This window comes from Lissotriton vulgaris, chromosome 10, assembly GCF_964263255.1.
Source record: "Lissotriton vulgaris chromosome 10, aLisVul1.2, whole genome shotgun sequence".
NCBI lineage: Eukaryota > Metazoa > Chordata > Amphibia > Caudata > Salamandridae > Lissotriton > Lissotriton vulgaris.
In genome coordinates, this window is record NC_141698.1 from 687,097,125 (window position 1) to 687,169,213 (window position 72,089).

The 72,089-nt window shown below is 45.7% G+C and overlaps 1 protein-coding gene across 1 annotated transcript; it reads left to right on the top strand.

Annotated features, from left to right (window-relative positions):
* Positions 1 to 24,346: 24,346 nt before the first annotated feature.
* Positions 24,347 to 24,825, top strand: LOC147688677 (cytochrome c oxidase subunit 6B1-like). The gene has a single exon (XM_086939961.1). It carries the CDS (start codon positions 24,392 to 24,394, stop codon positions 24,650 to 24,652), a length of 261 nt encoding a protein of 86 aa, XP_086796087.1. The 5' UTR covers positions 24,347 to 24,391; the 3' UTR covers positions 24,653 to 24,825.
* The last annotated feature ends 47,264 nt before the right edge of the window (positions 24,826 to 72,089 follow it).

The following is a 72,089-nucleotide window of genomic DNA, read 5'->3' on the forward strand; positions in this document are numbered from 1 at the left end:
ACCCTCACAACGGCCTAAGGAGCATCTGGCTCTACTCCATGTTCAGCTGAGGGCGTGACTGAAACAAGAATATTATGAAGGGGTGGACAAGGTGGGCTCGCTCCTGGCCCATTGGCTCTGCACCAGAATCACCCATGCCCACATCTCCAAGGTCAAGAACGAAGAAGGCACTTGCCCACCTCCGAAAACGACAAACGATGGGCATTCCACTCATTCTACTCTACCGTATATAGCAAGTGCGATACATCCCAGGGAGAAGCTGGCCACTTCCTCATCTCCTGCTCATGGGAGCCATTTGACCCTACCCACGCACCCAAAGCTTGGATACCCCGATCACTATGGCAGAAGTAGACCGGGCATTGAAGGACCTAATAGTGGGGACATCCCCGGGCCCAGATGGGCTTACAGTCTCCTTCTACCACATGTTCCTACCTCAAATACAGGACCACCTCCTCAATCTTTTTAACTCTTTCTCTGACGGCACTAGCCTTAAACCCATAATGACCTAGGCCGATATAGCTCTTATACTGAAGCCAGGGAAGAATCCCTTGCTCTGCACGTCTTACTGCCCCATCTCCCTCCTAAACACAGATACCAAGATCTACACCAAGATCTTAGCAAACCGACTGGAGCCAAAGCTACCCGGACTGATAGACACAGACCAGGTCAGGCTTATACACCTGCACCAGGAGTTGGATACCATCCGTCAAAAAGCACACTTGGTAGAGAAAGTCCAGCGGCAGGACATCATGGAGTGTCTACTCTCTCTAGATGCTGAGAAAGCTTTCGATAGAGTGGATTGGGCTTTCCTCCGAGCAGTCTTTCAAAAGATCTGGCTAGGCCCAATCATGGTCTCCCGGATAATGGCACACTACATTGTCCCCACTGCTCAGATCTGGGTTAATGGGCTTCTCTCTCCCCCGTACACATTTGTAGAGGTACCCGGCAAGGCTGCCCACTTCCCCTCTTCTCTTCGCCCTAGGGGTAGAGCCCTTGACGATAGCTATTCACAAGTCACCCACTATCAAATATATCCCTCTTGGCAGTGCCGAAGATATGGTTGTGCTATATGCAGATGACCTTCTACTTACTCTGACCACCCCTAGGGAATCTCTAACTGTACTAGTCTCGCTTCACCACACCTAAAAACAGACATTAGACTTCAAGATTAACATGGCTAAATCACAGGTGCTGAACCTATCACTCACCACAGGAAGTCCTTGAATTGCAAACACACACCCCGTTCCAATGGACGACCCACTCGATCCGGTACCTAGGCCTAAATGTGCCCTCTAAACTGGCCTCATGATCCCAAGCCAATTGGCTGGAGTACCAGCGCTCTGTCCTGGAAGTCCTGAGGTGCTGGAGATCGCTCCCATGTCGTGGCTTGGTTGTCTCAAAGCAGTATAGATGTCAATACTGCCGAAACTCCTGTACCTATTTCAAACTCTTCCCTTGCCTGTTCCCCAAACCGTCATTATAAGCATCCAGAGAGAGGTCAACTTCATGCTGCCTATTGATCGGGTGGACCTGCCTGCACTAACCTATTAATTTATTATTGGGCGTCACACCTTCACTATATCTTGGAGTGGGTGGTCTGCGAAAAGCATTGGTTTCATATGGATGGCGCGTTGGCATGCAGACCTTTCTGGGACTTGGCCGGGCTACCGAAGCAGTCACGACCATGCAGCGCCTACATAGCCACCTCCACAATAAGAGTTCTAGATATTTGGGACAAAATTGCGGTCCCTAAAGGCTTCACTTCCTTCCCCTCATCCAACACCCCACTGGCCTGAAACCCTAACTTCCCTCTGGCCTTACAACCCCACTCCTTCATAGTCTCGGAAGAGGAAGAGTGCCACAAGATCTGGGACATCTTCGAGGGGGAAACCTTCAAGACCTTCGAACAATGCAAAAAAAGACGTCCACCTCTCTGACACGACAAGACTGCAATATTACCAGCTACGACATTGGCTACTCACACCTGCTAACATACAAGGGTCAACGTGTCCACTCACTTCTTTCGAGACACTTGTGCGTTCTTTCGATGGCATGCGGGGACTGATCTCATGCACATGCCAAGTTCTACAACACCCCACTCCCACGCACTCCTACCAAATGCAATGTCACGCAGACTCCTCAGGTACTATTTCCACTGAAAAATGGGAGCAACTATGGCGTGAGATTCCTAGGACCTAAAGAAGAAGCATCTCTCAGCATGAAACTGTCTATAAAGTAATGACCTGATGGTACTATACACCAGTACAACTACAGAAAATGGTCCCCACCTCCTCACCCTTGCGCTGGCGCTGTAATTCCGCAACGGGCATCTTCATCCATATCTGGTGGGCTTGCCCACTTCTAATTCTCTTTTAAAAGGAGGTCCTGAGCCACATCAAAGACACTGTGGAGTTTTGCATACCAAACACGCCTCTGGTAGTCCTACTGGGTATCCAACCACAACAACTCAAAGCTATGACGCACCCCGACTAGCACCTAATCTTGGATATGCTGGGGCAGCCAAACAAACCCTTGCCCTTCATTGGAAAAATGCCTACACCCTACCCATCCCGCTGTGGTTTACTCGCCTCTGGCACACTTTGGCAATGGGATCTCCCTTCAGCTTTTTTTGGTTTAAATCATTTTTATTACATTTTCCAGCAAATACATGACAATTCGTCATATGTCATTTGCATAGACCACCCTTCTTCTCTGCCTGGCTCTCCCCCTTTCCCCTTTGAGGGCGGACCCAGTGTTGATTTAAGATGAGGTGTCCATGAGAGTGGGTATGGGCCCAGTGCCGTCTGTCAATGCCGTCGACAACCCCAACAATCAACTTTCCCTCCCACCCAACCACCCCCATCCCCCCTGCCTCCCGTATCCCTCCCCCGGTGTGGCCATAATACATCTACAGAGCGTTGTGTGGTGTGCACACATTGTGGGTTTTAGTTCGAGGCTTCCGTGGTCTGCTTGAATTTGTCTGCCAAGCTGAGCACTTTGAGATATTTTGGGCCTGTGAGCTCATTAAATTCTTCGGACAATAGGGAGACCATGGGTTGCCACATATCCAGGAAAGTGTCCCCAGTTTGTGTAAGGGAGGCTTGTATCTGCTCCATGCCCATTGTGTACCACAGCCTTTAGAGCCAACCCGTGTGTGTGGGTGTTCGTTTGGTGCCCCATAGAGATAAAATATGATGTGTCGCTGCCCCCATTGCCAACCCCATCAATTTCCTTCTGAGTGACTTGAGTGGGAATGTGATTTTGTTGGGTAGGCCCAGTAGCGCATAGGCCGAGAATCGGGGAACCTATGTGTCAAAGTGTTTGTCTATGTCATTAAGCACCTGTTCCCAGTATCCCTTTACGTCTGCACACTCCCATAGTATGTGGGTCAGCGTCCCTATCTGTCCGCACCCTCTCCAACATGTCTGGTAGCGGCGTGGGTTACTTTGGTAGTCGTGCTGGTGTTAGGTGCCAATAGTATGCTATCTTCACTGCTGATTCTTTGCTAGCTATATTCCGAGCGGTGTGGTGGGCTCTGTAGTATATGTCTTGCCACTCTTTATCTGTAAAGGAGCAACCCAGTTCACATTCCCAACGCTTCTAGCCCGCAGAGTGAGTGGTGGGTGGGGCGAGCTCAGCAATTTGTACAGGTCTGTGACCACTTGTCTATATGTCCGTTTCGTGTGAAGCCACTTTTCATAGGCTGTGAGGTGTCTGCTCACATGTGGCAGCACCTCTCTTGTGGTAATCCAATGCCTAAGCTGTAAATATTGGAAGCGTTGGATCTGGGGTAGTGCATGGAAGTCTTGCAAGGTGTGTATTTGCATAAAACCTTCTAGGTCAAAGAGATGGCCTGCCGACCTGCACTCCGATGACTTCCATTGTGTAAACGACCTAGGGACCGTTCCTGGCTCAAAGGCCGGGTTGTCAAACAGGGGTGTCAGCGGCGATGGGAAGGTGGTGAGGCCTTTTTTAATTGCTACCTTGTCCAACACTTGCATTACCGTTCGCGTGATGGGCGATTTCTTGAGGTATCAGGGTTTGTCAGTTCGTTTCATGAAGGGGTCCTTCCATAAGGACATTTGGGCCATTGCTCGGTCCTGGAACAACCAGCTATTTTCTGATTCGGGTCGGTTCCATTCCAGAAGGTATCAGAGTTGCGATGCTTGGAAGTATCGAAGTAAGTCAGGAACCCCTAGGCCGCCCTCCGAAGTGGCCCGCATGGTCAGGTCTCTGCGAAGTCGCTGTCGTTTGCCTGCCCAGACGAATTGTCGTATATTGTCCTGTAGTTTTTTGATCAGTCCTATCGGTGGTGTCACCGGTATGGTCTGAAACAAGTACAGGACCTTGAGCAGTAGTGACATTTCGATCGCTGCCATGCGCCCCAACCAGGAGAGTGGTTGCTGACGCCACCGTGTCAGATCCCCCTGCAATTCAGTAAGCAGTGTCGTATAGTTCTGTTCGAACGTTTGTGCCGTGTTGGGTGTCAGTGATATGCCCAGGTATGGCAATGACATACTAGATGAAAGGCCCCGTAGCTCCGAGGGCTGCGCATCACTGTGCGGGCATTGCGTCCCAATGGTAAAATTACTGATTTCTCGACGTTCATCTTAAACCCTGACACTTTTCCAAACGCTTCAATTTCTGCCAGGAATGCCGGTACCGACCTTGTGGGGTCGTCTAACGAGGCGAGGATGTCATCTGCGTATAGACTGATGGTCTGCGGTTCCCGGCCGAATATGATTCCGACTATTGCTGGGTTGTCCCTGACCTTTTGTGCGAATGGCTCTCTGTATAGAGCGAACAACAGGGATGAGAGTGGGCACCCCTGCCTGGTGCCTCTTTAGATGTCAAAAGGCTGGGAGCACACCCTGTTAAGACGGATCACCGCCTGACGAGCCACGTAACAACTGGCGACCCACGTGCGGAAGCGTTCCCCTATCCCGAACCGTGTCAGTGCTTTATCCAGATATTTCCAATCTACCCTGTCGAACGCTTTTTCAGCGTCGACTGATAGGAGGGCAGCGTCAGAGTCGTTGAAGTGGGCCTTGTCGATGACGTGGAGCAGGCGTTTGGTGTTGTCTGCACATTGCCTGTTCGGGATAAATCCTGCTTGGTCTGGCTCGATAACTCCTGGTAGACAGGGACCCAGTCTCGCCGCTAGTATGCCTGTGAACAGTTTGAGGTCCAGGTTGAGTAACGAAATAGGCCTGTACGCTGTGCACTGGGACGCGTCTTTGCCCGGCTTGGGCAGGACGGTTATGTCCGCCTCCAGCATATCTTGTGGGATAGAGCCCTGGCCTTGGAAGGAGTTGTATATTCTGGCCAATAATGACGCTAGTAGGGGGCAAATGGCTTTATAAAAGCCCGCCGAGAAACCGTCGGGTCCCAGAGCTTTGAGCGGTTTAAGGCGCGCTATCGCTGTGACTACTTCTTCTGTTCTAATTGTTGGCCTCGCTGAGAGTCGTAATCGCCACCTCCTCAAGATATGCCTCAACTGCCCCTTGATCGGGTGCGGGTTTTTCCACGTATAGTGAGGCATAAAATGCCCGGAATGCTTCCCCGATCTGTTCATCCTCCTGGTACGTTTGTCCCTCTTGGTTTTGAATGGAGGTGATTTTGGAGCGTAGGACCTTGGCCTTGAGTCGACTTGCTAGCAACCGACCCGTCCTGTCTCCACCTACATAGTTAGTGTGGCGTAAGCGGAATGCTGCATATTCCGCCCTATCCAAGTCAAGGCTCGTGATATGGGTCCTGGCAGCTTTAAGCTTACGCCAAACTCTGGGGGCCCCAGTTCTGCTATGTGTCCGTTCTAGTTCAAGCACCTGATCAGAAAGCAAATGTCGCTTTTCTCTACGTTCCCGGGCTTCTGCGGCAGCTATGGCAATTAAGTCTCCTCGCACCACCACTTTCAGCGCCCCCCACACCGCTGTCAGTGGGACATCATTGGTATCATTTGTGTTTAGGTATTCTGTGATACGGTTGTGGAGCTGTTTTGTGACCCCTTTGCGCTGTAGGAGGGTTTCTTTGAGGCGCCATCTACCTTTCTGCGTCTTGATTCGTGGGACCTGTACCTGTATTTTGAGGGCATCGTGATCGGAGAGTGCTGCCGGGCTAACCTCGGTGTCTGTGACTAAAGGGCCCAGTTCCGTGCTCCCAAAGAAGTGATCTATTCGAGCATATGTGCGGTGTACGTGTGAATAAAATGTGTACCCCGGGGTGCTAGGGTGGTTCCCTCTCCACAGATCTAGAAACCCTCTGCTCACCAGCCACTGACCCCTGTGAACCCAAACCGTTGGCCTGACCTGTCCCTGTCTGGATCCCTCACCAGGTTAGTGTCACCACCCACCCGTATGGATTTCGAGTTGAATGCCAAGATGTCTGCTAACACTCCTTTAAGAAAAGGTTCTTGTTTGGAGTTTGGGGCACAAAGTGAGCCTATGACCATCTTCAACCCACCTATCTGGATGCTGTATGCTAGGAATCTTCCCTTGATTTCTGCAAACTTGTCCACTATCTGTCCTTTGAAGTGCAGTGCTACCAGAAGGGCGACCCCTGCCTTTTTCCCTGGAGTAGAAGAATAGTACTGGAGCGGGAAGGCCCTTGAGCTCATTCAGTGCCAGTCTTTGGGGAGGAAGTGTGTTTCTTGTAGTAGGCAAGCCTCTGCCTCAGAGTTCTCTAGGTAGGACAGAACAGCCCTGTGTTTGATGGGGTTGTTATGCCCCTTTACATTTAAGGTGAGGACCCGTAACGTTGATTTCACCATATGGGGGGAACGTGAAGGCCGCGCTGTTTTAAAGGCCTCTGAGCTCCAGTGACACTTGTATCTGGTTTGAGATGCACCATACCGGGGATCCCCCCTTCCCCAAAACTGTCCCCCCTGGCCCCCCTCCCCCTCAACCCCCTCCCGAACTCTCATCAACAACAACCCCCCCCAGAGCAACTCCCAACATTGGTAGATAACCATTGTCCCAGTCCTGCTGGTCCTGCGCAGGACTATGGTAGTGTTACTTGGTGAGGCGAGTTCCAGTGGCGGCCTCCATGGCCCCCCTCCCGCCCCCAGACCTATACTGTGATCATGCTGATATGTCCCTCCTTTATCAATTGCTTATTCCGAGGACGACGTTTCTCTGGCAACTTCCCTTATAGCAGTGGCTCTCTCCTGTGATATGACATGAGCCTCCGGTTTCGAGTGTGTCTCGGGGGAGCGTCTGCGGCCAACTGTTTGCCAGCCCCCCCAGGACGGGCCCGTGGCAATTTCGATGGAGGCGACTCCTCTGGCGGGGCTATCTCCAGCAGCGCGCAAGTGTCCTGCAGCGATCTCAGTTGTTGAAGGGTCCCGTTCCATTTGAAGATCAAGCGAAAAGGGTGGCCCCAGGAGTATGGGATCTCCTTCGTGCGTAGGAAGTCAGTGGCCACTTTGAAGGTTTTTACTTTAGTAAAGTAATGTTTGATAGATCCTGGTACAGGGCTACGGGGTGGCCCCGTAAATGAAGAGGTTGTTGCCGTCGGGCGTCTCTGAGGATTTGGTCTTTGAGCGGGAAGTCAGGTAGGAAAGCCAGAATGTCTGGTGGTGGGGCCGGTGCTCGTCTCGGTAGGCCCACCCTGTGGGCCCTATCAATTCTTACTTCGAAGTCTGGGGGCTCCCCCAGGATGTCACGGAAGAGGGCCTGTAGGTAGCTTGTGATGTCCACCCCCTCCTCTTTGATAGGTACCCCCGGACCCATATGTTGTTTCGACGGGACCGCTTTTCTAAGTCCTCGGCATGTGCCTGCAGGTCCAGCTGCTGGTCTTTTAAGCAGATCACCTCCTGTTGTAGTTGTTCAATCTCGTCACTCCTGGCCTGGCCTGCTTCCTCGATCGCGACCACCCGCTCGCCCAGGCCATCCACATCCCGTCTGATTTCTCTGACTTCCCCGGCAACTTCTTGCTTCAGCGTCTGGATGTCGGCTCTGAGGGATTTGAACAGGGATTCCAGGAAGGCCCTGGTGATGGGCACTTCTTCACCTGCTGGGTCAGTTTGCGATTTCCTGCCCCTGGAGATGGTGGCCCCTTATCGGGCTTTGTCTGGCCCTTGGCGAGCATTTCGGGGAGTGTGCGGTCACCTTTCTTTCGCAGTCCCGCCATTTGTTTTTACCAACGTCCAGGGGCCACTCTGTGAGTGAGCCCTGTGGTGTCAATGTTTCACGTGTGGGTCGGTTTCACCCTGGGACCCTGCCCCGGTGTGGATGTGTTGAGTCCAATGTTAGTTCAGGCACCAGCTCCCCGCCAAGAGCCCAAACCCGTGTAGTGTGCTAGGGGGGGCCTAGCTGTCCTTCCAGGTCCCGCTATGTGTTGGGCCTTAGCGCAGTGCTTCGGTTTCCATGCTTGTGTAAGAAAACAGCAGTAGAAGCCTGCCAATTTTTTTTTCTAAATGTTGATATAAATGATGCTGTGAGCACATATGAAATTCATATTGAGTCTCCTTGTTTCTGTTTGGATAATACTGTACGGATATCCTTTTTAATTGTCCAGAAGTAATACCGGTTGGGATATTGTTTCTTATACACATCGGTTTCCATGCGGCGCCCCTGGGGGAGGTGGTTACATGCCAGGTGGGCCTTGTGGGATCTCAGTGGCCCCCTAACTCATTTTGCCCTCACTGCCCCCGCCTCTGCACCGGACTTCCTCGTTACGGCAGTTGTCTTGTATGCCTCAGTGCTATCCGGGTTTTAGAGATGCGCTTGTAGCTCCTTGGAGTGACTGTCTCGGGCGCCGGGCCCTCCCTTGTGTTCATTTGTGCTTGCTCCGCGCCGACCCTGCAAAATGGCACCTCCCGGAGTTGGAGGTCTCTGTAGGCCTTCTCCCTGCCGTGCGCTGGTGAGGAGCAGTGGGGTGAGCGCGGGGGACGCCCGCGGGAGTGGAATGTTATTGGCCGCGTGCCTGTAGGCCGAGTACCCCCGGGACTTGCTGCTCTGCCTTGTCCTTAAATGGCGCTGATCGCGGAGACCGGGCCTGCTCCCAGTTGTCCGCGTCCCCCATGGGCCGGGTGTATGGCCTCTTCCCTCGCTTCAGAGCCCCCCGCGCTCCTCACCCCCTCCTCTGTAGTTGCGCTCTGGGCCGCACTCCGTGGGAGAGCCGACAGGGGAGAGCCGTTTCCTGTCTCGTCCTTCTCAACCCCGGGCTTGAGTATTCCCTGTGCCGTCTCGGGGCATGGGGTTGGTGGTCTGCATTGGGCTGCACCTCAGGGCCCTTCTTTTCTGCTCACGTGGGTACCGGAGTCTCTCACGTCCTGGGCTCTGCTCCATGCCTCGTCAGTCCCGGCCTGACTCAGATCAGTGTTGAGCGCCTCCGGTGCCAGTAGCGCGGTCTGGAGCTAGGGGCCGCCAAGCCTTGCAATGGCGCCCTTTCACCTCGGTCAGGGATTGCCACGATCACCCCGTTACCGCTGTCCTCCCAGTCGTGATAGTGACCCCGGGGGGGGCGACACTGCTGCTATAATCGGCCTTAGGCTACGGCGGGACGGGGAGCTCACGGAGCTTGCGATCGTCTACGCCTCCATCTTGGCCACGCCCCCCTTCAGCTTTTTGAAGACGCACTGCTACTGCACGGAACTAAACTCCCACAGTGAAGCAGCCTACCCTACAACAGGCTAGTGACCCCCTATCCACACTCCTTCCTCCTTTCACTACTGCCTCAATCCCTAGACCTGTCTTCGTACCCCCCATAATATATGACCAGGCCTCAAGTTACAACTCCCCTGGCCACCCCTTCCCATTCCTCCTCTCATTTTTCTCGTTGTCTAGTTTTGTTATAACAAAGTCTTTTCCTGTCTATACACCGCAGCCCCCATTAATTCAGGCTGCGCAAACCCACTGCATGTTTTGCACTTAGAATTATAACTATATTTTTCTCTAAATACTTAATAAAACAGACTTTCAACAAAAAAAATCTCGACAGAATGAAGGGTGGTTTCTGTATGTCAATATATTCCCAAATTATTGGTTTAGAAGTAAACTACTAGTGATAAGGATTGGAATCGATCATTTCAAATTAATGACAAGGTAAAATTGGAAATGATCCAACCAGGAGAAAACTGTACATATGATCTGAACACTAAATTCGATATTTTGCAAATGTCTGGGATTGTCTAAATGTTTTACCTCAGCTGAGACTGATTTTATGCCCAATATTTTTAAAATATGGAACTTGAAGTCATGCGCAAGCTGTAGAACTTTTAATTGATATGTGGTTTCTGGATGTAGCATGTGCCATTGGGAGATTTATGATTGCATTAAAAAAAATACATTTTGGTGTAAAATAAGAGTGGTGTAGAGAACTGTGATTTATATAACAAGGATAGGTATTCATACTTGTGAGCACACTTTTAATATGATTGGATTTTAAAAGGGTTTTATTTGATTAAATTTAATAATGGCAAGTTATGTCTGTTAAAATGAGAATGTATTTGTATATTCTGATTATGGTTGTAAATTGGTGTGTTGTTTAAAGATCTATGGTCTACATAAACATACATGTGCTTCAAGCCAAAAAGGAAACAGCACAACCCTACACTCTCAAGGCACCTCTTGCCTACTCTCCCAAAATCAAAACTGGTATAAGAGCTATTGAGTCACACGGTGGGCAACACCATTACGCCTGCTGTTCCCAAAGGGCAATCCAAATGATCAATATAGACTTCTACCCACTGTGGGTTGCACCACCTAATACAATTATCCAAAAAACAGTAAATACATGAATCCAATAGTTGACAGTGTTCAAAATTATTTATTCTTCTTTGTTTAGTTTGCAACGAAACACCGGATAGCCAACGTGTTTCGTTCTTGTAAAAAGAACCTGATCAGGGCTGTTAAAACATTAAAAAAACATATATAATAAAATATTTAAAATACATTGACATACAATAATACATAACATTTCATACATCAAGACAGGAGACATTCTAAAATGTCTTACAAAATTTCATATTCTTCTTTACATGAGCCTAATTTTGCGCATATGTAATCAATCAAGCACCTGGTCTTCTAACCTTTCATTTTAATGGTATTGACATCGTTTTTTGTTTCCATCGACAATAATAATTTAGATCTAAGCTTGATAAGCTAATCAAGATACATTCAACATACATATTTCAAAGCAAGTCCCATTTATATTAATCCTAAACCTCAGATATATTATACGTATTTACAACATCTCATCATACAACCTTGCGAAACTTGTTCTAATGTTGCTGCATGTGATACATTAGCAAGATTTTTATGGATAGAAAAACCACAGGCATATATATGCAAAATATTACATCATGCAACCTTGCTACACGAGTTTCACGGGAGGTCCGGGAGCAGCCACATAGGACGATCGAGGAAGACTTTCCTGAGGCAGGCTGACAACAGGAATTTTCCCTCCTCTCCCCCCATGGGGCAAGTAATTGTTGCATTTAGTTAGGCATTTAGGGCTTAACATTTGACAGCAGTTTTGAAGTGGAGAGAGGCACAGGCCACACACGCACAGTGGTATCTTCTTGCCACCAGTTGGTAAGAACGGAACCCCCTTCTCTATACTTAGGTCCTGATGAATGCCCTAGATCCACTTGGGCCAACACGGCAGAAACATGTTGACCGCTTACACGACGGCTAGGGGACAATAAATTCCCCACACACTGTCCACTGATTTTAATATCATATAGTTATTAGGTACATTAAAATTATTTAAAATAACTATAATGGTTTTTATCTTCACTCACATCCTCACGGGCCCCTACTTAGTTTAGAAGTGCATCCCTGTTGTCAGGTGTATGCCCGCCCTCTATCAAACCAAGGTTTGATGAAGCATGACACTAGGTGGTGTGTGAGACCAGTCCGACACATTTTGTGAGATGCCCTTTCTCACAACGCAGTTGTAACCTCAATAGGGTCACTGCACTAAGAGCAGCTCTTTTGTGGTAAACAGTTAGTATTGGAGGCTGCTAGCTCCTAGAACCCCGCGCCTCTTGTTCCTCTCCACACATCGTGGCGTTTGTCTGTGATTACAATGTATTATTGTACGTCAATGTATTTTAAATATTGTATTATATATGTTTTTTTTAAATGTTTTCACAGCCCTGATGAATGAAACGCCTTGGCTGTCTGGTGTTTTGTTACAAACTAAAGAAAGAAGAATAAAGAATTTTGAACACTGTCAACTATTGGATGGACATTTATAAATTTACAGTTTTTTGGATACTTGTATTAGGTGGTACAACCCATAGTGGGTAGAAGTCTATATTGATCATTTGGGTCACCCATTGGGACGGTGGGGGTAGTGATGTTGCACACCGTGTGAGTCAATAGTTCGTATGCCAGTTTTGATTTTGGGAGGGAAGGCAAGAGGTACCTTGAGACAGGTGCCTCACACACACCTTGTTGTGAGTGTAGGGATGTGCTGTTTCCTTTTTGGCTTGAAGTTTATTTAACAATGTATTGCACTCTCACTCTCGTTATAATTGTGTTATAAGAAAGAACCATGGCTAAATTTAAAGACAGGAGAGAAGAATTTGCATCAACTTTATTCTCAATGCAAAAAGTAGTAGGCAACAAAATGGATGAGACTGGTATGGTGGGAGGTCTTAAAGCTCAATTCCAAAAACTAGAACGACTCAAGAAGCAGAAGCTCGCAAGGTGGTGGGATGGCATCACCTTGCAGCAGTACCTAGACAATAATAGGGTTCCTCAGGGATTGAGAATTTTGATTTTCCCAACATTTAAGGATCTGGACAAACATTTATTGAAGGAATGGGAGGAAAATCTATCCCACTCCTCAATAACTATGATGAAAATACTTATTGTAAATGCCGAAAAGAAAGTAGCCTCATAGCTTGAGGAAATAGACAAGCTAGAGAAAGAGGTAGAGGCAAGTCCACTCACTGAAGTAGTAAAAAAGAACTACCTAATGCTAGAAATAGTGATGGAAGAATATCAAATATATCAGAGGGATAAAAAGGCTAGGAAAATACAGAGGGACAAGACAGATTATCGTGCGGGAAGAATATATACGTTTGCGAAAAGATTTGACAATACCAAACCTCTAGAAACAGCTAAAAGAAATAGGGATGATATGTCAGGTTGTAGATCTGTTAGTGGTAGCTCCTGTACCTCCGCATACAGTTTGTAAATGTAAATGTAAATGTGCTGGACTTGTAAAGCGCACAGCTGCCCGTAAGCGTCCCGGCGCTTGCTTAGGGAACCCGTCCTGGTATTCCCCTGTGAGAAACCATGCAGGGTGTCCACAAGGTGAAAGCCAGGCATCCCGCCGCGAGGGGCCGTAGTGGAGATTAAGCAAGCTATTGCCCAGAGTCGCAGAGTGTGACCCCATGAGTTGAGTAGGCACCAGAGCGAGAATTGTCAAGTCCGTGGAATTTTGAGCCCGAGACCCGCCGAGGCGGGGAATCGAACCCTGGTCCATGGTCGATCTCAGCTTCCGGGTCTGCCGCCTCTAACCACTGAGCCACGCTTCTCCACTGTTTAAATTTTAAAATTAGAAAGTGATAATAACAGTATTGTGACACCACAAAAAGTTATTTTTCATTAGAAATGGAGAGGCTGCCCATAAACAGCAAACAACCCTAAAGAAACATCAGACAAGGTGAAGAGGCAGGAGCTGGGCCAAAAAACAAAAAAGAAGTTCCAAAATTGGCAGTGGACTTAACGGTCATCCAAGAGGAAATAAGTAATGTTATGGATATTGAGACAAATACAGTTATTTTTAACACAGTGATGCCAAATACAAGTGACTTGTCAATCATTAATCTTTCGGACCATTGTCTTACACCAGATGAAAGTACAGTTTTACAAAAGGGTCTAGGATTTTGCCCAACTCAGGCTTGTAAAATCATTGATGTTATTGTTGATTTGTACAAATTTGTACGTGTTTTGAGATAAAAAAAAATTTTCCATTGCAATCCAAACGGTATTAAGTCTAATGTTTGAGGGGTGTACCTTCTAGCTATACGGCGGGGGACGTGGGAAGTATACACTTATTCATGTCACTTAATGAAGAAAATAATATCACTTTGGAGGACTTAAACATGTTATTGGGGGTTCATCCCAAGGAGGATATAGACAGTGGACTAAGAATACGATCTAAATTTGTGCCACAGTTTTCACATCCAAAAACAGATTTATTCAAGACACATATGACAGAGGACCTTCACAAGTTAATAAACGGGAGTCCGCGTAGGGATGAGGGTCTGTACAATTTAACTAAGGAAGAACAACTAGCATTACAAACACTGTGTAACAATGATAATCTGGTAATACGAGAGGCCGATAAAGACGGTAACGTTGTGATCATGAAGAAAGAGGATTATATGGGAGAAATTGCGAGGCAACTTGCAGATCAGGCCTGTTATGTGCGAATACTGTACAATCCAATGACAGACTTAACATTTTATATTAACGCAAAATTGGGAGACTGGAAGGAAAGGGGACTGTTGACAGATGAGGAGGTCAAGTACCTGGTGGTTACTAAACCTAGCTATCCTTGTATCTATGTCCTCCTCAAAGTACATAAGGGGGGACATTTCCCCCGGGTCGACCAATAATTACAAGTATAGAGTCTCCCACAATGCGTCTGTCGGAGTACGTTGATTCATTTTTACAACCGTTAGTAAAAAAATTACCAGCCTTTATTGAGGACAGTAAGGACATCCTTCATAAGTTGGAGGATGCCATATGGACTGAAGGGTTACATCTTGTGAGGCTAGATGTAACTAGCTTATATACTTGAATCAAGAAAGATCTGGGCTTATGTGCAATTGGACATTTCTTAAAAACTAGGACAGCTGACTCGTTCGAACATAATTAGATGATTCTTGAGATGACTGAGTTAATATTATCAAAAAATGTTTCCTACATGGAAATTAGTGGCATCACCAATTGCAAGGCACTTCGATGGTAGCCAAATTCACACCATCGTATGCTGGACTGATCATGTGCTATTGGGAGAGAGAACATGCATGGGGTTGGTATGCCTCCCCCCGGGTAGAGAACATAATTTACTGGTGGAGGTATAGCGACGATATAATTGTACTGTGGAATGGAACAGTTGCCCAATTGGAGGATTACTTTGAGTTCCTCAACCACAAACCATTTAATGTGAGACTAACTACGACACATTCGACTGATCAGATTGACTTCTCAGACATAACATTCTCAGCTCAAGGAAATGGGATCCAGAGTAAACTATTTCACAAACTAACAGAGAGCAACAGTACACTACATGCTATGAGTGCGCACACTAGGGCCACTATTAACAATATTCCATATGGAAAAATGGTGAAGGTGTGCAGAAACTGACATGACCTCATTTATTGAAAATCCCCAAGTTACTAAGAATAGATTCAAGAAAAGGGGTTACAAATGGAGAGTATTGGACATTGCTGAAAAAAATATGTTAGCAAAACCTAGGGAGGCTACTCTATCAGCGGGAGGACCTGCCTGTAGTAACACGAACTCATCAGCTTCCATAAATGTTGTTACCAAATATAGCAGACATAGTCAAGGGATGTATAAAATGTTATCCAGACACTGGACATTATTCCGTGAGATACCAGGAGTTCAGGATGAGATCGCGATGAAACCTAAGATCACATACCGACGGGGTAGGACACTGAGAGAGATGCTATGCCCCAGCTTTGTAACATGATTACCTGTGCCAATACATGTTTTTTTGACATGTACTGATTGCAATGTCTGCCAATATGGAAAGAGCAAACTGAAAGATTTCAGCTATAACACACAACAAATGTATACCTTCAGACATAAAATCACATGTAAAACAACCTATGTGACTTATGTGATAGGATGTAGCTGTGATATCATATATGTAGGTAGTACTATCCAGCCTTTGAAAGATAGATCTCAAGAACATGTACGGGCTATCCAGAATCAAGATACCAGATACCCTATGACAACACACATGAATGAGCATCATGGGGGCAGGCCGGAAATATGGTTCAATGGTATTGACCATATTCCAGTGACACCTGGGGGGGGGCAGAGATTTAGCCCTCAGACGCAATTAAGATGGCTGGATGTGTTGACTACATAGTACGAGTAAGGGACAAAATAAAGATGAAGAACTGCATTATATCCTTTGAGGATTAGATGCTGTAGTCTGACAAACCAGGTTGCAATCAGTGTGTGAAATAAGAAAATAGATGCTGGGACTATGTCAACATGGTGGATAAGGGGAAAAGATCTGACTATGTTTATTAGTGGCTGACTGTGACGCAAAATAGACAAATTGGAAGTAATAGAATTATCATGTTAATTAGTAAATGAAAAAATATAATGAATAGCATGTGAGGCTACCCAATGTGGGAATCGGAGTGGAATGAAAACTGTTGACTTCAAATGATGGCACTTGGAGTTTATGGTATCCTTGCTGTTGCACCAAATTGGGGGTAATTTGGGTGTGGGACTGTAATATGAACATATTACAAAGTGCTATGTGGTCATTATGGACTTGGATAAAAATCGGTAGGGGTGGAATGTATAGGGAAAGAGTTCTATCCTGACCCATGTGGAGATATAATCAGCAGGCTTTAATACTTTGGTCATGTATTCTGTTTAAAAAAAAAAAGATGGTATTTGCAGATACTGTGAACATCGTATAATATTGAAAGGTTAGTTCTTAAGCTAGGGAATGGATCACAGCCTTATGGAATATTATTGAATAGTTTAAATAGACCCATGCGGAAACAACTCAACTGTTTGTATGGTGCAGAAGGAATATACTCAATACATGTATATATGGTGCAAGTATGAATTGAAGGTGGAGGCACTTCAAAACCGTATTTGGAATATTATATGTACGTAGCGCATTCAGTTGATTAAAATAATGAGACTTACATTTAAGCATGGATAAATGCGGTGGTAATGGTTGCACAAAAAATGGTTGATAACACTACTAGTGAAATATTTGATCATCCCTTAAGTTGAAGGTGCAGTTTACGTTTGAAGAAAAACATGTAAATTTAGAGACTTCCCCTTAAATTCGAACGACGTAGCGGAACGTTGCCCGAAGTAATCAGGTGGATAAATAGAGGAAATGGGCGTTTCCTTTGAACACCCGAGTAGAGATTTTGTTGGTCACTCGACAAACTTTGCCACTGGTGAGTAATGCTTAATGCATATGTAATTCAGGAGTGAAATGTACTTCAGGGCTTTAAATGATACGATGAAACGAGGATTGTTAGTATTGATCAGTGGCGGCTGGTGACATTTGAAAGTGGTGAGTCGTAAAGCACAATGAAGGAAAACTGAGGAAGCAGGGTGCCGTTTAAAAACTAAAGAGAACGGTAGAAGCACAACTGCAGGCAGGGCAGGAATGTCCAAATGCAATCCGCTGTGCCTGGCAGTGCACTCGGCATTCACTCCATGTGCAGCTCCTACTAAGTGTTTGTTTACCCTACTCATATTCAGAGGATTTTCTCATTTCACCCAACAGGAATTGCACAGCTCATCCGCAGATAAACTTTAATGTAAATTTCTTTGCAGAGCCTGAACACAGAGATTAAACTCAAGCCCACACTAAAACATGGACCCATGGGGATTCCCAGTGGGCTCTTTTTACTGTGATATGCACCGCGGCGCAGACCTCTGAAATGACAGGCGACGGGACATGTCCAATTCCAGAGGGCACTGCAGACAAAATAGCTTAACTCCATGTCAACGCAAGCTCCACTAGCGTCCAGAAATACGAGCAAAAGGCACCCTGCACTCCGAGAAGTAAAAAGGAATTATACAAAGAGGGTTGCATGCTATGCTGAGGGTTTTTAGGGAACAGCTCGCCTGTGCTGGAGAGCGCATGCAACGTCAGTTGGCAAAGAAGGTAACGTGCAGGACAGGCCTTGTTCCCCGCGCGATCATTACCATTATCTTTCTTCAACATGTTGATGAAGTGCTATCAGTCGCGTGCGGGACGATGGAGGGGTGTTATGTTCCTGGAGGTCCGCCCCCGGCGCCCCGAGGGCTGGACGCGTTGGTCATGTGACTCCCTATAATAAAAAGAGGTCTAGCACGTGCGCGGGCGTTCAGAGAGAGACGCACAGACCGAGCAAGCAAACTTATCCCAGTGTCCGGCTGAGTTCATTATAGGGCCACGTGTTAGGCCTAGTTAGGATTAGATGCCCCGGGAGTGTAGGTCCCAGAGTGATCTCCCTAGGGCAGTCCTGTCCCCATCTCACGACACAACAATTGGCGACGAGGGTGGTTGTCGATCCCTCGCTCAGGGTGTGTGTGTGCCCCTCCTGGGGTGAGGCGGCTGCGGGTGCTCCCAATTGCCCGCGGTGCTCGTGCCTTGCTGCCACGCACACCCCCGCACTGCTCGCCTGGAGGAACAACTTTTATCCCTGGCTCTCGGCAGGTGAGCGGCGCTGGCTTGCACCTTCCTGCTGCGTATAGGAGCTCGATTGGTCGCGCGAGGTCCTCCCTCCGCGGACCCCCCACGCCCGGTGCCGCACCGTGCTTGGCTGCACGTGCGTGAATCGCACCTCGGCACGCCTGGCGAGGCGCTCCGGTCGGCGCCCGGTCCTGCCCAGCTGCTCGAGGGGACGTGGTGCCGACTCGTCCCAGGCCTTCACCCTGCCACCCGACTCTGGAGCGCAAGGGCCATCACTTGCCCGGCCCGTGGAACTCGCCTCGCCTGAGCGCGTCTGCCGCTCTCTCCGCACTGATCGGAGTGCCCCTTCGGATCATCCCCCGGCTGCCCACGGACCTGCTCCAGAGCGTCCAAGGCGATGGCTACCATTCCGCCCATTGAACCGTTTGTGGTGGAGGGTGCGCCCTCCACTCTCGCTCCGAAGTGGAAGGAGTGGGTGGACAGGCTCCTGATATTCTTCGAGGCCACCAAGGTCCACAAGGAACAGAAGCGCGCCATGGTCCTCCATCTTGGTGGCAAGGACATCCACTCTATCGCCCGGACCCTTACGGAGGCGACTCCCAAGACCCATCACACCCTAATCAATGCACTCAACGCGCATTTGGAACCAATGGCCAACCAGGATTATGAACGACTCATCTTTCGGCAAGCACGGCAACTGCCAGATGAGTCACTGGACGCATATCACTCCAGGCTAAAGAAACTAGCACTAACATGTGGATTCCAGGACGTCACGGAAGAGATCAGGGGCCAGATCATTCAAGGATGCGCCTCTGCTAAGCTGCGCGAGAGAATACTGGAGGAGTCAGGGAAGCCTCTGCCAGATATCCTCACGCTGGGTCGCACAAAGGAGCTGTCCAAGGCCAGGGCAGCCCACATGGAAGCGGCACTACAAGCCAACATGAAAATGGAACCGGTTAACAAAATACAGGTCCGCCCACCGCCCAAATGGGCCAAACGAACAACAACCCCTCAGGGCGGAGCTTCAGCGCAGTCATGTGGCTACTGTGGTGGCCCGAAACATCCGGCGCCAGAATGTCCAGCACGGGGCAAGAGATGCTCAGGTTGCGGAAAAATGAATCACTTTGAAAAAGTGTGCAGGTCCAAGAAGTTCAGCAAACCTCGCCAGACAGTACACACGGTTGCTGAGCACGAAGGTGCTGAAGGAGAACCCAGCAACAGTGATATGGACGATGACGAGGAGGAGCGATCCGTACACAAGGTGCACATGATCGGCACCGCCACTAGACGCACCAGGACGCTGCCACAGTGCTCCATACAGGTGGCCGATCAGGACATCATGGCGACAGTCGACACGGGCGCCTCGATAAATCTCATGAGTGCATCCCTCTACAGAGACATGGCTACCCCTCCCAGCCTCCGCTCCACTCCGATCACCGTTTTTGCCTACGGTCAGGACGTTCCCCTCCGCATTCGTGGAAAATTTAAAGCAGCGGTCCGACACGGGGACAAAGTCACGCGAGCCAACATCTTTGTGTCGAAAGAGGGTCAAGGTATGCTCCTGAGTTGCCGGACGGCAGAGGACCTGGGGGTGGTCACATTCGCATTTGGTGTGCATGAGGAATCGGTACAGCAACTCATTGTAGACTTTTCTGACCTATTTGAAGGAATTGGATGTTTCAAGGGCCGGGAGATACATCTGCACGTGGACCCCACTGTTCAACCGGTGGCCCTGCGACACCGTCGCGTTGCGTTCCACTTGAGACCACTGGTTGAGGAAGAGCTGCAGAAGCTGGAAGCAGCGGGGATAATTGAGAAAGTGTCCGGCCCCACCCCCTGGGTGTCGCCCATCGTGGTCACGAGGAAGCCAAAACAGCCTGGAGCGGTCCGGATTTGCGTAGACATGCGCTTACCCAATGCTGCCATCAAGAGGGAGCGCCATATCACCCCCACAATAGATGACCTGATTGGGGAGATGGCTGGAGCCCGGTGGTTCTCCAAATTGGACCTCCGGGCGGGGTACCATCAACTCGTACTGGACAAGGGGTCCCGGAACATCACAGCGTTCTCCACCCACATTGGACTGCGCAGGTACACCAGGTTGAGTTTTGGAATCTCCAGTGCTGCCGAAGTTTTCCAAAATTTCATCCAGGAACTGATTGCTGGTATACCGGGAGTAATCAATGTCAGCGATGACATCATGGTGCACGCACGAACAATCCCAGAACACAACCAACGCTTGGCGCAGGTTTTCCGCAGGCTCCGAAGTGCGGGGCTCACACTGCACCGAGACAAGTGCGAATTCCTACGGAAAAAACTGGGATTTTTCGGATATGTGTTCTCAGCCGAAGGCGTCAACCCCGATCCTGACAAGGTTAAAGATATCAAGGATGCACCACCGCCCACAACGGTCACGGAGATCCGAAGTTTTCTCGGAATGGTAAATTACTGTGGCCGTTTCATCAGGGACTTGGCCAACCTGACTCTCCCCCTGCGTGAACTAACCAAAGACTCCACCCCATGGAGCTGGGGACCTGAACAGGAAAAGGCATTTCAAGACATCAAGAGCGCACTCTCCAGCAGCACCACATTGGCGTTCTTTGACCCACGACACTCCACTCTCATTGCAGTAGATGCCGGACCGGCGGGACTGGGGGCCGTTCTGATGCAGAGGGCCCGAGACGAGATCGACTGGTCCCCTGTCGCCTTTGCTAGCCGGTCCCTCACGGACACAGAACAAAGATATTCCCAAATTGAGAAGGAGGCCATCGCAATACATTGGGGATGTCGTCACTTCCATTTGTACGTCTACGGCAAGCCATTCACGGTGGTGACAGACCACAAACCGCTGCTGGCTCTGTTCTCAGGCACCTCATCCAAGCCACCCCCAAGAATAGAAAAATGGATCTTACAACTGCAAGAATATAATTGCACTATTGAATACCAGCCAGGGGCGAAGAATCCGGCGGATTACCTATCACGACACCCTAGGCCCGCAACCCCTGAAGAGATGAATGAGGCAGAAGAGACGGAAGCATACGTACAGTGGGTTGTGGCCAGATCATGCCCGCGCCCCATATCATTGGAAGAGGTTGTGAGCGCCACGGCTCAGGATGCTTGCATACAGCGGGCCAAGGACCTTCTCCGAACTGCCAACTGGCAGAAAGCCAAGGAGGGCTGGAAAGTACTCACCCCTGAGGCCCAGAAGATCATGGACAGCTTGTACCACGTGAGGGCTGAACTAAATGAAGATGCGGCGGGATGCCTCCTGCGGGGGCATCGCCTGGTGATCCCAACGGCTCTTATAGGACGAGTGATCCAACTGGCCCACATAGGACACCAGGGGATGGTCAAGACGAAGGCCCGACTGCGGACGAAAGTATGGTTCCCGCTCATGGATGATATGGTGGAGAGCGTGGTGCGATCGTGCGCGGCCTGCCAAGTTACGGGCGACAACCCCCTTGAGGCCCCCATCATTGTGGAACCCCGGCCACAAGGACCCTGGGAGAGAGTCAGTATGGACTTTGGCAGTCTCCCGGATGGAAGACACACGCTGGTAATGATAGACGACCACTCAAAGTACCCTGAAGTCGAAATTGTCACAAGCACCAGTGCAGACTGTGTCATCCCCAAAATGGAAAAAATCATTGCCACTCATGGAGCCATGAGAGAACTCAGAACAGACAATGGACCGCCATTCCAGGGTCAAGACTTTGCTGAATACCTATTGTCTCTGGGAACACGTCACAGGCGCATAACACCTTGGTGGCCTCAAGCTAATGGGGAGGCCGAGAGGTTCATGAGGACTTTGAACAAGGTTATCTGTATTGCCCACGACAAAGGGCAGTCAGTGGAAATGGCCATTTTTACGTTTCTCCGAAGTTATCGCCAGACCCCGCACTCCACAACTGGGGTGGCCCCCGCACTTCTCCTTCTAGGAAGGGTGATAACTGACTCCATCCCTCATCACCCCCAGTGGGCACCTGAGATGATAAATGAACACGCAGTGGAGAAGAAAAGAAATTCTGCATGTGAAAAGATCAGTCAGAGACGGCGGGCTGTGGCCCCGCACTTCAAAAGAGGTGATGTGGTGCTCATCAGAAATCGTGTAACTGGGGGCAAGTTTAAACTTAACTACGAGAAGCGACCATGGCGAGTTATCGGAGTGAAAGGCACCCGCCTCACGGCCATTCGAGGGCGAGACAGGGTGACTCGCAATGTGTCTCATTTCAAACTGTATCATCCTCCAACCCTCGAGTCAGTGTGCCAGCAAGGCGGTGAACAAACCGAAACTGCAACCAATGTGCCGGCCGTTGAATCAACAACTCGTCATGAGGTCAGGCAAAGTAGCGAGCATCAGGTTTCCAGCGAAGAAGTGGGAGGTGACGCGGAGGTCCTGGATGAGGCCCCAGATCCGGAGGGGGCAGACAGAGAGGCGCCAAGTCACGAGTTGGAGGTTGGAACGGAACTGATGACTCACCGGGGGCGACAACGTCAGCTACGTGACAATCCCACCCCCTCCGGCTGGCTGAGAGATTACTTTACGTAAGACTGTTCCCATTTACATATATGCATGTGCAGTTTGAACTGAGTGGCTGGTAGTGTGGCCTGGCATTTAAAGGACGCTGAAGGTATCGGTCCCAATGTTTCACAAGCAAGAAAAGTTACGTTTAACTGTGTTCATTGTTTGCGTTTTTGGTTTTTCCTTATTTTAGGAGGAATGTTATGTTCCTGGAGGTCCGCCCCCGGCGCCCCGAGGGCTGGACGCGTTGGTCATGTGACTCCCTATAATAAAAAGAGGTCTAGCACGTGCGCGGGCGTTCAGAGAGAGACGCACAGACCGAGCAAGCAAACTTATTCCCAGTGTCCGGCTGAGTTCATTATAGGGCCACGTGTTAGGCCTAGTTAGGATTAGATGCCCCGGGAGTGTAGGTCCCAGAGTGATCTCCCTAGGGCAGTCCTGTCCCCATCTCACGACACAACAGAGGGGGTGGGGTTCATCTGAGTGTGGAGGGAGCGGGACTGTAAGTAAAATAAAATGTTAAACTTTAAACTTACCTTGCTTACTCCCACTGCTTCCTCCGGCTGGATTTACAGCCTCAGCTCCTGCTGCTCCCAGCCGGTCGGGCCTGCGTTTGACTGGCCGTCCTGGTACACGGCTGATTAGCTGATCGACTCCTACGCAGGTCCTCCGACTAATTCAGGACCTGCCGGCCCACGAGTACTCCACGCCCGCAGGATCACTCCGTGCCGCTTTCTTTCTCCGGACCTGCCTGCTAATTATTTCTCCCCCTTTATTGATTCCATGCCCGCGGGATTCACTTCAGACCCTACAAGTAACCACTACGCCGCGGCTGCTTCCCTCGCTGCGCCACAACGGACACCACCATGTTCCTGCACTTCCTAATTCAGACAACCCCGTCCTGATGACGATCCCCATTGAAGAGGATCGAAACGCCGTCGACTCCACAGCGCAATTCCAGGCGCATCTCTCATAGTGGCTTTCAAATTGTAAATCATTGGATACAGTGAATTTTTACTGTCACCGTCCTTAAGCCAGTCACTGTACATTATTCACACCATTGTTCACAGTGCGCCGCCCACGCTGTTCACTCTAGCACTTGCGTCGCCACGTTCTGTCACTCGCACGATCTTAAGCACCAAGTGTATTTTGGGTTGTCACTCGATTTCTCTTCATACAGTGCTGCCATAACTGTATATCTCCACCCAAAATGTTTTTCCATTCTCTCTCTGTTGAAATATAAGATGAAGATGAATCCAAAAACAAATGAATAATGGTCTCCTTATTTCTATGTTTGTAATGCTTGCTGCATACATGTTTAACTGTCTTTGAAATACTACCTGTCTGGATATTGTTTGTTTATCTACCTCCTCCACCCAATCCCGACACGGTTTATGGGTCACACTCCTGTACTAGTATATTGCGTTTGACCAAATCAGGACTCTGATCGGGCGGTGCAGGAAGAGAACAATAATTTTTAGGTGAAACATGGCAGATGACATCCTGACCAAGATTGAGAACTTCAAAACAGCACCGTTTGACGCCCGCTTTCCAAATATTAACCAGTCAAGGAACTGCTATCAAAATTATCGTGATTACTACCGATGCAATAATGCACTGAGTGCCAAAGGAGTGGATACCAAGCCTTGTGAATGGTATTTTAAAGTGTACAAATGCTTGTGTCCTGTCTCGTGGGTGACGAAATGGGATGAGGAGAGAGCAGCTGGCACATTTCCAGGGAAGATTTAAGCAAAAGATTGCTACAAAGAACGAAGATTATTAAGCAATGTCTGACAATGCAGAACACTTAATTTAAATGGTTCTCTTTATTGGTTGTGATAGTCTGGTGGATCAAATTGCAAGAATCCATAACGCGAGTAAATGTGCAAATAGAGAATATGAGCCAAGGTGAACCCCTTAATTATACAAAGCATCAAAGCAGCCTCACTTCCGCTCCCCTTAGCCAATCACAACACTGAACGCTGCAATGGCAGCGTTGTGATTGATGCAGCAGGCGCCTATAGGCCAGGGAGGCATTTTCTCTATGTAGGCTGCAGGCAACTGCGCATGACTGGGTGGTCGGCCCTGGGGCCGAACAGTCAGTCAGCACCCAAAAACATTGCGTTAGCCACTCCCCCTGCACTCGAGGAGGAACGCCCACCTGCCCACCCCAACCAGGCACTCCAGCTACTTCTGCTTTCTGGCAGTGCGAAAAGCAGAACCATGAAATGGTAGTTTTACCATTTTAAGTTTCTGCTTCTTGTACTGCCAGAAAGCAGGGGGGGCAACGCCCCCACGCCCCCATAGACGAGTCGCCACTGATATTGATTGAATATTACTTGAAGGCTGAAGTCCTGGGTTGGGAACTAAGGGCATGTTTCCGATACAAATGGAGAATATTCACAAGCATGTTCACCGTTAACGCATCGGGGGTCGGGATAACTTCAGATATGATCGAGTACTAACGCAAGATTGGAGTCCCGGGGTTGGAGGCTGTGACACGTCCCAGATATAAATGGGGAAAGCATTAAGTATGTGCATCCTTAAAAGATAGAATATCGGTACACACCTAAATATGAGATTAAATCTCCATACATGGTTTGTTATATGTATGAATTCCAAGGTACATTTAATTTAAATGTTCAGGCATGCTTTTTGACTGGCATTATGTCATTTAGAGTTGTATTTAAATCCAAAATCAAATTCGGCCGGCATGATAGCCTAAAATTGAGAAATGTATTATGATAATATTCTGCCCACATTGCTTAAACTATGGCGGAACTAAAACGATTAGGGATAAGTATTATATATGCTGATAGTATGAAGCAGATTATATATAAATGTTATTTTATTGCAGGCACAGCAGCCAAATAATAGGACACTGTGGCAAGATCAAAAGTATACCAAAGACCTTTTTGTTATAGGTAAGGTGCCATTCATTTGTAAAATATATAGAGTAACAGTATAACAACTGTTTTGTGGTGGCAACACGCAAGACAAGCTTTTACTTAACAAGAAATCATTTTATCTCTATCAGGCACAACAACCAGGTAAAGACTCTTGAGGAGTCTTGAAATAAGGAGGGGGTGCCAGGAGAGTACGCAATTTAATCAACTTGTGATATGCGTTTTCATATCAACAAACATCTACTACTAGAATAACTGGTAGGTGTATTTTCTACATTTTGGGGAGATGGTTTTAGGTTAGAATGATTGTGACTAGCCAATTGAACTATTGCCATCACCTAGTGAGTGACAAACTCACTTCATTCCCCCACGTTGATAGATGCAAATGCAATAGATATTTCCCTTTTTCCTCTCTTTACCTCGATTCAAATGAAGGGGTATACAGCCTAAAACTGTACATTCATGCTTGAAGTTTTTCTATTTATAAAAATATGTCTGATGTACTATATAGGACAATATTGAAATCTGTGTAGTAAGGATGCACGATGTAATATTTCTCTTTTTCTTTTTCCTTCTCTCTGTTTGGATTTAATTGATGGGGTATATGGCTTTAAAGTGCTTATATACGCCTGTGGTTTTTCTATCCATAAGAGCCTGGCTGATGTATTTCATGGGGCAACATTAGAACAAGTATTGCAAGGTTGTACGATGAGATGTTGTAAATACGTATAATATATCTGAGGTTAAGTATTTATATAACTGGGACTTGCTTTGAAATATGTATGTTGAATGTATCTTGATTAGCTTATCAAGCTTAGGTCGAAATTATTATTGTCGATGGAAACAAAAAACGATGTCAATACCATTAAAATGAAGGGTTAGAAGCCCAGGTGCTTGGTTGATTACATATGTGCCAAATGAAGTTTATGTAAGGAAGAATATAAAATTTTGTAAGACATTTTAGAGTGTCTCCTGTCTTGATGTATGTAGTGTTATGTATTATTGTATGTCAATGTATTTTAAATATTGTATTATATATGCATTTTCTAAATGTTTTCACAGCCCTGATGAAGTTCTTTTTACAACAACGAACGTGTTGGCTGTCCGGTGTTTGGTTACAAACTAAAGAAAGAATAAAGAATTTTGAACACTGTCAACTATTGGATGGACATTAATAAATGTACTGTTTTTTGGAAACTTGTATTAGGTGGTGCAACCCAAAGTGGGTATAAATAAACATGCATGTGACGTCAAAGGTGTAAACTTCAGAAAGTAGCTACGCATATTTGAGCGTCCAGGCTAAATTTGCAATGCACAACGCGGAATAACAAAATAGCAGTGCATTTGATATGTGTGTTAGTGTAAAATAATACTAGCCCTCTAGTAGTGATTTAAGTAAGTATAACAATGAATTCCCAAATGTTGTTACAAACAGATAATTGTACATAAAATTATGCTCTCAAATATCACTTAATATTCTTATGGATAATATGCGGTATTACGTCTTTTATACTTTTTACACTTTGCAGGTTGTGCTTGCAAAATAATGTGTACAGTAGGGTATAACTCAAGTACAAATTCAAATTTCCCACAAGGCACCGCTGTGTGGTATCTAGTATGAGAGTTTAGCGGAATTGTAGCCAATTACATGATAAGCACAAAACTCCTGCTAAATTAGGGCAGTGCAATTATTTTACCATCCAATAACTGCAGCACTACTAACTTTCATGCAGTACTGTACTATGTGAATATTAGCTGATCCTGCCCATGGTCTTTAGTGGTGCGGACGATTCTTAGCAAATAATAAAGGTGGACAGGCACAAAGGAACGGGAGCCAGACATTCCTATTGTAGGAAATTGTATTACTTGTTGAGGGGGGCGTCAAATTTGGTTCCAGCAGGAACCAAAATTCTTGTTAGTGCGAGCCACAAGCAAACACCAAATTAAACTGAACTCAACTCTGGTTGTTTGGCACAAAGCAGTCAGGCTTAACTTAGAGGCAATGTGTGAATGATATTATGTAGCACTTCAAACAGTTTTAAACTGAAAACACAACATACAAAAACTCCCACACCAATTTAGAACAATAGAGTAGATTTGATTGAATAAATCAAGACCAAAATGATAAACATCCACTCAGTACAACAGGAGATATGCAATTTTCAATATATAATGTATATAGTGCCAAAAAGCACAGATTTGCAACTTTGGATATCTAGTCGGGCCAGACCCGGACTAAGGGCCAGATGTACGAACATTCACTTTTCCGAGACGCGAAATTGCGTCAAATTGCGACTCGCAATTTGCGACATGCAAAAGTGAAGGTACAACAGGACCTCAAACACTGTTAGCGATTCCCAATGGGGTTGCGAATTGCATTCCTCATTTATATTCATGAGGCAGTCGCAATTTGCGTCCCCATTGGGAATGACCCCTGCTGGGGTCAGCGGACAACCATGTCTGTGACTGCTTTTTCAATAAAGCAGTTTTTTTTTTTAATGCAGCCTGTTTTCCTTAAAGGAAAACGATGGATTTCAAAAAGAAAAATGAAACTGTTCAGTATCATCTTGTAAGGGCAGGCAGTGGTCCCTGGGACGACTGCCTGCTCTGAAAGAATATTTTCGCACCTGTTCACAAAGGGAAAGGGGTCCCCTGGGGACTCCTTAACATTTGCGAGTGGCTGTCTAACTTTTTGAAAAGGGTGGTAAACTGCAAGTGTTTTGCGACCACAAATGCGGTTGCTAAATAATCATACATTGTAGTTAGACTCACTATTAGGAAGGAACGCTCTTGGCCCGCCCCTTCCCAATAGCAAGTCACAAACCATATTTTGCGAGTCGCTAATAGGTTAGTGACTCACAAAATATGGTTTGTACATGGGGCTGATCAATTTTGCGATCGCAAACGGGTAGAATTCCCATTTGCGACTGCAAAAAACGGTTGTACATCTGCCCCTAAGTCACAAGTTCAGACTGACTAGGAGGGACCACAGGCCGGCTACAAGGTCCAAGTTAGACCCTCTGAACAAGAGTACTTTCAGTCCTGATTGTGGAGCATTGCGAGGTCCCGTGTCGAGGATGCATCGCACAGTTTAAGCGATACATCAGTTCTGAAGAGCTGCGGAGCTGGAATACGCGATTCTGTTCGTTCGTTGAGGATCCCGTTTACAAGGTTTTGCAATGTGAATTCTGGCAGCCAGGATGTATTGTGTTGTCGAGATGATGCATTGGTTCCACAGAGCTGTGAGGCTACTGTGCGTAAACCTGCATCATCGTCAAGGCTGATGTCTTGTGATGTGAGGTGTCAGTGAAACTTTGCACAGAGACAGTTCCGGTGTGGGCTGTGAGGTTGAGGTAGAGTGCTTGCGCTGAGAAAACTCTTGCAGCAGTTTCTGCTCAGGTTTGCACCGACCAGCCGCAGAGGTGTTACGTCAGTTCTGTTAGATCCACTGATGGGCTGGCAGACCCCCTTCAGAGCCACTGCCAAGGGTTCAGGACTGGGGTGGCACCACTTGGCAGACTAGGACTTACAGATGGGGGATTCCAGGTGATGAGTTCAAGATTGTTGAAGCCTTCTTTCGCTGAAGCTCCAGTCAGGAGTCCAGCCAGCAAGCCCTTAGAGCCACTCTGGGGTTTTGGGTTCAACAAATGCAGGTCCAGGTCTTCTCACCCAAGCAAGAGGGAAGCAGGTCACCACAGTGGGAAAGCAGTCCTTCAGAACAGCAGTCCAGCAGAGTGGCAGTCCTTGAGGTAATACAGAAGTATATTTTCCGGGCAGAGTATCAACAGGTCCAGAAGTGTACTGAAGAGTTGGTGTCTGAAGTCCAGTATTTATACCCATTTCTACCTTTTAAGTGGGGGGAAGCCTCAAGAGACATGGCTTTGAAGTGTACATTTGCCATGCTTTCCTGGCCCTCGCTCCAGACTAACTACAGGGGGTAAGCAGCGCGTTGCATGGATGTAAAATGCAGCCTATTTAAGTATAAATGGAGCTGGGCCCAGCTCATCCCTCCCATCCTGCCAGTGATGGCCCATTGAGGCACACCTTAGTGCCCTATTGTGTGTGGCTGTGTAGGAGGAATGCACAAAGGCCAACTGTCAACTACACTCAGTCATATGACCCTGAGAAAGGATGCAGACACTAAACAGCTAAGGCAGTAAAATGGGAACTATAGCAAAGTGTCCTTTACAAAATTGTAATTTAAAATCCTGTTGCACCATATGTTAAGAATTTTCATTACAATTTAAAAGACACCAAACATGAACTTGGTACCTGTTCCCATTAAGAAATTACAGATTATTAAATGCAATAAGGTAACTCCAATGTTATTCTATGGGAGAGGGAGGCCTTGCAGCAGTGAAAAGGAATGTAAGAGAGTTTTTTACTGCCAGGACACATAGGACTTAAAAGTACATGTCCAAATGTTTACATACATTGCACTGTGGGCTTTTTAGGGCCTACCATAGGTGTGACTTATTTGTATTAAAAAGAAACGTTTGAGCCTGGCAAAAGGTTTATTTTGCCAGGTCAAAATGGCAGTTTCAAACTGCATTTACAGGCTATAATGGCATGCCTGAGACATGTTTTAAGTGAGTGGTACCACCAGTGCTGCAAACCTACTAGTATTTAATATGCAGGCCCTGGCAACAGGTAGTGCCCCCTGGTAATGGATTTACACGTACATTAAATATGCCAATTGGGTGTAAGCCAACTAAAAATTGCTTTAAGGCGAGAGCATGAGCCGAGCAACTTAGCACTGGTTAGCAGTGAAAAAGTATGCAGAGTACTAAAAGCCAACAAAAAAGGGTCAGAAAACAGGAGAACAAAGGCAAAAGGTTTGGGGATGACACTGCAGAAAGGGCCAAGTCCAATACAGGCCATATGCATTATGGTATAATTACAGGGGCATATTGTGCTCTATAAGTCCTCTTGTAGACAAGTGAAGATTCATTGATGGTCCTGCAACAAACACCCAGTAAGCAGCAAACTAGGCAACTTGAAAGAAGTCCTCCACGACATAACAAGAAAGGTTTCAGGCAGATACAGGAAGCCAAAATAGCCTGTTAAAGACAAAGCTAGGAAGACAATCATTGCTAACAGACAATCATGGGTTACAAATGCCAGCAATGAATATAGTTGGAGCCCTGTGAAGAACTGCTGAATCAGACCGTGCCGCAGTCTCTACCAGACATACAGCTAGCTGACAAGTAGTTGCCAATCGAGTGCAGCAGCCCAACCAAGTAAGAAATACAGCAAGCCATCAAACATCTAAAAAATGGGAGGGCAGAAGTACCAGCCAACATTCCTGCAGAGGCACTGAAGGCTGACATTGAAACATCAGTAAACATGATCTACCCTATGTTTGGAAGAATCTGGAAAGAGGAAAATGTGCCATCAGATTGGAAGGAAGGATATCTAAAGATTCCAAAGAAGGGTGACCTGCGATCTGCGCAAACTACAGAGGGCTATCTCTTCTATCAAGCCCAGACAAAGTGTTCAACAGAGTCATCCTTAAAAGAATGAAGGAACAAGTCAACACTCAGGAAGCTGGCTTCTGCAAAAACAGATCCTGCATTGTCCAGATTGCAACAATGTAGACCATCGATCAGTCAATGGAATGGAACTCCTCACTCTATGTCAACTTCATCAACTATGAGAAGTCATTCAACAACGTGGACAGAGAAATTCCCTTTGAAAACTCCTCCATCACTACAGTGTGCCAGATAAACTCATAAAAATGATCAGGAACTCTTACGAGGAAATGACTTGCAAGATAGTCAATGGAGGACAACTCATGGAAGCCTTGCAAGTGAGGACCGGAGTCCGCCAGGGTTGTTTGCTCTCATCTTTTCTCCTCCTGCTGGTCGTAAATTGAATCATGAAGACATCCACAGCAAAGATAAGAAATCTGATCCAGTGGACACCTTGGACGCAGCTCAACAACCTGGACTTTACAGCCAACCTGCCTCTATCCTCCCATACCGATCTACAGATGCAAGAGAAGACAGACAATGTGGCAGTCAGATCCACACAACTTGGCCTCAACATCCAAAGGGGAAAACTCCAAATCCAGAAGGCTAACTTGGCCAGGACAACTTCAGTCGCTCTTGCCGGCGATGCACTGGAAGAGGATGAGGCCTTCACCTGGGCATGTTCACAAACAAGCCATATGGCACAGACGCTGAAGCTAAAGAAGATCTGGAGCTCCAGTGATCCAATGCTGCAAACCAAGATCAGGCTGTTTAACACCAAGGTAAAGCCAGTACTTCTGTATAGAGCAGACACTTGGACAACAGCAGTGACCACCACCAACAAAGTCCAGACCTTCATCAACACCTGTCTGAGGAAAATCCTCCAAATCCGCTGGCCAAACACTATCAGCAAAAACGGCCTATGGCAGTAAACTTTACAATTCCTTCCTCAAAGAAGAAGTCATGAGAAGAAGCTTGGGCTGGATGGGTCACACCCTCTGCAAGTTTGCATCAAACACCACCAGGCATGCCCTGTCATGGAACCCTCAAGGGAAATGGGAAAGAGGAAGGCCAAGAAAACCAGGCACCAAGGCCTTAAGGCTAACTGCAAAGAGATGGGTTACACCTGGAATTAGAATGAAAGAAAAGCCCAGAACAGTGATGGCTGGAGTTTCTTTGTTGATGGACTATACCCCAGTTGGGGTAGTAGGCAAAACTAAGTAGTTCCTCCTCTAAAAAAAAAATGTTTTTGCAGTTTTATAGAACGCAAACTTGACCCGAAGGTATTGGAGTGCTTCACAGGAGCACCAGTTACATTACACAAGGACACATTCATTTTTTGTAGGCTGGGAGATTAAGGGCTGGATTACGAGTTTGGCAGCCCCTAGGAACACCCACAGTGTTTCTACTGCCGCAGAAGGACCACCAAGAGACCGGGATCAAGGATCTCATGCAGTAGATGCAATGTGGGTTGAGGCAGCAATATGCAGGTGGTGCTGCTGTGGCACCACCAGTCATATTACGAGTTGTCTCACCATCACTCTTTTCATGACAGTGAGGCATCTATAGAGGCCCTAATAGAGCCCCCTGCTGCCTCTGGGCCGAGGGGTGCATGCGGGGTGTTTGCACCCCCAGTTTCTGCACAGTGTGGCATGCATGCCACACCGGGCAGAAAGGTGCAGTTGGTGCTCTGAGAGCTGTGGTCTGTGTGTCAGACTCTTAAATGAGCCTGACAGAATGCCACTGTCAGACAACTGCAGGACTGCCCGTCAGACAAGGATTTGACTCCTCATCTGACAGGCATCGTTTTAGGATTAGTGTTGCGTTTAGGACGAGGAGAAAGCATAGGTTTAGCACTGGGATTAGAGATAAGACTAAAGTTAATGTTAATGCACCCTCTCTCTCAGCTTAAGGGAAGACAGAAAATATGGATAAGGTTTGAGTTTTAGAGTAAGTCTTATTGCTGGTGATAGGGTACGGTAAAGCTAAGAATTTTTGCAAGGTTTTGACCTCAATATAAGTGGGCCAGTGTTTGGTGAGATAAATGTATCACTTTATAAAATCTGACACTGAAGTGTTCAGGATTTTTCAGGAGCGATCTTTATCGACTATTAGAAGTTTTCTCAATATAGCATGATGATTTTGGTGCTTAACCCAGCAACATCTACATGTCCTGTTATTTTCTGGTTATTCTCTCTCCTTAAATCCTGGTTTCAATTACATGGGTTGCAATGTTTAACGCACCCTTTAATCAATAGATGGGATAAGTTTAACTCCCCTCTTTAAATTTCGGCAGGTTAAACCTGCTAGAACTTAAATAGAGAAAAATACCCCGCGATTGCACCAAAATCTGCATATTATGCCTCATTGTACAATTTACCAGGCTACTAATGAGGGGCTGAGTGTTAGGTTTAGATGAAAGCCCTATAGCCCACTGCTGAGGGCTATATCAGTTGTTAAAGGCCCTGAACTCGAGTGATAGGCCTGAGCCGCAGGTGCCGGCCTATAATGAGGTAGAGGGCCTTTACCAACCAGATTAGCCTGTGGCAGAAGTTCTATAAGGCTATTAGAGCATTACACACACTAAGGGTAAAATGTTCCAATTTAAAAAGGGATTAACAAGAAGGCAATCAATGAAATGTAGGAGCTACATGCTTATACCAGCAATTAAATACCCATAGCTACTCGGTTGCCTTTAATGGAGCACTTAACATTCAAATGTTCTAATAATGTTTAGGGTTAGGTTTGTGGTAACGTGTAGTGTTAGGTAAGGGAATGGTGATGCAGATAGAGGGTGTGGGTCAGTGTAAGTAGTAAGGTTAAGGATAGAATCAGTGTTAGACTAAGATGTTGAGTTTTGTAGGATGAAATCTTGATGTAGTAGTGTCATCGTGGTGTCTAATTATTATATACACATAAACATGCCTATTGTAATGGTATTTTGATTTAGTTGTTTGACCTCAGTGATATTTCAATATAGTGGTATTACAAGTAGTGATATATTACCATTACGTGGTCCGATCAAGTTTATGACTTAGTGGCCAGATTCAACCACAATATTTAAAATTATTTCAATTATAAATAAAGTGATCAAGCTGAACTATTGAATGAAGTATTCATTTATTTATTGAGGGGTTTTATATAGTGCAAACAAACTATACCTGAACAAGGGTGGCAGAACATTTGACAGATTAATAGTAGCTTGGGAGTATACACAGTGTGGCCAAACATAATCACCCAAATGCTCAATAAAATAACAGTTACTTGCAAGTTAGAGATTGTATACAGATTATGCACTAATGTAATATTATGCAGAAGTTTTATGTGCTCGAGGTCCTGTGCTTTGTTCGCGCTACGTTGGCAGGGTATGCCCAGACGTGGGTCCCTTGCTCACTCTGCCACTGGATTCAAGCTAGCCTGGCTGATGACGGCTGATTAGCCAGAAACTGTCCCAGGATGCTAGTTTCCGGTCCGGGAAAGAAATGGCTTGGCAGTTCGGGCTGGACTGTTCTCATGAGGCACAGGGTCAGATTTGCATATGGCCATGTCTGAACTGGGGTGGTGGAGTGAGCTAAAGAATGATGATGGATTAAACCCAGATCAGTTGACTGGGGGTGAGTGTTTGATTTGCATCAACTCTCCTTCCATCAACCCTTGTGGTATCGCTATGTAAAAAAGGAGGAGCATACAATTCATGAGAGAGAGAAGAGTATGAAGATCAGGTGTATGGACAGTGTTACAGAACATTTAAAGATCATGGAGGACTTTAGCAGGTGAGAATGGAGATCTTGGAGATTTGTAGGATTGGAGATATTCAGGAGATTAGAAGCAACAAAACATTAGAGCTTTGAGTACCTTCCTAAATAGTTGAGGAGTCTGCATAGTTATGATTGAGGGAGAATTGGCTGTGCAAATTGAAGGTCCATTGACTAAGATTGCTTGTATCCAGGCTTTTTGCCTTCCTGAAAGTTAGAGTTTTCTGATCTGATGAAATGTTGGTTGCAAATGAAGTGAAGTTTCTGTGCTAGATAATTGGGAGCTCCTGGATGTACCTCTTATTAAGTTGTGCAGGCTAGTTTATGCTGATTTTAGCTTGTAATGGGAGCTTCTTGAACCAAGTTCTTTCCTTCTAAGACAGATCTCGCTGCTGCTTGTAGTGATGCCCTGAGAGGGGCAAAATGGATATTACATAATCCACATATCAGGAACTTTTCTTAGTCTAATAATGAGAATACAAGAGACTGGGTTACAAGTTTGAGGTCTTCATTTGGAATGTGATTTTTTTAGTCCCATTAACTAGTTTTAGTGTGTATGGAGGTCCTTTGATTAGCACACTTATATGTGCCTGTAGGTCAAGACCTCTGTGTAGTACATCGCCTAATGATTTTGCATAATGAACACTCTTAGGGTTATGGTCTTGAAAAGGTGGAGATTACAGAGCCACTGTTTCAAAAGAGTGTTGAGTTAGGAGAGAAAATCAGTTTTGAAGGGATTCAACTTTAGATAGTGAAAGATCATGTAGGTCTGTACTTCCCTCAGAGTGGAGGCTACTATTGAGAGTCCAGTTGTCATTTAGGGTTTGGGCTCATCTATGTAAAAATTATGCATCTCCAATGTCTTGCTCTTTACTCTAAGGTAAAGTGGTGCTGCATTGTAAAGACTTATGTGGTAAAGAAATGCAGTGGCAAAGATGAGTCGTTGTAGGGGCTGCGTTGTAAATCCATGCATTGCATGGTTCTGTCATACATCAAACAAGAATTGTGGCTACTGCTTGAGTAAGGGTTCACCCCCCTCAACCAGTGTAGGAAAGTGGAGTATTATGTGGTGATGTTGGTTAGAGTTCTCCATGCAGTACTATCACAAACAAAAAGATGGTCCTTGGATTCACACTAATAAATCCTTTACTCAGTTCTGGTAGAGTAACAAAGAGCAGTCAGGCTTTACTAAAGGAACATGTGCTAAGCATTTCAGAGTACCAACATGGGCAATAAGTACTTTACACAACTTGATAGAAATCTGAGACCAATTTATAAAAATAAAGTGTCTTTTTCTCTTAAGTTAGACACCCAAATGAACAAAATAGCACCCATATAACTGGAGTTATGGATTTGAGAAGGAAATTTTAGCAGTTGAAAACTAGAGAACGTTTTCATTGCGGTCAATGGGAAAAAGTGGGAGTGACAATCAGCACTTGCAGGTCAAGTTGCGTGGATCCCTCACAGGGTAAAGATGATGCGGGTCTCTGGACCAGGCCACTACAATCAGTTACATTTTACCTGGCCCATGGAGCCCAGGTGCAGTGTTGTCCTGGCTGTTTCTAGTGATGAACGGGAGGCGCAGGGAATCTGATTTTACTGTGAACACTGTGCTACGGGAGAACAGGATGCAAAATGTCAACAGAAATGCCACTGTTGATGTCGGATTAAGGTTTTGGAATTTTTCCTCTAGATGCACCATCACGTGAAGGGCTCAGTTGCCGGACTGGTAACCAACAAGCCTGGGGTACGGTAAGCTCAACAGGGAGCTATTTCGATGTCTGGAGGTCCGGGGGTACACAGTAGCGGCTTGAAACTTCGTGTAAGGCAGGACTACAGTTCCCACAATAGACTGGAGCATCTGCTTCTGGGAAATCCCTCGGAGGGCCTGATGACCAGCGATTCTTTGGATTTGGAGCGTTAATTTACCTGCAGTCCCACTTGTCCAAGGGAGTCTGAGGTTGCCTTTGGCGCTCACGGGGTTCCTCTGTCTGGTGGGGAACTGACCCTTAGTCTTGAATGCAGTTCCAAGAGTATTGGCACAGGTGCAGAGTATCCTTCTTTTCGTGTGTGCAAGTTCTGTTGTTGCAGACACCGTTCTCTTTTTTGTCCTCTTTGATGCAAGTTGGATCAGAACTGAGGCCCTGGTGTCAGGGGTGTTCCTTAAATCCTAGATTAAGGGACGTTAGGGGTGTGGGTCCAAGTGGCTAATGGGCTACTAGCACCAGTGGCTAACTCTTCCCTGAGGTGACCGCATCCAACTATGTAGATGACTTTTTCTACTCAGACCCCACTATTTCTACCACTTTTAAAAATGGCAGAAGTCTTCTTTAGGTATACAGACCAGGCAGCTCATCCTAGAGGTGTGGCTAGTCTTCTGGGTGTGAGCTTCTCCTGACTACCTGATTTTCCCACCTGCTCGAGTGCAAATGTGCCTAGGAAAGGGAAAGGGCTGGTTACTTGTCTGGGAGACAACTTGGATGCATATCAGATGCGGTGTAACCTTTGAAGTTCCCTGCATTAATGTGCCACTTCACTACCCATCATGAGAGAGAGGACATGTGTTCTCCTTCCTAACTTCTGGGAGTGTCCACACTGCTTGACAGGAGGTCAGAATCCTGTCTTGGCAGAAGCAAGTGCGAGATGCCAGTCAGAGCACAGAGAAGCTGCAGCAACCAGGCAGGCAACCTCCAAGGTAGGCACCTGGGTGCATGCTACACCGTCCTTAGCATGAGATTCATGTCAGGGGTGAGAAGGCACATTGTTTGATACCAAAGTCGACACATTTAAGTAGTAACATAATGGAGATAGAGACCTCGGGTTTGCCCGGGTGCAGACCCATGTTTTCTTATGGACTGCCTATCACTTATAATGTACTTTAATGGTAAAGGCCACTAAGAGACATAGAATCTTACAGTTCCATGCCCACACCATTAATATATTTATGTAACCTGCCTCCTGGGCTCAGGGTGTCTTCTTTAAGGGTGACTGACATATATTAAAAGCAGTGCATTGACTTTGCCACACATGTTGAAGGCAAAGTCGAAGTGCATCAGTTTACACTGTTCCTGCAGTCTGCAATGGCAGGCTCGCTGTTAGTAGTTTATTTGGGTCATTCAAGGTGGCACAACCAGTGCTGCAAGACATGGGAATCCCTTTACCATCCATGCCCCGGGTACCACTGGTATCATGTGATAGGGACTTATAAGAAGGTTAAAGTCCTTGTCAATCGGGGGCGTGGCCGACGTGTCAAGATGGCGGTCGCACTTTAAGGGTGCTGTATAACCCTCCATCATCAGCGCCACCATCAGTGCCCCTACAGGCCCCTACTGGGTCCCTGCTGTGGCCATTGCGGTGGAGAGTACCATGCATGAAGGAACAACTCGCAGAGCTACCTGCTATGGAGATAATCCGCCCTGAGCTCCGACCGACTGGCTCCCAAGAAGGCGGCACCCTGTTCTCGTGCCTTGCTGCTCTAACCTTGCTCTCTGGTTCTGATTTCCCCAACTTGTTGTCGGAGGCCCTCTGGTGCGGTGCCCAGTTGGACTGAGAGTTGCATGCCCTGATCACCATTGGGGCCTGGATGTTTTGCCCTCTGATTGTGGAGACGGCCTCCCTCCCCCTGCCTGGCTGCATCTCCGCCCTCCTTGGCCAGGCCTGCGGGTGACTGCAGAAGACAGCGCTCTCCCGAGGCCAGATTATCGGCAGCTATATCGAGCGGCGGTGGCCCGGAGGTCTACCACCCCTTTTTCTGCTCTGGGCCTGGGCTTGATTCCTTTCTGGCTTTCGGCCTACCATCCTGACAAGAGGGTGCTGCCTGGCAATTTCTGGAGGCGGGTCAGGATCTGCCACTCTTGGGACCTTAAGAGAGGGACTTGCCCGGACCTTTCCCTGATGCGCTAGAGGCCTGGGGGTATTGGGCCTCTTCCCAGCTAATGGTGCGATCATCGGATCTGTGCTCCTGATCTCCGACTTTGCTGCTGAAGCCCCGGATCCTTTCATCCTTTAGTGGCGCTGCTCAGTCGACCTGTGCAGCATTCAGCCGGTATCCTGCTTCATACCCTGTGCTGGATCCCTGCCGAGAGAAGGTGGGTGAGTGCGTTCCATCTGTGGCAGGGGTGCGTGGGGAGGTTTTAGACCTGCCCCCCCCAATTTGAACCCGAGTCACCGCACCCTGCTGTGCCACCTGCTTTGCCCCGACATTCCATTGGGACTTGGCCCATTCCGGCCTACTGTACCGGCGTGCCATGCCTTTGCTCCCTCCTGGCCCTTCACATACTTGAGTTTTCCATTGAGCCAGTGGTCAAGCACTTGCCCCTCTGCTACCTGGGGCCTCACAGGTCTTGGCTTTGCGGAAAATACTGGGGCGGCGTGCCAGGGGTGGTGGCCCACTCATTGGCCGGTAGAACCAGCCACATTTATTGAGTGGCATGGGTCCTGAGTGTGGACCCCATCCACAGCTCCCTATCCTTGGCCTTGGTGCTGGAACTTTCTGGTGCAGAGAGCCATTGGCTGGGGGGTGGATTTGGCTGCATTTGTCGAGCGGCTTGGGGTTCGGGACACAGGCCCCTTCCATCGCTCCTTGCCCTTGGCCCCAGCCCTGCAGCGCCCCTGATGTTACATTCGGCTTCTGCCAGTGGGCCTGTGTGGCCGACTCTGTGGCTCCTACCCTAGTAGCGCACTTACCATCAGGGGCGGCGGGGTCAGTCACCAATTCCAGGCCCCCTCCGCTGGCTCATCGCCCCGGCGCTTCCCCTGGAGAGTCTGGGGCAGGCCCTGTTGGCTCCAGTCACCTGATCCAGAGTTTCCGACCCACGAGTGCAGACCTGGGTTACGACTACACCTTGTTGAAGACGTGCGGAGAGAGGCAGAGTTGGATGTGTGTGCCGAGCGACGGGGACCCAAGATCTGGACTCTCTCCACCGTCCCCCCTCCTCCCCTTGTCCCGACAACGTCCTCTTCGGGCTGGGTGAGCCTTTGTTCTTCTTGTATCGGCCGCCACTTCGGGCGGTCAGGAGCGAGGTGTCCAGACCTGCTTTGGCCGGTACCTTGGCGTTGGTAGGCTTGCACGGGGGTAGGTTCAGTGCCCGGGCCTGAGTATTGATAGCTTGGTTGCTGGGCTTCTCCCGCCTGTGATCGTCTGCCCCGGAAGCCTTTGCCCCCCCAGCTGACTGGACCACTGAGTTCCCACGCTTATGGCTGAGATGGGTAGAGACCAGACCCCAAAGACACCCGTTCCACAAACACAAACCAAAAGGGACCAATACACCACCGCCAAGCAAACCCAATGGAGGGGGCTTCTGGCAGTTCTTCCCTTGCCAGGGGTGACCTTTCCACCAGCCTGCAAGCTATCGGCACCTCCCAGGCCTCAGTGGAGAGCAAGATCGTCGAGGTCCGAGTGGACATGGCTATTATCCGCCAGGACCTTCGCAACGCCACAGTGAGGATTTCGGAGGCAGAGTCACATCTCTGCGTGGCTGAGGACGAGCTGGGGCAGTTGAAAACCCAAGTGGCCAGCCTGCAAAATCAAACCTCGGAGCTACACCGTCGAACAGAAGATGCGAAAAACCGCTTGCGGCACAACAAACTACTCCTCATAGGTTTCCCCGATGGAGTTGAGCAGGGCAGAGCGGACACCTTTATGGAGACTTGGGTGAAGTCATGGATACCCAAAGACGCTCCCTCTGTGTGGTTTGCAATCGAGTACGCTCATCGCTCTGTGGAGCCCAAACCTCCTCATGGGGCCCCATCCCATCTCATCATCATTAGGATCCTCAACTTCCGGGACAGGGACGCTCTTCCATAGAGAGGTAAAAGATGTCTACAAGGGATTTCACTTGTACTGAAAAGGTTTTTTGTTTCAAACTATTTGTGAGTCAGTCAAGTGCAATCAGACTCCTAGGTGTCCAACTAGACAACCAAAGTAAATGCAGTTTACAAAGCACAAAGAAAACAAAGCACACAGAAGATCCTAATCTTATAAAATGAATTTATCTGATTTTGACTTGTTGAAATTGAAAAGGGTACAATTTGGACAAAGTAAATATCAGCAAAGAAAGTTATGACAAAGATGTACAAATGAATGTGGACACACAGTTCATAACCTGCGTCAGATCCTAAAGATAACAAAGCAAATATTATCCCAACATCAATAAATATTGCTTGAGAAAATGAAGATTTTCTTGGAGTTGGTTGGACTGTCGATATTTCGGTCTTTGTGGCAACAGTCCATTGGACCATCCTCAGGACAATTTACTTTTTGCAAGATATATAACCTTCTTATGATATTCACAAGGAAGCAACAGTTGACCTTGAATCAAGTTAGCAGTTGCAAACAGCGTTAAAATCACTTGTCGTATTAGATAACCAAAGTGTATAGATAATGAAGCCAGCAACGGGTCTTCTTATATTCTTCAAAGGTGAGATCAAATCAAGTTTAGTTAAAAGATGTGTTTCCAACCACAGGGGAGATTCTGGCCGTATAGTATCTAGGCATTGAAACAAAAAACATTTTCAGTACAAGTGAAATCCCTTGTAGACATCTTTTACCTTTAATGATTTATTGCCCAAGCCTACATAGGTATATTGGGTTTACCATTTTTCTATAAACATCCCATAGAGAGGCCTGGGCCCAGGGTCACCTGAAGTACCAAAACAACACTATCATGTTCTTCCCAGACTATATGAGAGAGGTTCAGGCCCAGCATCACACGTACGCAGATGTTAAACAAAACCTCAGCACTCTGGGATTGCAATATGGTCTTCTCTTCCCGGCTCATCTCAGGGTCGTCTTTCAGGGCAAGACAATACTTTTTTGGCACCCCACAGGCCACCTGGACTTGGCTCACTGACAAGCGACCCCTGCGGATCCGATCTGCTTCCCCCCCATTTTGTCTGATCCTCCACAAACACGTTCATCCCATCCCAAGCCACAGCGGAGACACACCCGGTCCCGTAGATGGGGTGATCGGGGGGGGGGCCGGCACGATTGCCAGGCCTTGGATTCCAGGTGTTGATCTCTTCCAAAACCCCTCCAGCCCTCAACAACAGACAAGCCAGTTCGTTGAGTGACCTGAGCCATGGCCCGTGCCCATCCGGGGCATTGCGCCCGCCTTGTCAGACTCCGACCTGTTCAGAAGCCCTGTGCTCCAGGGATCCGGTGAGAATGCAGGGTTCTAATTTGCAGAGGCCCATGCGGCCAGAACTAAGGCTGAACTCTTGTGATATTTTCAGTCAATAGGCAGTTGATTACACTATGACATCCGTCTATATGGAGGGGTCCATCATTGCCATGAATTGCCCTGCTAAATGTTTTAGCATAGCTATTAGTTATTGTTAACTTACCTTTTCAGGGCGACAGATGCTTCAGGTTAGGAAGTATAGGGTGGGGGGTAATGGGGGGGTTGGGGGTAGAGGGCCGTTGTCCTCTAAATTGTTTTTGCCTTTGCTCTGTTTGAGCCTTTGTTCTATATGTTTTTGATGACAGTCTTAAACAAAAGGAGGGAAGGGTCCTACTCTCCAAAGAGACAGGACACCAAATTGACACTAGGTCTGAAAACAATTCCCTTTGAGAAACAACAATAGTGTTCTCAATAAATCACTCATCACGTACACAACCCATCACACAGAAACTATAACAGTAGGCAACAAATTAAATATATGAATGCTTTATTCATTAAGTAAATGCAATACGTTAAAATAATTAAAAAAGAGTTAATCAACTCTAAAAATTAAAATCACAATTTCATCATAAATTATTCCACAATATATTACAAACTATAAGACAACGAGCAAATCAACTGTATAGGTCAACATTGATGATCCATTCGACATCCAAATATTGTCATTATATTATTGTAAAAAAACAACCTCAATTGGTATGCACAGAAGTTATATTCAGACAAAACCAAGAAGCGATGCGTTTCGGTGGTATCAGCAGGTCCAACCACCTTCTTCAGGCTTTACATTAAAACGCATCCCGGCACTCAAAAATTGTAGTTTCGGCATGCAGACTATGTAATGAGGAAACATTCCTCCGAATATCTAATTTTCATGACCAAATGAGCACAGACGTGACAGGAGATATCTCTGTAGATATGTGACAATGAGACCTGTCACAATATGTTCCACAATTTACTCTGCCGGTAATTAGTCCATGAACATGTGCGCCCCAATAGAACTGGCTTTAATGGGTGATCACAAATCCCTCTTCTGCTGAAGTAGAGGAAAGCTCAACTTTATCCTTCCCTTATCCTAATGTTATAATTGCCGTTTCCACATCTACATGCATAAAAACCCAAACACCGGTATTAAAAAAATCTCAGCGTATATTCGATCAATCCGTCCTTGTTAATGACAGTCTGCCAGCCTCACACAACACTGCCTTCGACAGACAACATATCACCTTGCACATGCCACACCTTTTTATCCTGGCCGAGCTGCTTCACCCCCCGGGATAGAAAGGCCCCTCTGGTCCTCCCTGCCCTCACTTTGCATACTATCCAGATGCCCACCAGCGGTAGACCACTCCACTTTCTGTCATGGAGCGTGAATGGCTTGCTGGATCATCTCAAACGTGCTGCAGCCCTCAAATAAGCCCAAAACCATGATCCCGATGTACTCCTCCTCCAAGAGACTCAACTCAGGGGATCCCACTGCCCTTTTTAATAAGATATAGCGGCCATTGTGGAGGGTCATGGCCTCTGCCTGGTGTCCTACGCCGATGACACGCAGCTGGTCATCTCCCTATCGCGCGCGCCCGGTCTTGCGGCAGACATCTTCAGGAACTGCATGAAAGACCTTGCTGCCTGGATGTCTGCCAACTGTTTAAAGTTGAACGGGAGCAAGACTGAGGTGCTCGTGGTGGGGGGTGCACCGTCGACGTGGTCGTCGGCGTGGTGGCCACCTTGTTTGGGGGAAGTCCCCGCTCCCTGCCGTGAGGCCAGGAACCTGGGCGTGTGGCTCGATAAGGACCTCACCTTTGGCCCACATGTCGGTCGGGTGGTGGGGGTATGCTTCAGTGTTCTGAGAGCCCTCAGGAAAGTCTTAGACCTGCTTCCCATCTCAGCTCGTCAGACGCTGGTGCATGCCTTGGTCACCTCCCGACTCGATTATGGGAACCTGCTCTATCTGGGGGCCACGGGCAGGGTCATCGGCCGCCTGAAGGTTCTTCAAAACGCGGCAGCGCGGTTGGTCCTCAGACTCCCCAGGAGATCATCCGCCAAGCCAGCCTTGCGAGCGCTCCATTGGCTCCCCATCGAGAGGAGAGTGAAGTTTAAGGCCCTTGCCACCTGCCACCGTATTCTGAATGGCAAGGCACCTCTCCCGCTCCAGAGCCTAGTAGCCCACTACGAGCCTACACGCAGTCTCCGGTCCTCACAGACCTGGCTGTTAAAAGTACCAGGAATATCTGAAGCTCGTATGGGAGGCAGGTCCTTCAGATACCTTGCTCCCAAATGCTGGAATAATTTGCCACTGGAACTTCGGCTTGAACCCTCCGAAATCCAGTTTAGGAAAAAACTTAAAACTCATCTTTTTCAGTAGATAGCTTGGTTGGGAGGAGGGGGGACAGTCACTCCACTTGTCATAGCGCGGGGACACGCCAGTGGCGTAACCAGGCGCTTAATAAATGTCCAATAATAATAATAATAATAATATGGGTTTGACAGGGTATGGCATTCCGGTTTCAAGCAGGGCTCCGGGGGGTGGCTGTACTGATCCGGAGGGGCCTTCCCTTCACCCCTGCACAGGTGGCGGCTGACTTGGCTTCGTTTGAGCCACTGTTTTATGTTTTCAGTGACAGTCAGCCACTTACATACTCCATCTCCTCCGGCAGGCGGCACATCACCTTGCATATGCCTCATCTATCCTAGCCGTGATGCACCACTTCCCCTGGGATCCGAGCTCCTTTGGTCCTCCATGTCCCCACATTGGCTACTACCCAGATGCATGCTCACGGTAGACCCCTCCATGTTGTGTCATGGAATATGAATGGTCTGTTGGACCGCATCAAACGCACAACGATCTTCAAGTAAGCCCCCGGCCACGTGCCTGCTGTGCTCCTCCTTCAAAAGACTCATCTTCTGGAAACCCACTGCTCCTTTCTCAGAAGATATGGATTCAATAGGGTGTGGCACTCCAACTTCGTGCGGGGCTCTCGAGGGTGGCCATACTAACCTGGAGAGGTCTCCCCTGTACACGTGTCAACTGACGTGCAGGGTTGCTTCGTGGCTGTGTCCGGTTAGCTTGAAGGCCAGGTCCTGAACCTATTATCAACGTACATCCCTCCTACCACACTTCCCTCCGCTCTCCGTTACCTTACAGAGGTAATCTCCTTCCTGCCACAGAGTCAGACAATAATTGGGGGAGATAGTAATGCAGTTATCCAACCGTCACTCGACACAACAGGTGACCCATCCTTGTTGCGCCTAACCAGCTCTAAGCAGCTGTCAGATTGGTCAGCTACCATTGGTCTGTGTGACGCCTTGAGCATCTGGAACCCCCGGGGGAAACAGTACACTCACACTTCCATACCCACTCCTGAATTGATTTGATCCTCTTGCCTGCCACTGACTGTCAATGGGTCTCTAGCATCTCTATTCTCCCTCATGGAATCTCAGACGACTCTGCCATTTCCCTCTGGCTGGTGAGATGCGGACGGTCTGGCAACTGAGCACGTGGTTCTTACAAGATACAGAGATTAAAGACGTGCTTGCTGTAGAGTTGCAACACTAGTTCCTTACCAACCACAGTACAGTTCCCTCCCCGGGCACACTTTGGGAGGCCGGTAAGGCTACCCTACGCGACATGGCCAGAGGCCTGGTGCACATGAAACGGGCGGCGTGGGCTGATCACCTGATCCAGCTGGAGGCAACGGCCACTTGACTAAAATTGACCCTCGCAGACACAGATGACGCTCACCCCGCCAGACAACTTGGACTATGCCAAGATGCTGTGGCGCTCCTCTGTGGTCTCTGTGTACAGGTGGGGCGACAAGAATGGCAAATTGCTTCACAACTTGGTTTCCTACCAAAAGGCTAACATAATTGTCCATGAAATCCGAAACACTGCTGGAACCCATCACCATACATTGTGGGCCATTGCCCAGGCTTTCGCAGGCTAATATGCCCAGCTCTATTCAGCCCGGCCCCCTAAGGCTACTCTGGTCGACTTGCTAGACCGAGCGGAGGTCCGGCTACCTGCCTTGCTCAGGCCGAATCAAAAAACCTCAACCATCCCTTTTCCCCAGAGGAGGTACACAACACTATTTCCCAACTACACTCTGGGAAGACACCGGGACCAGGTGGCTTCCTACAAGAGTACTATGGAACATATCAAGACTTATTGGTGCCCCACTTGATCGACCTCTTCTGGCATGTAGCCGAGAAGGCTCCTTTCCCTCTGAGACTGAAGTGGCCCCCATAGTGGTCATCCCGAAGACCCAGCCACCTTCTCTCTCCTGTGCGGACTCCCATCCGATTCCTTTAATTAATACAGAAATGAAAATCTTTGCCACAGCTCTGGCCCAACGTCTCCGCCTCCTGTTACACAAATTGATCCACCCAGACCAATGTGGCCTCATGCCCGCACGTTGCACTTGGCACTGCATACAATGTCTCCACCTTGCCCAGGCCAGCCGCCATCTCCTCACACCGTACCTGGCTCTGTTACTCATTATTTTGAAAAGGCCTTTGACACGCTTGACTGGAGCTACTTGTAGGATATTCTCACCACGATGGGTTTCGGCCCCCATTTCAGATGCCTCATCCGTGTCCTGTACTCCATCTCCAAAGCAAGAGTTCTGACCAACAGCACCTTCTCAGAGGCATTTCCAATCTGCAGAGACACGCGTCAGGGGTGTCCTCTCTAGCCACTCTTATTCACGCTCACGATAGAGCTCCTGGCCTGCCTCATACGTAATGACCCTCAAATCCGAGGGTGGTCCTGGGACCCCCACCAGGTGGATAAAATTGCATTTTACGTGGACGACATCCTTCTTTTCTTAGGTGACCCGAGAGCTCCGGACCACGCTGTCTGGAGGTGCTCTATGCTTTCGAGAATGTTTCGGGTCTGCGACTCAACCCGACGAAGTCAACTTTGATCCCCCTCCATCCCTCGAGGGCTTGCTATGACTGGCAATCTACTATCCCCTTATGGAGACAATTGTTTAAGTAACTAGGGATATGGGTGACTTCTAGAGCTGGAATGGGCCCTTAACATTACTCCCTCTGGCTTCTAAAGCCAAAAGTGACCTTAAGCGTTGGCAATCCCTTCCTCTCGACCCCCTTGGAAGAGAGGCGCTCTTTAAAATGATGATCCTCCCCTGCTTCACATGCATTCTTCAAAACACCACCTTTCACCTTCCAGGTAGTTGGTTCTGAGACTTTGATGGGGTAATTACCAGGTTCCTGGGGGAGAAGGGGGGGCTAGATACCACACATAGCCTTGGCTCGTTGCCGGATTCCCCCCTTTGACGGGGGCATGGGCATGACGAATCTTCATCTCTACTATTTGGCCACCAAACTTATAGGCACCCACAACTGGTTCAATTGAGGCCTACCAGATTGAACTCCGCACTATGGACTTCCCACAAATCCAAGCCTACTTATATGGGGTTCCCATTCCACAAGCAATCCCTCCTATCACTAGAGCGGTTCTAGTGGCCTGGCGTTCTGCCCTGTGCTATACGAGATGGGACAAGAGTCTTACCCAACATACACCTCTGTGGCACGGTACATGGCTACATGAAACATTGACCCTTGTTGGTTTCAGGTTGTGGGATCGGGTCAGGATCTCATTCCTTGGGGACGTCTGGGTGGGAGACTATGTCAGGGCTTTCCCCGATCTGCCACAGCATCACTTCCTTCACACTACCCAATTTTACAAGTATCTAAAACTCCGCCACACCCTTAATACGCATATTCCACCATGAACCTCGCTTCCTGAGATCAGCCCACTTGAAGTCCAGGTCATAATGGGGAATTTAGCCAGAGGAGGGGTGTCACCTCCCTAGACTCGCTGCGAACCCACTGGGAAGGATGGCTAGGCCCCCTAGAAGAGGCAAATTGCGGCGATGCCCTTATGGCTCCCAAAACCTTGACAACCTCCTCTAAACCTCATCTCATCCAACTCTACTACCTCCACATGGCTTATCTCACCCCTGCGTGCCTATACAGGGCGAGACTGCTCCCCTTCCCAGATTGCACACGCTGTAACCAAGCTCCAGACGATTTCTACCACATTGTCTGGTTATGGCCTGGTCTTGCTCCATTTTGGTCATGTGTGGAGTCTGAACTTATACACATTCTGGGGTGACAGGTACCTCATGATCCTTTATGCCTTCATCTGGGAGTATTTGATGGACTGGACGGCTCTAGAGCCGACAACCGCTTTCTTGGCACCGTGGTGGCGGTGGCTAAGCGAGACATCACAGCGGCCTGGGCTCAGGCCAAACCTCCTACCATACGAAAGTGGAGAAGGGGGGTGAGTTGGTGCACACCCCAGGAGGAACCCCTCTTTGAGGACCAGGGATGTCCTGAGAAATTTCATAGGGTATGGGGCGAATGGCTAAACCAACTGTCTTGAGATGTGTGCTTGATTTTTCTCCTACCTTGGTACATTGATTCTACGGTGAAGTGGTGTGCTGGAAGATACTAAACTATGTCTGGGATTTTTGTTGTCTGCTGAAGATGGACTTTGATTTACTGCACAATCATATGCTGTCATTTGTATGTTTGGTTTTTCAAATGCAAATAAATTTGATTATCAAAACAAAAAAGGCCTTGTCAATTGGAGTTGCCAATTTACACACATCAGTTTTAGGGAGAAAGCACTGGCACTGGTCAGCAGGCTTCAGTGCACTGTCAGAGTCAAAAACCAACATCTAGTAGTCCAAAGGGGGGCAAAAAGTGAGGGAAGAAAAAGCCCTATTTTTTTACAATAAGTAACCCAATTTTCTACAGATTTTTGTTGCTATAATGTATGAGGAGAAATTTATTGTAGCGAGAACATGTCAGAAAAAGTGATTGAGATAACGGCCTGCCTGAATATTACCCTTAATTGCGAACTACTGTTCTCCCTCTATTTTGATGAAGCTGATAAATATTGCTTTTTAAAAAATATCTTTACTAGACGATTTGAACAGAGTCTTTCATAGCACTTCTAAATATACCTTCTTTAGAATTAACAATCATGCAGGACTACCTTTTTGTTTCTCATGTACCTTATCCAGTAAAGTAATGGGGTGATGCATGGCCCGGCAGTTACCTAAGCAGCAGACTCTAAGGGCCTCATTTATGAGGCTGTGCGTTACTTTTATGCCGCCGGTGCTGCACTTTTTGTGACGCACCAGCAGCGTACAAAATGTGCCTTGTTGCACCATATTTACAAAGTGATGCATCTAGGTAGATGTGTCACTTTGTAAACCCCTGCGCTACATTATACCAACGCCAGGTATAATTTATGCAGGGGGGCGTTCTGACGCAAGAAAGGGCCATAGAAAGTGACGCAGTGAAATGTATAAGATTTCACTGTGCCACTTCTAGGACACAAATGCGTCAATTTCTTACGCCTGCCTCACAACAGGCGTAAGACTGACGCAGGCCCTTTCACATGGGGCTTGCCCCATGTGAAAGGACACATTGCTGGAGTTGCGTCACTTTTGTGACACACTCCAGCAATGCGTCACTTTTGCGCCATACAGATACATCAGCAATACTGACGTATCTGTAACTCCTTGCGCCATGATGCGTCATACTGTAAATATAACGCATCCTTGGGGTCCCAGGGAGAGCGCAGTGAAAAGTGACGCATCTCTGTTTTCACGCAGCGATGCGTCACTTTTCATAAATGAGGCCCCCAGTTGCTGCTGTTGACCAGAAAATCTTTTTTTTCTACCAGTACAAGTCTTAGCCTCTATCCTAGCTGGGCACACTGCATACTTTTTTGATTAAAAAAATCACTGCCCTTAAATCAAGGGCACAAGTAAAGATATTGAGATATTAGACATCGTTCATCTTTTCTTCCTGAGGATGTAGAGACATCCAATTAATGTGCCATATTTCCAGGCAGTGCTTAAATGGAACTTTATTGTTTAGATTCAGAGACTACTCACGTGGGTCTTAATAAATTATTGTGGCATTCCCCTAAAATGTTATTTCATGTTTCAAAGTGGCTGATACATTGGTTGTGAAGTTTAACCACATCAAACTCACACTGGCCCTTTTGGTTGTTAGATTTAAATTAAATGTAGATTGTCTGGAGAGGAGAGATGTACATGTGGGACCCCAAAGTAGCTTGCAAAGAAATTGATAATCTGTGGAGGATCATGTAGCAATATAATGCTGAGTTCAGTAAGGGTTACAAGAAGTTGAAAATCTATGTTAGCTTCGTTGTCAGGGGCTAAGTACTTGCTTTTCTGCACATGAAAATGAAACGGTGTTGTTCATGGAGTATTTCTGGTAAGTGAACAGCAGGTACTGGGCACAGCTAGGTCCACACAATACTATGTAGTTTGGTAGATTGAGACAAAACAATGGACACCGGTAGAATCGTGAAGACAATATATTAAACTTTATATATGTCTTCTTTCTTTTGTATTGTTACAGAACGCCAGCCGACACGTGTTTCATCAGCAGGACAGTGCCTGTGACTCACCAGGGCTGTGAGCGGCGTTTGAGTTCTGAGCGGTGGGTCCGGTGATAAAGACGAAAATCTCGTTGAGAGAGTAAAAAGGCAAGGGTCGATGGGCGACGGATGTCTTGCACATGCAGTCAGATACGACTGGGACGCGGTCTCCAGGAGAGGCGGTATATAGCTCCCGGTCTGGGTCAGACGGGATGTTCTGGTGTTGAGAACTCACTATTTCTGGTAAGTGGTTGTTTCTATAGTCATTTCGTTCCTTCTGTAGCCATTTTGGAAGTATACTCTTCGCATTACCATAGGTAAGTTAAGGTTGGTGTTTGCTTCTAGTACATTAGTGTTTTTCAGGGGCGTATCTTAAAATTGTTTAGCTAATTGGTTCCTACGAAAGCGTACAATTGAAATATTGTTCATGGAGTATTTCTGCTAAGAGTTTATTTCCTTAGTCTTATTCCACAGTTCTGTTGGAAGAATAGTCGTCCATTTCCTATGGTAAATTACGGTTGGGATGTGCTAGTAATTGTATTTGTGTTTTTTTCAAAGTGTACCTTAAATTGTTTAGCTAATTTGTGCTTTATAAAACGTCCAAATGAAGTTAAAAACATAAAAAATTGATGTTTAGCTTCATGTTATCAGTGGCGGACTTTGAAGAAAGTTTGATTATCTGATTAAAACGGACCGGAAATGTTAACACAAAACCCTTAAAAGAATAATCGGCCCTTTTATTTGGTACGCTTTGAGTCTTACTTTATGATTTCACATGTTTATATTGCAGAATTCAATACTTTAAAGGTTCGTTTGGGTAGCAAAGTGAATGTGCACACCAGCAGGAACTCCTATAAAGGGTTATTATATTAGTAATTCCATCTGCAACTGAGAGAACGATGGGCCTCTTGTCACATCTTGGCACAGGCAAAGATGGTTGGGTATCTCTCATATTACCACATAGCAATCAATCTAAACTTCTGCTTGGGTGGTAATACACAGGTATCTATTTTCACATGATTACGTGCTCTTATCTGATCACTGAATTGTTTCCATAAAACTAAGCCCTGGCTTGTGTCTGTTAACCCTCAACGTGACAACTCAGCTAATGTTATGACATTAAATAGAAATGGGGAATTTTAGAGGCAGCCAAGCAAACATTAATTTAAAATCCTGCTATTCTCCGTCCTTGATTTGAATGGCTTAGTCCTTATTGTCCAATAGACCCGGGCATAATATGAGGGTTCATACTGAAGGGAAGCCCACCAGTAGTTATCCTCCAACAGCATATGGGCAATACATTTATCACCCCCTGTTCCCTTATTCTCACTAACAGGTTACCCCTGTCTGATCTGCTGCTCCACACTTACTCTAAACGTGAAATTCAGGCTGTGACCTAATTGCGATCATTCTGATTGTCTAAGCCAATAACCGCATTCCTTAAAGTGAGATAACCCCAACTCACTAATCAGGATTGGTGGAATGCAGAAAATCTGCCCTTAGGGTGGGACTATAGCATACACATATTCAGATGCTGGATTGGATTTCCTGGGGTTTCTTACCTGTATACGTTTGTAAATACTAATAAACGCATAAGTGGTCTGTGAAATAACACCAACGAAGAGTGGCTGTTAATCCATAATTAATCAAGTAATGATTTTGGTTTTCGATCAGTAATCACGCATACTTGGCAACGCGTTTTGTGTTTATATAAATATCTCTTATGCCAAGATGTTCTGCACAAACACCAATTGTAGGTCCAGAATCGATATGCAACAGCTGCAGTTCAAATTAAGCCTCTTCTCTATGCAGATCGGGTGAGAGCACGAATGGTAAAAGAGATAAACTGGCAACAATTTCCCTCAAAATATCTACACTTTAGTAGTTTTATTCTGAATATTTTAAGATGTCATCTTAAATGACGTGTCAACTATTTCCCACGCAAATGTGCAGCATGGGAAAATAATTCATGGCATCTGGAGGTGTGGCCTGTCAGTTTCAAAATTCGTTGACTTCATCGCACTTACCTTTGATCTCAGTTTTCAATTGCTAGCTTCGAAAAAGAGCTTGAAAATAAAGCAAAGAAAAAATGTATTTATGTTATTATTTTATTTTGAGGCGCTTCAGTAAAGCCATGTTCTAGTTACTTTGAACATGCTGCGCCCAGTAATGGATAATCAGCTTAAAGGCTTTCCACCTAGCAACCGTGGAGTTATCGCCCTCAAGGTTCATGTACAAATAGTCAGCAGCTTGATTCATAACGTGAAACGCATCATTTTTTTCAACAGGCTGGATAAATCCTGCAGTACACGTCACTCTCAAGAAGCTTTAATCAAATATAAAATAATCCCATAAGTAACTAATCTGTGGGTCTTGTTCTGGCTTTGGGAACTGGTACCTTCGTGCCAGACAATATAGTACTGAAATTTGCAACGACAGACCAATGCAAAATATTGTTTTTTCATTATTATCATATATTACAGATATAATTGCTCACTAGTCATTTGGTGCAGATGACTATGCAAAATTGCATTGCACCATTCCATATTGTCCAGAACAGGTGCAACGCAAATAATCTGATCCACGATTTTTCCTCAAGCACACAAGATGGGATAACAGTCTATCCAGGATTATGTACCTTACTTAGAATACACATATTTATGCTCATCTCCATTCAAATATCTTCGCAAAAACAACTAGCTTTATACCTGTTTCACCAGAGCACATTCATGTTGATGTTAATTGATAATCAGATGTAGAATGTAAAGAAAAATCAAAGATCGCTGTAAATATTTGTCATAATAAATAGAAAAATTAACAAGCATTTGGAAACCAATAGGTCTCAGTAGGAAATCAGTGGCTTTGGCATAATTTACCCCAATTTTTGTAACAAGACTGTACTCCCCCTTCAGACATGGTTAAATTGGCTTATATCTGAAAGACATATTTAACTTGCCTACAAGTCCCTAGTATCTGGTGTAAGATACACACCCAGGGCACGGAAGATAAATGCCTCCTGTGGACTGTAGCATCTATTGTGCCATTCACAGGATGTACCTGCAAATCATGGCTTCAGGCCTACCATATGTATACATGCTGCAAACCTGTCAAAATAACTCTTTCTGAAAGGTGGGAAACCCTGTTTTTAAATATTAATAATTTACCCCAAATTCACCTTGGTGCCCACAAGGTAAGATGCTTGATATTTAAAAGTACACTGGAGAGGACTGGCCTAGCGGCTAGGGGAGAGGAGTTGGCCTAATGGCTAGGGCCGAAGACTCCGAATCTGGGCTACTGGGTTCGAGTCTCTGTAATGGTGCTGAACATGCTGTGATTCTGGGCAAATCACTTAATCTCCCCGTGCCTAAAAAACATGAATGTGTCCTCATGTAACGTAACTGGTGCTATGTAAAGCGCTCTGATACCCGATTAGGGTCAAGTTTGTGCTATATAAAACCAGTAGTGGCCCGTGGAGGGAGTTCTGTAGGCTGGAAAGGGGGTAGGGGAGGGGCAAGGTGGGGGGTAGTAAACACAGGAATATGGATGATCAGAGGTAAGTAAACAATTAAATAAACAAAACGAATTTCGTTGCGCGCTCTGCTTCGCAAAATGCGATGTAGCGTGCGCTACGAAATTTGTTTTATTTATTTAATTGATTACTTACCGCTGATCATCCATATTCCGGTGTTTACTACCCCCCACCCTGCCCCTCTTCACCCCGCCTTTCCACCCCATGGAACTCCCTCCACGGGCCTCTACTGTATAAAACCCTGTAATAAAAAAATAATAATAATACAACATATGTGAGGGAAGCTTCCCCAGAACCAGTTTGTAGTCAAGAAAGGGAAGGAGACAGCATATTTTTAATAAACACACCTCAGTGTGGGAACCAGGACACTGCACAAGTGAGCAAGGATTTCGCGATTTTGGATTTCGGGATTTTAGGAGTTTGGTGCACTGTGGAATTGTTTGCAGTAGGACAAACAGGAACTGCTGTAAAAGTAAGTATGGTTATCCATTGGAACTGCTGGGCCATTGGTTAAGGCGGCATGAGGAGTCAATCCCACCCACTGACTTGAGCAAACCATAAATGTGGCACCTCAAAGAAACCCCCTAAAAAATTGCTGAGCCTATCAGAAGATGACAAGGGGACTGAAAGTCCAAGATATTGAATACCCTCAGAACCCCAGTTGACATACCCACCAGTGTGCTGTCTGTGATTTTTGGGTTACTAACAGACCCTTAAAGGGATCAAAGACACAGTGGTAAATCAAACTTAATTTCATTCTATAGAATAGTGCACACATAATCTGTACTAGGAAAATACACTATATATGTTTAAAAGCTTTCATTTCGACAATCTGGTACTGCTACTTAGTCTGAGGAAAAACCACAGAGAATATAAATAGAATAGTACTAATGTGTGTTACTAGAAATGAGAATAATGTTAACATGTCTAACAAGATTGAAATGTTCCTAGCAGCCTAGCACTATAAAGGCTAATTCTATGCACTACATTATGAGAGCATGGAGTAGCTAACTTGCCTTTAGAGTTCCTTGAGATGTAGCACACCTCATACCTGTACTCAGCGGAAAAGCTGCGATTATCAGACTTCAGCTAGGAGAGAGTGTCCTCTAAGAAGGAAAAACACACCAGCTGGGCTTAGCTCCTCTCCTCTACTCTCTGTATTGGCTTTCAGTATAGGAATGGATGCTGCAGCAGTTTGGCAGGACCTCTTGTGATAACCTGAGACAAAGACTTCTCTGATTCTGTGGTCTGTTCTTAGGATATATAAAGGTTTGACCTCTGATTTTAACCCTACATTGGGGGACTTTCCAATAGTCCAAGACATAACTGGTATGACCCAGCATGATGAAAATACTTCAACTCGGGCTACATATTTATTTTGCACATTTGTTGTCAGACCTTGCAATGTAAAATACAAGGGAGTTTGTAACAGACTTGTCTTGCTTTGTGTGGTAGCAAAGTCATTGTTTAGATGAACTGACACTTTCACAAGTTCTGTGAAGGATAATGTTATACAGTTCCTATGAATTAAGTAGGACTGTGTATTAGGTTAGTAAAACTGCACAATATAGACATGGAGTCTACTCATATCATCAGTAAATGTTAGTTTGGGCAGTTCAAAGTACCACATCTAAACTCTTAAACCTCCAGAGTTACAGATACTCTCTGTAATCTCAAACATGACAACTCTAGTTCCCACACAATTTGTGGAAACAGATATAAGCCTTTTGTTTGTCACTTTTGCATGCCCAAAGTTTTACAAAGAAGAGAAACGATAATGCATGTTCAAATCTTTATCGAAAATATCTAATATATGTAAATAAAGCATGAGCTGCGATTATTATACAAATGAAATACATCATTGTTATAAGCCTTCTTAGAATGGTGAAAACACAAACAATTCAACCATGTTAAATATTACTAATGTTACTCCTATCTATTAACAGTAATACTACTCTAATCAGAGCATAGCGGAAGTCTTGTGCCAGACCCCATTGGAATGATCTAACCCCAAACCTTGGTGTAATGTCTCAGGAAGCCGGCCTCAGTGCATTAACCAATGCATGCCATATATAGTTGCAAGCCTACACATATCTCTGCTTGCACCGCTATCTTCCTTCTTAGGATGAATGTCTGGGCCTGCAGGGCTGAATCTCATTCACAGCTCTCTGCAGAATTCATGATAACTTTGGTGTGAAGTGCCTCTCACTGACTTCAACATGGGTATGATTTAAATAATAAAACACAGGTCTTTCCGCATTCTGCTTGAGACACAGAATAACACTTTTACTTAGTCTAGAAGAGAGAGTTGTCTCCTAGGAGCACATATTAAAGCAAGGACATCATGTTCTAATATGTGTTTTACTGGAACTATCAGTGCAGACTATAGACTATAAATGTGTACCTAAAATAAAGACATGCATGATATTGTCCTTTGTTTAATGAAAATTCAAAAGTTAGAAGGGAAAGCTAAAATTGAGCTTAAATGTAATCGCTACAACACCTTCCCTTTGGTCAGATGATATGACTATATACAAACATAGCTACATCATTAAGTGTGTATAAAAACCTTACATTCCATATGAACACTTTAATATTATAAGCAGACTCAAAACAAATAAAAAATGGCAATTAAAAAACACGTATACTACCAAAAAGAAATTTAAGAACGTTAATTGATGAAACTAAGAGGCATCCAAAATGAAGAACAGGATCTCCAAAGTGTCCACAACAGTCATATCAGGATTGTCATTAAGGAAAAAAAGTTGACCCATAACTGCAAGCATCATGTCAAAAGAGGCCTGAAGAGCATGATCCAAAGAGCGAAGGTGGTCATCACCAGCCCATTCAGCAGACGTGAAGGGGACAGTGACAAGAGTGTAGCAACAGAAAAGAGCCCAGATGCCAGGAAACCTGAAGTCAAAGGAGCATCTGGCATTGAAAAAAGTGGCTCATAATATGCATCTTGCAGCAAACAAAGTACCATCATTTGACAACACAGCCAATGCAACCACATAGAACTCACCAGCAGATTTATATCCGTATACTGCAACAATTGCATAGCAAGACAAAAGTAGAGTGCACACTTGAATGAGCACAATTGACAGCAAACACAGGCTGCCCTCTCTCAAACCATACGGGCCGGCAGGCCGGAAGGACAGGGACCAGTGCTTGTTCAAGTCCAGTAATAGCGACTCACCAAAACACTGTATCATAAGCTCACAAGGCAGAAGTATGTATAGTAGTTCCATTTCCATTTGGCCTCGTTGTGGGACATCCATTTTGCAGCAACAAAAAGAAGATCCAATACAGCAACAAGTAGCAATAACACATTCAGAATGCCTCCGAAAATGCTTGAAAATAAGGAATGCGAAAAGAGAAAACTCCAAGAATACTCATGAATGTAGAAACAACTCCAGGCCCAATTACTGAAAAAATGTGTCACTTCAGGCATGTCAGCAACATTAAAAATATGGCGCACTAGCTTACTGAAGTACTGCGGCAATTGAGTGCATAAAAGTGATTGTACTTCTGACGAAGAATGTGCAACTTGGACATCAAAAGTTTCTCAGGCAGATGTAAGAACCTCATCTTTTTGAAACATTAAGTCTTTTCAGTATGCTCAACTTATCAAAGCTTATTTTATCTACTGGGACCTTGCTTCACAAAGTTGCTTCACTAGCAATACATCTGGAAGGATATAAAATATGCATATAGCAAGTTACAATATTGGAAACAGTGACCACGTAAGGTTAAGGTTAATGTTAATGAGACTTATAAAGCGCGCATACCCTGGGGTGTCTTGGCGCTCAACTAGAGTAGAACCTGAAGGCGAGGAAGGTAACAAAGAGGTCAGCCCTCTCAAAGTTACAGGGAGAGCATTCCATAGTTTTGCTGTACAATAGGCCGTGCTCCGACCTGCCCAGCTGGCAGTTCGGATCTTAGGAACCAGCATTAATCTGGCGTTTGTCGATCTTAACTGCCTACCTGGGTGGTACCATGAGAAGAGATGTTTCAACTGTACCTGTCCTGCTCCATTCAATGATTTATAGACAAGGCAGAGTGTCTTAAACTTAGAACGTTGTACCACAGGCAGCCAGTGGAGATTCTGTATCTCTTCTTTAACCGATTGGTACTTAGGAATTCTCAGTAGATGCCTGGCTGCAGCGTTCTGTACCATCTGGAGCTTCTTTAGATGTTGTTTCTGTAACCCAAGGTATAAACCGTTACAGTAGTCCAACTTAGGCAGCACCAAGGTGGTCACCACTGTTTTTCTAAGATCCTGAGGAATAAATGGTAAGACCTTTTTGAGTTTCTTCAGCAGATAAAAAGAAGCTGAAACTATAGCATTAATTTGATGTGCATAAGTGAGACAGTTATCTATCAGGACTCCAAGGTTTTTTGCCTTCTTTCACTGGTTCAGGAGTCTGTTCCAGTTCAGCCGGCCACCATAGCCCATCCCATTTTGGCTGTAAATTGCCGAAGGTAACCACTTTGGTTTTATCCGAGTTGAGTTTTAAACAGTGTCTACCCATCCAGAGGCTGATTTCCCTCATGCAGCATTGAAACTGCACTGCCGGGGATGAAGTGTTTTTGTAAGCCGCAACGACGATCTGTGTATCGTCGGGATAGGATGTCAAATTGAAGCCAAACTGCTGTATTAAAGGTGCAAGTTCAGAGACATAAACATTGAACACTGTGGGGCCTAACGATGAGCCCTGAGGGACCCCACATGGTAGTACATAGAGGTTTGCCTGATAATGGTCAAGGGAAACTCTCTGCCTTCTATTCTTCATAAAGGATGATAGTAATGCAAGGGCGAGGTCCCTAATCCCTAGATGTTCAAGGCGTACGAGTAGTGTGTCGTGGTGCATGGTACCAAAGGCCGCTGATAAATCGAGAAGAATCAGAACAGCGACACCCCCCTTATCCATTACTGCTCTGATCTCCTCCGAGACCTTGATGAGGGCTGTCTCCGTGCTATACCCAGAACGGAAACCAAACTGGGATGGGTCGAGTAGTTCCTTCTCCTGGATGAATTGAGTAAATTGGCTATTTATAATTTTCTCAACCATCTTAGCGGGGAAAGGGAGCCTTGCAATCGGGTGGTAGTTGTTAGTTGTGGAAGGATCTAGATTAGCATTTTTTAGCAGAGGGAGAATGATTGTGCCTTTCCAGACTGCAACAAAAAGTTCCTGATAAGAACATGTTATTAAAAATGTTGGTTAAGATTGGGCTTACTTCCCCTGCAATGCTTTTAAGAACTGCCGGGGGGCATGGATCCGAAGGAGATCCAGATTTGGTATCCTGAATACGTTTTTCCACAGGCTCATTGGATACCTGTGAAAAAGTCAACAGCTAATTTTTTCTGTGGGACACAACAGTGGGGTGCCTCTCAGTTGCCTTATTAGAAGTGGTGGTAAAGATACTGTATATATTGTTGACTTTCTTCCTAAAAGCGCTAGTTATACTATCACATAAAGATTGGCTGCTCTTTGATAGTGGGCTATTAATAGGAGTTGTAAGCTTCTTCACAACTTGAAACAGTTGTTTTACAGAGTTTTTAGATGATTCTATTTGTTTAGTAAAGTAAGTCTTTTTCTCCGTGGCTAAAAGATTTTTGTATCTAGCTAAATCATGTTTGTCACTCTTTTTTTCCTCGGTTTCATAGTTCATTCTCCAGCGCCTTACCAATCTACGACATCTTTGTTTCTCTAGACGCAGAGCTTCCGTGAACAAGGGAGTCGACGGTTGGCCGCAATTCCCAGTGCTTTTGCCATTGGACACTGTCGCCACAAAGGCATTATTCAGCCAGTCGTTGTAACTCTCAACTGCTTGATCTACCTGTTGACTCATACTCGGACATGTCTGATTAAGTTGGAGTTCAAGCAGATTAACATATATTTTATTCCATGCTTTGAAAATTTTTCCCTGATCTTTATTAGAACAGCCTTCTGATATGATTTCGGCGGGGTAGTTAAATAAGATCAAAGAGTGATCTGACCAGACCAAAGGAAGTGTATTTTTTACTGTCACTCCAGTAACTGAGGTAAAAATACCATCCAGGGTGTGCCTTGCCTGGTGAGTGGATTTACGAACCAGCTGAGTGAGCCCCATCATATCTATGGATTCAATGAGCATTAATGTGTCCTTATCTGACATCAATTCAAGATGTATATTAAAATCCCCCAGGATGGTAAACCTTTTTGTTGTAAAATGGGGTTCCAGCTGTGAGTCTAGGTTAGTAACAAAATTAGTCCTTGACCCCGGAGGGCGGTAAACCAAAGTTCCCCTAAAGGTATTTTTTTAATTTAATTCTATCGAGAAATTCAGTCCTTCATAAAAAGGATTAACCACCGAAGAGAAAGTGGCTCTAAGGTGTTCGCGATAAATGATGGCAAGACTGCCCCCTCGCTTCAAGGGTCTGTCAAATCTTGATGAAACAAAGCCCTGAGGCACAGCGACCAAAAAATCAGGGTCAGATGATGGATCTGTCCATGTTTCTGTGAGAAATAGCATATCCAAATTATATTGCAAGATGGTGTCTGCAGTTTCCACTTTGTGTTTCGCAAGTGACCTTGCTTTGATAAGTCCACAGTGACTCTCTGTCTGTCTAAGGGTCTGTGTAGGCTTTAGTTTTGGGGCAGCTATCAGACCGAGCTCAATCTGATAGGAATCAGGGAGAGAAAAACCACGAGGACAGGTGAACTGGTAGGGCCTAGGTTCCTTGTCCAACCTACATCTAGTGCAGCCTAGGTTACGATCATACTTATTAAAAGTGTGCAACTCTATACTAGAGTATTGCACAACACCGATACCTAAAGGGCCATGGGGTATGGCCCTGGGCTCGGTCCAGGCGCGGACGGGCGCAGACGGGCTTGCCTTTGGTGCGCCGCCAGAGCGCCCGGTGCGCGTGTCCGCTGCGTGTCCTTTCCATGTGCTTTTAAGTATGTTGGTGGCAGAGAAACTAGACCGCGCCCCACGTGAAGTAGGGACTCCTAATCTGGCTCTGGCGGCCGGAACTGACTACATGATCAATGTGCCCTCCACACAAACAGCACACAGCTGCGGTGGACCGGGGCATGATCGGAACAATCCAAAGGTGAATAGTTTTAAAGTATGGCAAAAATAATAATAGCCCCCCTCCCAAATGCAACAACGCAAACCGAATGAGGCAACAGCACTACGATACAGTTATGTTTAAAAGATTAAAAACAGTGAGAATGAAGATCAAGCCTTCAAACGGCTGCAGGACTTACTCTGTCCACGTACACGTGGATTCATCTCACAACAATCTTGATCATTCAAAATTTAAAATCTTCCATTAGAAAGCAACAACAATTCCGTTTTGATCAATTGTACAGGAATCCCTTTCAAATAACACGCTAAATAGGCCATTGATGCATTACAAACTCCATGAAGTGCAATTTCTTTACAAACCAAGAAGCAACCCAAACTAATTCTACATTCACTTTGACAAAGGCATCTTTGTTTTCATATATGCATCTATAATGAAAGGAAGAAAACAAGTTTCATGTAAAATGAATGTGCTCCTATCTCCTCATATCTGCCTACTTGAAAATGCCTAAGACAAGTTGTGAAATAAAATGTGGAAACTGGGAGAGAAAAAAACCAGTGAATAAGTCATATAGCAGATGGTGTTTCAAGCAACAGAAAAAAAACTTTTTCTACATGTTCAATATTAATCATGGTATAGGTGGCTTCCTTTATAGCCATCATTTTTTCGATGCGTGTCAAATTATAAGGCAAAACAATTCAGCTGCTTTCAAATAATCCCATGGCACTTGATTTGATTTTAAAACTTGCAAAGTCCAACTCAATTGTTTAATCATTCCTAACTGATTCTAGCCATGTTGAAGCATAGATATGTCATTTTGAATGATATTGAATGCAGATGAAACAATATTCAATGAATAAATACGAGCTGACAATATAGTCATCTCATTATCGACAACAGCCAAAGCTTTGTCCAATCAATTGGTCTCCAACATTCAGCAGCTTCCTGTTAGAAAATTGTCCACATTTGAATGTAACTCACATATATAAAATGTTTAGAATGAGGAGATCTGGGAACCAACAGTAAGTCTTGGAAATCCATATTATCAGGAAGGAGTGATAAGTGGTGTTAACTGTCGTAATATTGAGTGTTCTAACCATTGATGGCACAGTTTACCCATACTATATACATAGTGACTACCTCAGAGTGTTGTGTATTATTATACTGACGGTCCGGCCTGCTTGCTTTAAACACCTAGGAAGAGTTTAAAAAAAATGAGCATTACAACCATTGGTATCAATTGGCCATTATAATCACCCATCTGAACCATAAAGTGAGGAATTGTACTTTCCATTCTGCACCATTTTCCTTAAACAGTTCTTCTGTGAAATTTAAAAACAGTTATCAGTTATTGGACCTTGCAGTAGAGGGAATGCTTGGTGTATTTTAATTCTTAACATTGCCGAATCCAAGCTATGTAGTCTATTGTACTGTTTTGCATAAAAAGTTCACGTGCCGGGTAATTAGACATGCTCTAAATAAAGCATCAGTGCTCTGGACCATCTCAAAATAATCCACAGTCTGGCCTTAATGTGTTCAGGCAATACAAGACTATTTGTACAGTATCTCTGTGAAAGTTGCCTATTTCAGTGCAACAAGCTTGGAGACATATGAGGCACAGAAGGAGATAGGTTGCAGAGATAAATGGCACAAATAGTTTGACGGAATTTTCCATGCCTGTGTTTGAATGTGTGAGCACATTAATTCCCCCTCTATTGGGTTGCCAAAGCTTGTTTAACTCTAGTAGTCCTACATTGCCTAATATAATCCAATTATTCCATGCGTTCCAGCTAAATGATTTATTTTTCTGATCTACTTTTCCTTCTGCCCATTACCATCCCCACTACAAATGATCCTTGCACTTTTTCAAGTACCTGCCCTTCTCTAGAAAGTTTCATTTTTACTCACTTTTAATCCCTGCATCGTTTTCTCATCATGGCAGTGTTTTTGAGGTTACTTTCTGTTTGTCAATTCACCTGTACTACTGGTTTAAAAAAAAAAGTGTTTCAATTGAAAAAAAGGAATGTGCTTGCCTTATTCTAGTTGATGGTAACATGTGGGAGGACTCAGAGGGATGCCATGGGTTGAATAAAGACAGAGAGTATTCTTAATCACGGTTAGTTTATTATGTTACGATGTGCTTGCCAAAAAAGAAGTCATGCATATTACTCCCCCACAACTATGACATATTAGAATTTGAATAGGTTTTATGCAGTTACGACTTTTTATAGTTGAATTTGACACTAAAAACGGATAAACCAGGATTTTTTTCCATGCCTTATTAAACAACATAGTACAATATTTCAGATTATATTTAAAAGCACAAAATAAATTGTCAGAGATATCCAAACCACATCTACGGAGTAGACTGTGATCTTAGCATAGTGCCTTAGACCACAACTGGACATATGACGGAACAGAGGAACATAATTACTTTCCTCCGTTCTGTCGTATGTCCGAGTTTACTAATTCCCCCACCCCGGGTCACCGCCCCGCAGCACACCCTAGGCGAGCCGACACTGCTTAAGAATAGCATTACATTCTATAGATTCTCCTGTTAATACAATGCATTCTGTTTTATTCTTTTATGAACACAATTCTGCCTTTCATTTAGGAGTGCATTCCTTCTATTAACACGGCGCACCCTGGTTGCTAACCTTGCAGAGAAGAAAAAGACAGGCAGCACACACCCTTTATAAGAAACAACGGACTGCACATTGAGTATCTTTGTGCATGGGTGTGATTATTCCACAGTTCCAATGTTCTGGGGATGATCTGTAGTAAAACGACAGTGAGTATCTAAAAGCCACCTGACTGTTCTATGGCTCAATCCTACAGGAGCAATTCTTAAATAGTCATACCTGTGTTCGCGAGCCACAGTAAATCCCTCATTATGAGTGGCCCTGTTAAGTGGGATATGTGCAGCAACTCCTGTTACTGCACGTATCGCAAATACTGCACGTACCGCAATTATGAGTTTTGAGATAAATATCGGCACGTCAAACTTGTTGCAGCAATGGTAAGTAGCAGGGCCCTTATTTATGAGGCCTTGCGTCAGTTTTGCGCCGCCGGTGCGTCACTTTTTGTGACGCACCAGTGGCGTAAAAAATACGCCATGTTGCGCCATATTTAAAAAGTGACGCATCTAGGTAGATGCGTCACTTTTTAAACCCCTGCGCCACATTATACCTGCGTCAGGTATAATGTATGCTGAGGGGGCGTTCCCCCGCAAAAAGACTCGTAATAGTGACGCAGTGAAATCTATGAGATTTCACTGCGTCACTTTTAGGATGCTGGTGCGTCAAAATCTTGCGCCTGCCTTACAGCAGGCGTAAGACTGACACAAGCCCTTTCACATGGTGCTTGCCCCATGTGAAAGGACGCATTGCTGGAGTTGCGTCACTTTTGTGACACACTCCAGCAATGCGTCACTTTTGCGCTTACAGATACGTCAGAAATACTGACGTATCTGTAAGTCCTTGCGACATGATGCGTCATACATTAAATATGACGCATCATTGGTGTCGCAAGGAGTGCGCAGTGAAAAGTGACGCATCGCTGTTTTCAAGCAGCGATGCCTCACTTTTCATAAATGAGGCCCCAGGTGCGCAACACTCATTGGCCTCAAAGGGCTTCAGCCCCCATCTTCCCATCCCCCCCACCCCCCCTCCCGTCGTGTGTGGCAGCCCAGGATGAGACACTTCCCGGGCCCGCTCACAGCCGCACCCCAACGCTTCACAGGTCTTTAAAAGACCTTGTGCATGTTAATGGGGCTTTGTTGTTGTTTCACCCCTTCTAAGAGCCCCTTCAGCTCGACTCTGCCGATTGCCTAAAGATTCACCCCCCCCAAATTTATTCTTAGCCCACCGAAATTTGACTCTAGTTGCACCTCTGGTAAGTAGTATGTTTAGTTTTTCAGTTTCACATTTCTTACGTGAATCCATTTACTTGTCTAATAGACCTCTTGATGATGTATGTAGTAATAAAAACATGACAAAGGCCTTGCTCTGACACTGCTTCTGTTTGGACAATGTCTCATGGATGTTACCATATGAAGATAAGCTCAAGCATACATATTGCTCTTAACCAGAAACATGACCTCTTGGAATTGGAATTGCTTTCCAGCCTCTGTGTGTTCTTTGAAGTTGACTTTCTTTTTTATTTGACCCCATCCTTTGGTGTATGGTTATGCAGTAAACAGATGAGGAGATACCATGACAAGCATAGTCAACAAAACAGGCAGCTGGTGGTGCTTAGATCCACAGCGCTGGGAGTGTGGAGAGGAAGCAGTAAATGAAAGAGACAAGGGAAGGCTGACGATACACTTTTGTGGGGGAGAAGGACATGAGATGGGTCATTTTCCCGTTGTCCATTAGAAATACCTCTAGTCTCACCAGACTTCGCAGGCATGAGGGTGGCAGTCTTACTGTCTGGCTCACACTCTCAAAACCAATAAAAATGCATTCAGCCCTGCCAAGTACCACATACCATGGGTTAGACTAATGTAAATCATTCAGCATTCCCGCATTCCTGCACTGGAATATTTTGTCACCAATTTGGAGAGTTGCACTACTCTCAGTAGCAATTGTTCTTTTTGTGCGAAAGGTGTGAAAAGCCATTTGTCACCGCACTGAGAAAGACGCTGAAACTCAGGGACTTATATATGAAAACTGTTGCATTGCTGCGTGAAAACAGCGAAGCAACAGATTGCACTGCGCCCTCCTTGAAACATGATGGATATATCATATTTACTGTGTGGCGCATCATGCTGCAAGAAATGACAGATTAGTCCGTATTACGGACGTATCTGTCAGCGCAAAACTCACTTATCGCTGGTGTGTGTCTTACAACAGACACAACTGTAGCCAATATCTATATAGCCCTCTTTGAATCCAAATTCATTAATAATGAAATTGCCCCGTTCTTTGAATCGGTTACACAATGGTCGCCATACATAGATGATATCTTCTTTATCTGGATTGACACCTACAAGAATTCCTTGATTGGCTGAACTTATGTGATATTAATCTCAAATGTACAGCCCATACTGATCAACATCAAGTGGAATTTTTAGATATCTTAATTTGACATAATTTTGGAATACTAGAGGTTGACCTCTTTGTCTAACCCAACGCCAGAAATACACTTTTATATTTTGACAGTTACCACCCGTGAGCACAAAAACAGAGCATTCCATTCGGACATTCCTACGATTACGACGCAATCAGCCGCGGTCGGTAATGGGTGTACCTGCAGGGCGGTGATGTGGGGAGGGGGAGGGGCAGGGTGGGGGTAGTAATCTATGGATTACGGAGCTTTAAAACTAATTTCATTGTGTGCCCTGCATCCCCAAATGCGATGCAGTGCGCGCAACAAAATTTGTTTTATTTATTTGAATGTTAGCTCACCTGTAAAGCTCCATGATCCATAGATTACTACCCCCCACTCTGGCCCTCCCCCTCCCCACGTCACCGCCCAGCAGGTACACCCACTACCGACCCCGGCTGGACGCAATTGCATGAATTTGTCCGATTTTGACATTCAAGCAGTGGCAATGAAAGCCAAATTTATAGCCAGAGGCTATCCCCATCGCCTTATTAGAGAGTCATACAAGAGAGCTAGATTTTATGATAGAAATCATCTACTTAAATCTAATAATCGCCCCTCAATGTCACAACTAGTCTGTGTCACCAAACACTCTCCTATGAATTAGGCCCATGTCCGCCCAATTCTTAAAGAACAGACAGCAGACCCAAAGGTCTTGAACAACTACAGACCAATATCTCTGTTACCTTTGTTGGGCAAGATATTGGAAACCCATATAAACAAACAATTGAGCCACTATTTGGAGACCACTAACATCTTGGAACCTTTGCAGTCAGGCTTTAGGCCTGGCTTTAGTACTGAGACTGCCTTATTAGCAGGCACAGACTCAATAAGACTGACCCTTGACAAGGGAGGATCTGCAATGCTCATTCTTTTGGACCTCTCCACAGCATTCGATACTGACTCCCATCGGCTGCTTGTGGAGGGGCTACAGGAATGTGGTGTTGGGGACCTCGTGCTGGAATGGCTTACAAGTTTTCTGGCCGACAGAAGCAACTGGTCATGATGGGCACTTTTAGGTCAAAGAAAATTCCAGCTAGATAAGGGAGTCCCGCAGGGCTCCTGTTTGAGCCCTACCCTTTTTAATGTGTACATGGCCCCGTTGGCAAAGCTTGTTCGACACTATGGGTTTGAGGTTGTTTCGTACGCGGACGACACTCAATTGGTCTTCCCCATCGGAGAAAATCTAGTGGAGGATGGGGGCGCTTCTCTGCTTGAATGTTGGCTATTTCAAATTGGATGGCAGAATCCTGCCTCCAACTTAATCCAGAAAAAACAGAGCTGATGTTTCTGGGAAAAGCGCAGGATCTGAATCTGGCCGATTGGTGGCCTGTCCAGTTAGGGATGGCTCCTACCCCCTCAACATCAGTAAAGAGCCTGGGAATACAATTGGATGACAAACTATCTATGAAGGATAATGTCAGAAACATCATGGGCTCCTGCTATTATAGTCTCCGACTACTTCGTAGAATTATTCCATACTTACCAGTGAAACATCGCAGAACGGTGGTCCAGGCGATGGTGGTGAGCCGACTGGACTATGGAAATGCCCTACTGGCATCAAGTCATCCAAAACACGGCAGAAAGGATGGTTTTAAACCAAACCTCCTGGTTCGCCACCACTCCTCCTGTTAAAAGAGCTCCACTGGCTTCCAGTGAAGAAGAGGTCTTTCTTTAAGATCTGTTGTTTCACCTTCAAAGCCATCAATGAAACATACCCGGAATATCTGCAAAACAAACTTTCCAAGCAGTCATCCTGCCGAAATCTGAGATCTAATGGAAAGGCCCTGCTGATGACTCTACGTATTTGGCGGACGCGTTCAGGGGGCAAAGCCTTTTCATACATCGCCCCCAAGTACTGGAACTCCCTACCAGAAGCTCTGCGAAAGTCCACCTCCTATCTTGTAGTTAGGAAATTACTGAAGGCTTTCCTTTTTTAAAATATTCACTTCAGCGCTGGTACCGGTTTTTCCTCCTCAGTTTATCGCCTAAGTAAGCGCTGAGATGCCCCTGGGTGTGTCATGCTCGTTATAAGAGGTAATTAACATAACGTTAACATAACATAACCTACTTTTAACGCTTTATCTGGCGCCAAGTGGGGTAATTTTTAATATTTATCTTTACAGGGGGTTTTCAGCATGGCTTTAATTGCAATTCACTCATTGTGTCACACATAAAAGCATGGAACGTCACACATAAGCACACTTAAACCATGGTAATGTTACACATAAGCAATTTGACTCTCGGCAGTTATTGGCATATGCTGTAGTGCTAAAGAAAACTTACAAAAACTAAATGAGCCATTTTTATCTTAATTACAGTACCCACCTCGAGACGACTGATAACAGTGCCTACAACTGGGAATGTGCATTCAAAATAGGTGGAGTGAAGTAAGCGAAAGATATATATGTTTATTATTATCAAGGAGGACTTGAATATATGTGTTGTTCTGGATGTATCTTGCACGTTCCCTTTAATAAAGAAACTAGATGAGTCACAAAGTTGCATTGTTGGCACTCTTTGCTGGTGCCAGGTGGTTGCCTGGAATATTAGAGAGCAGGAAGTTGTCTCTAACCATGTGGGATTGACTTGAATAGCTCTTCCAAAGTATGATTTAAGATAGAAGGTCTGACTTAACTTTGCCGTGAACAAAAAGGTAGAGTTAAGGTGTCCAAGTCTTCTTTGTGGAATGCATCTTAAATGAGGAGCTACTGAACAAGAGACTTCTTACTGCCGACAATCAAGTGAATCCAAATACTTTCTCAGGTGTGATACATTTTAGCTCTCCATTCAAAAAACGTTATTCGGTTACTATACAAAGTAAACCATAAAAACACAATTCATGAAAATCACATTAAAACAGTCTCTGAGGATTTTTTAAAACAAATATACGTAATGTTATATCACAATTGATTTCAATTGTATAATATTTTTTTTAAGTAGTAATAGAGGCGATGATAAATTCATTATCAAGATATTGTAAAGCCAGAAATGCTGGGCGGCATTGTCTCAATCCCTGTCGTTTTAGCACTGGCATGATCCATCTTTTTCTGGGAATAAGGTAAAATTTAGAGAAAAACAGGATGTTTATGAAGGATTGTGGACAAACGTCATCACACAGGCATTTACATAAAATTCTGGACCAGTCATTACATTCAGGGAAACTTAGCGCTCGATAAATAATGTTCAATCTAAAGCATGTTAGCAAAAATCTCGCATAATCGCTAGAAACTGATAAAACATATGGTTGAATGTTTTCAAAGACCAGGGTAAGATTGTGTGACTGGACCGTTGGTTTCTTCATTTCGGACATTGATCTCATTTCACTCAGGTACCTAATACAACTAAGCTGGAGATCATTTCTAGACAAACTACACATAGTGTATGGGTCCTTATAGTTTTCTTGGTGTCCCAGACAACCTAAAAAAATGTTAACATATTCCAGCCACCTGATGTGTTTTACACCATCCAACCCCAGAATATCTTTTAAGATTTGACGATTAAAATCAGTCTCCTCTGTGGTCCACATCCTATGCCAGAGAAGGACTGGCTGGATCTTAATCACGTCCTCCAAATAGGGCAGACCAAGTACAGCATGGCAGTTAGATGTACTATCGGGTACTGATAAGAGGAATTTAAGGAATGTGTTTTCTGCTGTCTGTAATAATTTTATGTTTGCGAAGCCCCAAATGCCCGCTCCCTAAGTGGCAATTGCAACACATTTCGCCTTATAAATATGGAGTAATTCCCCTGGAGGGCGTTTCCTAGTTTTAGCTAAAATTGGATAGCGCCATCAGTGATTTGCTGATCAAAAGCCTTCTTAATCTGACTACCCTAGTCCAATTCCCTGCCTGATCAAATAAAATCCCTAAATAGGAAAAAGGTTTAGTACACTATATAGCCTTACTGTAGATAAAAATAATATTGCCGCAGTTCATTGCAAAGGTTTTTGAACAATCAATTGTCAGACCCAAGTTGGACATAAAATTAGTGAAAGAAGTGACAATCCTTTGAAGACCGAGAGGTGTGCGGGCTATGAGGACCGCATTGTCTGCATATAGGAGTGCAGGAATAGGGCGATTCGCTATTAGTGGTAGATCCCTGCACTCCTTAATCAGGCAGGTCTCTAGGTCATTTATATACAATGTAAACAAAAAAGGAGAGAGAACACAACCTTGCCTGATACTAAAACTTTTTGTTCAATCCCCGTCCTGTCCATAATGCACCCTAGCCCTTGCCCTTGAGTAAAGTAGCCTTAAAAAGGCAATCAATGAAATATCTACCCCCTGTCCCTCTAAAATCAGCCATAATTTTTCATGAACGACGCAATCGAATGCAGCCGTTAAATCAACAATAGTTAAAAACAACCTTTCCCTTCTTGCATTGGTATATTTCTCTAATAGGATATGTAAATTCAGTCCCTGTTCAATTCTCCCCCGGCCCTTACAGAAACCATACTGTAAGTCACTAATAACTCCTTTCTCCTCCGCCCATCCCTGCAGTCTTTCTGCATTTTAGCTCTCAGTATTGTCTGCTGTTATTAAAGATTAAGGCAAACTACTACTCAACTGGGTTCAGTAAGAAAGGCTTCGGGCATTCAACTTGAATCATGGAAATTCTGTTTTACAGATGATCGATGCCAGATGGGACCCACAAGAAGAGCTGTTTGATGTCTATGTATTGATGAATCTTTATAATTTTAGTAACTAGAAGTATTCCCAGTGGTTCGATGTAGAGGGTAAAGGACCATGGGAGGAGTGAATCTTTGGGGTCTGGATCATGTGGAGACGCTAGCACTGTTTCTCGGGGACTTTTCTGACGTCATCGCTAGCTATTCAGCTTTCTCCTTTCGTCTGTGGCAGTGAGTGGCTGGATGGACCTTCATTGGCTGTGGGCTTGCAAAAGAGACAAGGGTTATGTGACCACCCTCACAGCGCCTTACGGGTAATTCTAGCACTGGCATATGTATCTCAGCATCGAATTATTATGTCTAGCTTCTGCTAAATGAACAATGATACTCCTGGAACAGCACCTTGAGACTGCAATCTCTGTTTAAACAAGCTATCCATAAGTACCCCATTGCTGAATATGAGTCTCTGGAGCATTACTAGTCAGGTACTTCTTTGTTTCAAATATATCATCATCCCCACGCATCCACTGGTCACTCAACGTATTCACATGAACTTTATCTGTATGGCTTTACATGTTTTTTGCCTGTTATATCTGTCTACTAAATGCATCATTTGAATGATTTAATTTACCTTTCGTTGTATTACTTTATATAATTGCCTGATGTTAGTATTTTGTTTATTAGCGCATGGTCTATTAGCACTTGTTGGAGCTTTATAACTTAAACATAACCATGTAGGATCTCGAAAAGATGTTATCTCCGACATTCAGGAACCTCTGTAATTTGATTGCGTTTGACATTTGCCATATTGCCCACATTTTCAGAGAGCATTTCATTAAGCATTTGAATGATTAAAATATAGGAAAATGTCATGCAACATTTTTATAGTGAGTTTCCTTCAGTTCTCCACATAAGGGAGTGGCTCATTCTTGACAGATTTAAACACTCTAGTTTTTTACTAGAGCTGCAATAACATACGATTGCCACCTGGTAACACACTGTCATGTCCTTCCTGTGGTTGGTGGTGAGTGGGTCCAGGAAGGCTGGCCGCAGGTGAAGAAGTGAAAAAGTAAGTGCTCATTACCTC

Excerpts from the sequence above, each read along its gene's own strand:
- LOC147688677 (XM_086939961.1), top strand. The coding sequence starts at position 24,392 with ATGGCAGATGACATCCTGACCAAGATTGAGAACTTCAAAACAGCACCG.